Source organism: Nicotiana tabacum, chromosome 5 (assembly GCF_000715075.1).
Source record: "Nicotiana tabacum cultivar K326 chromosome 5, ASM71507v2, whole genome shotgun sequence".
Classification (NCBI taxonomy): domain Eukaryota; kingdom Viridiplantae; phylum Streptophyta; class Magnoliopsida; order Solanales; family Solanaceae; genus Nicotiana; species Nicotiana tabacum.
In genome coordinates this window covers 158,758,254-158,825,046 of record NC_134084.1, presented here as the reverse complement: position 1 = coordinate 158,825,046, position 66,793 = coordinate 158,758,254, and the positions used below count along the sequence as shown (strand labels likewise).

Sequence of the window (66,793 nt, the reverse complement as noted above, 5' to 3'; positions counted from 1 at the left end):
TTCGCGAACGCAAAGGTCCTCATGCGTTCGCGAAGAAGGATTTTTGGATTGGGCCCCTTTTTTCAATGTGTTCGCGATTGGGCATACACATTCGCAAAGGGCAGGCTGGTAAAGCTTTGCGGGCCCTGTCTCACGTTCGCATAGAGGAACTATAGAGCTGAAGCAGGTTGTGCTTTGCGAACGCGAGGGACTTGCCGTGTTCACGAAGAAGAAATTCTGGCCTGAGTTTGTTGAGCTTTGCGAACGCGATGGCAGTGACGCGTTCGCGATGAAGGTCGTCTAGGCAATGTATAAGTTTTGCAAAAATGGGTTTTTGCTCATTTTATCTCAAATCTTTCATGGGAGCCGAGCTTGGGGTGATTTTAGAGGAGCTTCTTCGTCACCCATCACTAGATAAGTGATTTCTTCACATTGTGAGTTAAATACATGAATTATACATGGATTTGAACATGAAAATTGGTGAAAATTGTGTGATTTTGAATAAAACCTAATATTTGGTATTTTTAGACTTTTACCACGAAATTGGACATGGAATTAGGAATACATTGTATATTTGAGTTCGTGGTGTTATAGGTAATGATTATCTTCAAGATTTTTTGGAATCAGGGCACGTGGACCCGATTGTTGATTTTATTGACTTTTCGAGCGGAGTTGGAAATTATTATAAATTAATTTATTATGAGTATTAGAGTATATTTTTATTGGTTTGCACATTGTTTGACTAGTTTTTGAGCGACATGCATCGGTTTGAGGTGTTCGAGTGGCGTTGGAGCCGGTTATGGAACTTTGGAGTAAGGTAAGTCTTTTGTCTAACCTTTTGAGGAGGAAATTACCCCTAGGTAATATAATTGTTATGTGCTACTAGTTGTGAGTTCTACATACACACGAGGTGACGAGAGTCCGTACGTAGATAAATCATGTTTATGTCCGTGTAGACTTAAGACTTTACCATGTAATAGTTGAACTCATTGGGCTGGCTTAACTAATTGAAATTATAATTGAACTTGCTTTAGAAATTACACTTATATTAGGCCGAGCCTTATCACCTTGAGTTTTTGGTAAGTTATTTGAGAACCGGTAAAGGTCATACTCACTTCGTGTTCATATATTGTATCTTAAGCACGAGCCTCGTAATTCAAAAATTCCTTTTCTTTCTTGTGCAGGGGGCGGAATGCCTCGGCAAGATCATGTACCACACTCATATGGGAGTGGGCCGTTCACCTCGACAGTATAATAAATGCATCTATAGTTCGTGTCGCTCGACCCCCAGTAGTGTATAATGAGATCGGGCCGATCGCCTAGGCAGTATCATATTTTTTCTGGGATCGGGCCATACGACCTCGGCATAATTGTGCGTTATATCGCTAGCAGTCCGAATATTCATGAGATTTTTCTTCCACTAATGCCTTACAGTTTATATGGTATTTCTTATTCATTTAATATTGTCACTTGATATTTTCTGAGCTGTTGAGATAGGCTACGAGGTTGAGAAGTTTACATCGTTAACATAAATTTTGAAATATTATGCTGGTTACCGTTTCATCCTACTATTATTGTTGTGCTTCATATCTGTTTAGGATGTAGCACACTGCTTTATTGGACCTCTAGTAAGTATCGGTGTCGACCCCTCGTCACTACTTCTCGGGGGTTAGGCTAGATATTTACTGGGTACGCGTTGATTTACGTACTCATGCTACAATCACTACACTTATTGTGCAGGTATATATATATATATATATATATATATATATATATATATATATATATATATATATATATATATATGTCTGGTGGTCTTTTGGGCGCTGAGGCGCGGCTATTCCAGAGACTTTACCGTGATCTGCATTTCATGTTACGATCTGTAGCCTGCAGAGTCTCTATCAATATTCTCCAATCTAAATTGTATTTCTAGACAGATGTTGTATTTTATTATATTTTCGAGTAGTGAATTCTCATGCACTTGTGACACCGAGTTTTGGGAGTTCCTACTAGATGTTCATTATTGTAGTTCACGTAGTTATTATCATTTCACCCTGTAATTTATATTTTATACAAAAATTGGAAAGTAGACTCACGGGTTTTCTACGAGTACTAAATTTTACTCTACTTATTTAATGGGATTCATGATTTCGAAAATAATAAAATGAGTAACTAAGTTGATTAATCACCGTTGGCTTTCCTAACGTCGGTGTTAGGCGCCATCATGACCTATAGTGGATTTTAGGTTGTGACAACTTGGTATTAGAGCTCTAGGTTCACTTGGGTCTCACGAGTCATGAGCAAGTCTAGTAGAGTCTTGCGGATCGGTACAGAGACGTCTGTACTTATATTCGAGAGGCTACATGGCTATTAGGAGCACTTCCCTTCTTGATTCCTCATCATACGATTCGATTCCTTTGAGTCTTGTGACTTTGTTTCCTTCCTACTCAATCTTACGCGACGCGGGGCACTTGTTATCAATTGGGCATCGAGGAGTTATAGTGGTACTACAAACGTGGTGCAAGATATTTTCCCTACGTATTCGGGTAGGCTAATATCGTCGCCTTGTGGAAGGATGTTATGTCGTTTCAGCTCAGTATCTGTATTCCCTATGGTTTTGAGGCTATGCGCAGATTGCTATAATGTTCATGCATTGTTATCGCGCAGTGTTGCTTGTTTACATGTCGAGGCGGTGAATGACTCTAAAGGAGGATTTTACAAATGGTTTCGAGGTTCGACATTTAATTCCAGTAGAGGAAAGGCAATCATACTATGGATGTTCATTCTTTGGTTGATGGAATAACGAGACTTGATATTTTCAAGCGTGGTGGAATTCTCAGTTGTGATGTGGTGTCGTCGTCCTTGTCTGAACGCATTAAGGCTCACTGATGCTATGGTCTTCTTGATTTACCTTCGGGGCAGGGTGTTGTGAAATAGTGCCTGAGCGGTTGTTAGAAATGGCGGTGTGTAGCAGTTTCAGAATCGAATCGATATTTCTAATGCTGATGGCTCGAGAGTGATGATCTTCGAGGATATTTAGAGCGGGTAACAATTTATCAGTTCAAGTGCTACAGAGATGAGTTTAGATTTGAGGCATCATTTGGGCAGCGAAGGATAATGAAGGACATGATAGGAGGTGTCCCGTGGTGGTCAAATTGTTAGCAGGTCAAGTATGAAAAATAGAGGTTGAGAAGGTTCTTAAGGAGATGATTTAACCGAAGCGAGAGTGGCAGAGTAGCATATGGATTCTGTGGTAGGATAGCCACATGCCTTGAGAAAAGTCTAGAGTGATTTAGGAATCTTGGTGGTAAGTGACTAGGTCTACGAATTTTATTTGGGATGGAGGCTAGTGCACTGAGAAAGATTGAATATGGAAAAGAGGAGTTTGCTTGAAATGAAGAGGGGTGTAAAAACTTGATTATTATTTTTGGGGATGCAACGTGACTTCAAGTTTGGAATGTATTGTCAGACTTTCAGTTGATGTCTATAGGGAATGAACAAACTCTTAAGCTGGCGGGCGAGCATAGGCTCAGGAGGACTTGTTGATTTTGTGGTGGTTGTACCCTATGCAACGGCGTTGGAAGATGTCGGTATGGAATTCCACAAGTGGGCTATCTCCTATGAACGGGTTAGTGTTTGCGTGATTTTTATGAAGTTTCTGCGAAGAAGTTCTACTTACTACCCAACAGGAGACGAGTATGTGATTGTGGCTGATAAATCTGGAATGTTCATGAAAAGTTTAACAAGAGATTTCGAGATTATTTGGCGGTTTAGCGGTACGAGATCACAATAATTGAGTAGGAAAAATCTTTGTGGGTTCTAGATTTATGTAATTGTAGCTTAAAGCTAAGTGGGGGAGCCTGCCGTCTATAAATGGATCGTGTGGTTGTCTGCTTGTGCGATTTCTAATTATCAGTGCATTAATGGATCAATTATGACTAAGAAAACGAAAACATCAGGGGTAATTCGGGCAAAGAACTTGTTAAATGTGTTCTATATTTCGCCTTATCGGTTCATGATCAGGTTTTGGGAAGACTCAGATTTATGCTTCTTGTGGATGTGATGTACAAGGAAAAGAATTAATCCAGTTTCTTCTTTGAGAGGGTGTTCATGTGCTAGCAGAGTGTCGGAGCTCAGTTATATTCTGGACCAGGTCAGAGTGGGTGACTCTCAACAACGGTCCTAGTGGGTTAAAAAATTTAAAGTGCAACGTCTAAGGATTTTGTGGTCCATTATGTGACTGAAGATCAAGATTTTGTAGCAGAGTGTGTGGAACACTTGTGGAAAACTCCTATGTTATCATCAGATTTGCGGGGCAATATTGGAGAAATGGGAGAAACTACTTTGGATTCGTAGGAGATCTTTCAGAACAGGTGTACCAGTTAGAGATGTTATTGTGCAATAAGGAAGGTATGAGATGGTTCATGGGTATTGAGACGATGTGGTCTCGTGATTCGGGTCACTCAGGATGAGTGTTGATCGATTTTGTTATTCTTTTGAATGGAGCTATTGTTATTTCTAAGGCAAGTCAAGAGTAAATTGGAAGAAGTTGGGTCGGTTAGTAATGGTCTGAATCAACGTTATTATGGAAATGATCAGTTCCTTCGGTATGTAAGCTATGCAGGTGATTTGTGGTTGTACGTGCGGGCTTGACAACTACCGTAATTTGATTGCTTTGGTGGTAATTGATTATAATGGTCTGTTATGTGTATATGGATCCTGGAAGAGTTATGGTGGTTTAGACCACAATTTGAGGTTTGTATTTTCTGCGGTCATGGGAATTCGGTTGCGTGTTGCCATCGATCATCTGAAATGTGTTGAGTGAAAGGGGTTCTAGATGATGAAATGTTTGTTCTATTGGTGGTTCGGCAGTTATGATAAAATTCTTGTACTCTCGCGTAACGACATTATAGGTGCAGTGAGCGGCATGAGAATTAGAAGTTGAGGATCAAGGTTGCAACTCGGTGTTGATAAGAATCTCACTAGCTCGGATGAGCAGGGAAGAATTCAGATGTTCAGAGTAAGCTGGTATTTTCTTTAGTGTCATCTAAGAACAATGTCCTGTGTAAGAGGCTTTGTGTACTAATTTGCGGATTCTTGATTTGCTTTACAGAATTAGTACAGTTGGTGGTACAGAGGTGCAAACTTTGCTACCTGGTGCAGAAGGTTGTGGGAGCGTATCCCACGGGGAAATTTGTATAAGTGTGACATGTTAGTCACTTGATTGTTAAGAACTGAAACCAAGCATGGAGATTATGGTACTATCGTTAATGTGAGAGTTTATGCCTGGAAGGTGCTGTATTACTTTGGTTATGAACTGTGGGAGTTCAATACGGATTGTGATAACTGCTCGTGTGTGTCATGAATAAGGCCATTGTGGATCCTTGAAAGGTTATTGGCCCAGTATGGGATAATTGGAATCGGCTTGGGGTTCGTTGATGGGTCCAATGTGAATATGTACTCTACACCAGGTCGGTTGTGTTCATTTAACATATCGTTGCTTATGGAGGAGTCTTCCAGCATTAGATGTTATTCCCGTTGTCAGCTATTCCATGCAATACTCTATTGTGCTATGTGGGTTGTGAAACGGCTTGATTATTCGCACATGTGTTGTGGTTCCGTGTAGCTTGTGGTATTATATGAGCAGGATGTCTCTCGAGATGCAGTCCATTTATTGCACCTTAGTCGTGCTTGGGTTTTGTAGCGTATGGTGCTATCCATCTCCCCAGAGTTGTATTCTTGCACTTGGCGTGCTTATGGTCGATATTCGGGTATTTCGTAGGTATAAGTATTATGACTTGATGGGTATTTCCTTATTTATTGTTATGTGTGGATCAGGTAGCACGCTGCCATAGGTGTGTTGTTTTGATAGGGTTGCACGCTGCAACGGTATCATGTGTGGATCGGATTGTACGCGCAATAGTAAGATGTTGAGTACAGCTCCCTATATCTACTCTTGTGAATTTTGTTTCTCATTCTCTAAGAAGGGTTCATAGAATCTTTTCAATTGTTTTATTCATTATGCGGCTGGGTAGTTCCTTCCTAGAGTTCGTTCTTCCTTATGTGTCATATTCTAGTTGTAGCTTGTTGGTGCATTGATGGCGTCATATGAGATCTTGGTTAGTATTTGAGGTGGCTTATTGCCTAAGCAGCTTATACTGGGTGAGACGAGGTTATTGGACCTGGAATCAGTGCAAATAGATACATGTAGGGTATATTAGAGAGAAAATATCATTAATCAGTTCAGAATGAGGTAATGGGTCTTTTCAGGTGAAGGGAATCCATGAATTATTGATTTGACGGGTGGTTATGAGTTCTAGCCCATCTCTTTCATCGTTGCAGTATTGTGAGGATTGAAATCAAGCTTATATGTGTTATAAGGTATACTACGGACGTCGGGTTAGTGAATTTGCAGTCGTTGTGCTTGGAGGAGGTTGCCTTGGGCAAATAAGTTATCCGATGTGTTGTGTGATGTCAGCATGAGTGCATGATCATGTGTGGGTTCAACGTGTGCAGATTGATACGGTGTTCGTGTGTTAGAATCAGGTCTAGTAGAGAAATTCGGAGGTTGGAATTTGATTCTAAGTCTTATTGACTAAATAAAAGGGAGGATCTTCAGTCTAGCTCGAGCTAATGTGCTCAACTGGGTTGTGGAGATAGGGGTAGGTGCAGAAGGTGTTGAACAGTGATTTCAGGGCAACTCTGGAGTAGTTCTTAGTACGTTCGAGGACGAACATATGTTTAGGGGGGAGGGAGAATATAATGACCTAACCGGTCATTTTGCGATCTAGCGCATCATTCGGCGGTTTGAGGCCGAGTATCTTCATTTCATGTTTTATGACTTGTACGCGTAGTCAGAATCGAATCGGTATTTTCAAAGTTGATTCAGATGGAAAATTCTAATTTCAGAAACATTAAGTTGGAAGAATTGACTACAGTTTCACTTTTGAGTAAATGACCTCAGAATTGGAATTTGAAGGTTCTAGTAGGTTCGTATAATGATTTCGGACTTGGGCGTATGTTCGGGTTGGGTATCGGGTCACCTGGGAGCATTACAGCGCTTATTGTGGAAAGTTGGCATTTTGACGGTTTTAGAATTTCATAATTTTGGTTTGAGGTGGACTTTGGTGTTATCGATGTCCGTTTGGGATTTCGAGCCTTGGAATAGGTTTGTGTCCTGATTTGTGACTTGTACATAATGTTTGGCATCATTCCAGAATGTTTTGATATGATTCACACGCGTTCGTCGAAGTTTGGAAATTGAAAGTTTAAAGAAAGATTTTGATCGTCAATTCTTAGTTTTGATGTTGTTTGGTGTGATTTGAGGCCTCGACCAGGTTTGTTTCATGTTTTGGGACTGGTTGGTGTGATTGGACAAGGTCCAAGGGGCCTCAGGTGTGTTTCGGGGTGGTTTCAGACCAATTTTGGCTGAGTTGTTGGTGTTGGTTTTGTTCTTCGCAAACACGAAGGGCCTCACACGTTCGCGAAGAAAGAATTTTGGATTGGGACCTTTTGTTCTATGCATTCGTGAAGGGAAAGCTGGTAAAACTTCGCGTTCGCGGGCCCTATCTTGTGTTCGCGTAGAGGAACTAGGGAGCTGAAGCAAGTTGTGCTTCGCGAACGCGATGGACTTGCCCCATTCGCGAAGAAGAAATTTTGGCCTGAGTTTGTTGAGCTTCGCGAATGCGAGGGCAGTGACGTGTTCGCGATGAAGGTCATCTGGGCAATGTATAAGTTTGCAAAAATGAGTTTTGGCTCATTTTATCTCAAATCTTTCATGGGAGCCGAGCTTGGGGCGATTTTAGAGGAGCTTCTTCGTCACCCACCACTAGGTAAGTGATTTCTTCACATTGCGAGTTAAATACATGAATTATACATGGATTTGAACATAAAAATTGGTGAAAATTATGTGATTTTGAATAAACCTAGAATTTGGTATTTTTGGACTTTTATCACGAAATTAGACATGGAATTAGAAATATATTAAATATTTGAGTTCGTGGTATTATGAGTAATGATTATCTTAAAGAATTTTCAGAATTCGGGTTTGTGGGCCCGAGGGTTGTCTTTATTGACTTTTCGAGCAGATTGAGAATTGTTATAAATTGATTTATAAGTATTAGAGTATATTTTTATTGGTTGGCACATTGTTTGACTAGTTTTGGAGCGACGAGCATAAGTTTGAGGTATTCGAGTGGCGTTGGAGCCGGTTATGTAACTTCGGAGCGAGGTAAGTCTCATGTCTAACCTTGTAAGGGGGAAACTACCCTCTAGGTGATGTAATTGTTATGTTCTACTAGTTGAATGCTACGTATGCACGAGGTGACGAGAGTCCGTACGTGGCTAAAATATGTTTATGTCCAGGTAGACTTAGGACTTTACCATGTAATATTTAAATTATTTGAACTCATTTTACTGGCTTAACTAATTGAAGTTATAATTGAACTTGATTTAGAAATTACATATATATTAAGCCGAGCCTTATCACCTTGAGTTGTAGGCAAGTTATTTGAGAATCAGTAAAGGTTATATTACTTCGTGTTCATATATTGTATCGTAAGCGTAAGCCTCGTAATTCCAAAATTCCTTTCCTTTCTTGTGGAGCGGGCCGAACGCCTCGATAAGATCATGTACCACACTCTTATGAGAGCGAGTTGTTCGTCTCGGCAGTATAATAGATGCATCTATGGTTCGTGTCACTCGACCCTCGACAATGTACACGTTATGATTGGATCGGGCCGATCGCCTCGGCAATATCATATTCCTTCTGTGATTGGGCCATACGACCTCGGCATAATTGTGCGTTATATTGCTAGAAATCCGAATATTCACGAGTTTTTCCTTCCACTAATGCCTTGCATTTTATATGATATTTCTTATTCATTTGATATTGACACTTGATATTTTCCGAGCTGTTGAGATAGGATATGAGGTTGAGAAGTTTACATCGTTAACAGAAATTTTGAAAGATTATGCTGGTTAACATTTCATCATACTATTACCGTTGTGCTTCATATCTGTTTAGGATTTAGCATACTACTTTATTGGACCTCTAGTCAGTGTTGGCGTCGACCCCTCGTTACTATTTCTCCGGGGTTAGGCTAGATACTTACTGGGTACACATTGATTTACGTACTCATACTGCAGTTGCTGCAGTTATTGTGCAGGTGTGTGTGTGTGTGTGTGTGTGTATGTCTAGTGGTCTTTTGGGCGCAATGGCACGACTGTTGCGGAGACTTTATGGTGCGCTGCATTCCATGTTACTATCCACAATCTTCGTTAGATTTATTTATATTTTTCTATCTAACTTGTATTGCAGACAGATCTTGTATTATTATTGTACTCTATAGTAGATGCTCATGCACTTATGACACCAGGTTTTGGGGGTTCCTGCTGGATGTTTATTATTGTAGTTCACGTAATTATTATCATTTCACCTTGTAATTTATATTTTATACGTAAATTGGAAAATAAACTCATGGGTTTTCTATGAGTACCAGATTTTACTCTACTTATTTAATGAGATTCATGATTTCGAAAATAATAATATGAGTAACTAAGTTGATTACTCATTGTTGGCTTACTTGACGGCGGCGTTAGGCGCCATCAGGGCCTATGGTGAATTTTGAGTCGTGACATAATAATAAGAATCTGACAATAATGGAATACAGTCTAACACTAATACTCTTTACTACCTACTAGCCTTATACCTTGATTCTCAACCTCCACATCTTTCTATCAAGTGTCATGTCCTCGGTAAGTTGAAGCAACACTATAACTGTTGCTAGACATTGTTCGAGGATTTATCAGGAAGAGAAAAAAAAACTTAAAATTCTTATCAAGAACCAACGTGTATGCCTCACTAGTGATACATGGACATCACTCAAAAACTTAACTTATATGGTTGTCACTGCACATTGGATATATGATCAATGGAATATACAAACGAAAATTCTAAACTTTCCAACACCAAATTACAAAGGTGAGACTATTGCGAAGGGAATTGAAGCATGCTTATTTGATTGGGGAATTGAGAATGCAAGTGCTAATGATGCTGCCATTAAGCATTTGAAGGTGCGTATTGATGATTGGAAAGGGGTAATACTTGGAAATGAGTTTTTGCATGTTAGATGTAATGCACATATTTTGAACTTAATCGTAAAAGATGGGTTAGATGAACAAATTGAGCCTATTTCTAGTGTAAGAAATATGGTGAAATATATTAGGTCTTCTCTTTCAAGGTTTTCTTCCTTCAAGTCACTTGTTGAAAAAGCTAAGATAGACACTCATGGTCTTGTGAGTCTTGATATTAACACAAGATGAAACTCGACATATACATTGTTAGATACAACTGTAAAATTTGAAAAAACCTTTACAAAAATGTATGTGGATGATCATAAGTACCAAAAGTATTATCGAGAAATAAGTACATTAAGAGGAAGTCCATCTGTAGATGATTGGAAGACTGTGAAGGCTTTCATCAAGTTTCTTAACATTTTCTATTAGACAGCTTTGAAATTTTCAGGTAGTTTATATGCTACTTCCAACTCTTTCTTCCATGAATTTTTCAATCTTCAAAATGACATTATTAAGTATACAAAAAGTGATGATCTTATTTTGATTTATATGGCGGGAAGGATGAAAAGTAAGCTTGAGAAATATTGGGGTAAGTTTGAGGATATGAATATGTTGTTGCTTGTTGCTGTTGTGTTGAATCCTAGATTCAAGATGAAGTAGTGTCACGACCCAATTTCCATTTAAGTCGTGATGGCGCCCAATGCCATTGTTAGGCAAGCCAACACTAATCAACTAGCGAGTTCTCATTTACTTTTACCAAACAATCCCAACATGTTTTGGACTTAAATTTAAAACAAGAGTTAAATTAATCAATCCATAATAATAGATATACAACCCAAAATGATAATCTATCAATATGCGTTCCAGGAACCGATGCCACAAGTACTAGGACAATTAGTAGAATGTACAAAAGAATATAACTACCCTATTGTCTGGAATAAGATAGACATATATAACAAAAGAAGAGAAGAGACTCCGACATGCTGCTGACCGACTCAGAAGGGGCAGCTCACTGTGAAATCTCGATCAAGTATCAGGGGTGCGCGCCGACTGAATAGCTAGATGCACCTGCCTCAGATCCTGTGCAGTACAGAAGCGTAGTATGAGTACATAAATAACATGTACCCAGCAAGTATCTAGTCTAAACTCGAAGAAGTAGTGACGAGGGGTCGACTCGACACTTACTAAGGTCAATATCAATGATATTTAAGGATTTCGCTAAGCATAGATAGCATAAATATAATAGCAACCTCAAAATCAAGGAGAGAACGATATATCAATTTCAATCATGTTATATAATAATTTGCATTTCAAAGAGTTTAAACGGAGTAAATCATGGTAAAATTCCACATAAATAACATGTGCACATTATGCCGCGCTCGTACAGCCTGATCCAATATAAATATAACTGTATACTGCCAGAGGGTCGAATGGCGCGAACCATAGATGCATCTATTTCTACCGAGGCGATCAACCCGATCCACAAATAGCAATTATTATCAAGATGGCACATAAAGGCGCATTTATAGTTGAATAAATTCATACAAGTTCTCAAGTAGGTGCACAAATTCGTTTATATTTATTTTCAATCCCTGACATGTCCTAAGTGATCTCAGCTGCAAGCAAGAACATGAGCATTTGCAAGTATGGCATAATATGGGTCCCAAACTACCCGAAAAATTAGCATAATAGTAGTTACGCACGGACTCTAGTCACCACGTACGTACATAGCCCTTACAGACAATCACATACATTTGTTTAATTTACCTAGGGGTTTAATTCCCTATTACGAGGTTAGAAAGGAGACTCACCTTACTCCGAAGCTTACTTCCAAATTCAAGAACGTGCTCAAAACCCTCAATTCGTAGCCGAACGATCCAAAACTAATCAAATGGGGTAAGAACTAGTTAATACAAGCTCAAGAGTTCATATTCTAGCTATTAGAGTAATTTTCCAACCATAATGCGAAGTTCCTAAAATTCATCCCCAGGCCCATGTGCCCGAATTTTAGAAATTTTTGAAGAAAGTTATTACACATAACCTAAGGATCAAGAATATATGATTTTGACTCCATTCCATAATAAATTTCGTGGTTAGATCTTGTTTTTATCAAAACCCTAGGTTTTACTCTAATCCCATGATTTTCACTAATTTCTGTGTGTTAATGTACCCAAAACTCAAGTATTAAACTCACATTAAGTGGAAATAACATACCTCATAATGCTAGGGTGAAATCCCCTCTTTGGAAGCTCCCAAATCGCCCAAGTGTAGAAGTGAAATGAAATAAATGGCCTAAGTCCCGTTTTTTAAAAGTTGTGTCCAGGTCTCTGATATCGCATTTGTGACATCAGGTTCGCAAATGTGAAGGTTGAAATTGCGACAAAACCATCGCAAATGCGAACCTGGGCATACCTCTGCAACGATTGCAAATGCGACAGAAGGATCGCAAATGCGGACCCTGCTGGGTTCGCAAATGAGAACAAAATGTCGCAAATGTGACCACTGCCCCAGCCCAGGCTTCATCGCAATTGCGAAGCCTTCCTCGCAAATGCAAGGATCGCAAATGCGAACAGTTCCTCGCATTTACGAGACCTACAAATCTTCCCAGAAACACCAGAAAAACTGGGTGTTTTCACTCCCAACCAACGTCCGAAACTCACCCGAGCCCTCGGGGCACCACTTTGAATATTCTCACAAGTCTAACAACATCATACAAACTTGCTCGTGCGATCAAATCGTCGAAATAACATCTAAAACTATGTATTTAACACCAAAACACATGAAATTCTCAAGAACATTTGAAATTCCTATTTTTACAACCGAACGTCTGAATCACGTCAAATCAGTCCCGTTTCTCGCCAAATTTCACAAACATGACTTAAATGTTATATTGGACCTATACCGGGCTCCGAAACCAACATATGGGCCTGATACCAACATGATCAAACATTATTCAATTTTTTTAAATCCTTAGATTTTCAGTTTAACAATTTTTAATATAAATTCATTGCTTGGGATAGGGACCTCGGAGCCCGAACTCTTCCAAATCAAGTGTTCCAATTTTAACCCAAACTCTTCCAAATCCGAACTAATTATCCTCGCAAGTCATAAATCAGTTAAAAGCAAGTATGTGAAGTATTATTTAGGGGAAAGCAAAACGACCAGTCTGGTCGTTACATTCTCCACCTCTTAAACAAACGTTCATCCTCGAACGGACATAGAAAAGTACCTGAGCTAGGGAAAAAATGGGGGTATCTGCTCTGCATGTCCTTCTCGGACTCCCAGATCGCCTCCTCGACTGTTTGGCCCCTCCATTGGACCTTTACCGTAGAAATCCTCTTGGATCTCAACTGGCGATCATATCTATCAATAATGGCAACTGGATCCTCCTCATAACCAAACCTTATCTAGCTGGATAGTACTGAAGTCTAACATATGGGTCAAGTCGGCGTGAAACCTTCGAAGCATAGACACGTGAAAATTTGGATGAACTCCTGATAGGCTGGGAGGTAAAGCAAGCTTATAAGCAACCTCCCCAACTCGCCTCAACACCTCAAATGAGCCAATAAACCTTGGGCTCAACTTACCCTTCTTCCCGAATCTCATGATGCCCTTCATCGACAAAACTTTCAAGAAGACCTTCTCGCCGACCATGAATGATACATCACGCACCTTCTGATCCGCATAACTCTTCTATCTGGACTGTTCTGTGCGAAGTCTTTCCTGAATTAACTTTACCTTTTCTAAGGCATCTGTCACCAAATATGTACCATACAACTTAACCTCACTAAGCTCAAACTACCCGATAGGAGAACGATGTCACCGACCGTATAAAGCCTCAAATGGGGCCATCTCGATACTGGACTGAAAACTATTATTGTAAGCAAACTCGACCAACGGTAAGAACTGGTCCCACTATCATCCAAAGTCAATTACACATGCTCTAAGCATGTACTCCAAAATCTGAATTGTCCGCTCCGACTGTCCGTCGATCTGAGGATGGAATGCTGTGTTGAGATCCACATGGGTCCCCATCTCACTCTGAATAGCTCTATAGAAATGGGAAGTGAACTGGGGGCCTCTATATGATATGATGGAAACAGGCACACCGTGTAATTGAACTATCTCCCGAATGTAGATCTGAGTCAACCTCTTTGAAGTATAAGTAATCACCACTAGAATGAAGTGTGCTGACTTGGTCAACCTATCGACAATGACCCAAACTACATCAAACTTTCGCAATGTCTGCGGTAACCCAACGACGAAGTCCATAGTAATGCACTCCCATTTCCACTCAGGTATGGGCATCTGCTGAAGTAGGACACCTGGCCTCTGGTGCTCATACTTAACCTGCTAGAAATTCAAACACCTAGCCACATACTCAACTATGTCTTTCTTCATCCGCCACCACCAATAATGCTGCCTTAAGTCACGATACATCTTCGTAGAACCTGGGTGAATGGAGTATCGTGAACTGTTTGCCTCCTCTAGAATCCTCTCCCTTAAGCCATCGACATTAGGAACACATAGGCAACCCTGGAGTCGCAAAACACCATCCTCACCAATATAAACCTCCTTGGCACTACCCTGTAGCACCATCTCTCTAAGAACTGCCAAATGCAGATCATCAAATTGCCGAGCCTTAATCTGCCCCAATAACGAAGACTGAGAAACAACACGCACAAGGACTCGGCTGGGCTCTAAAATGTCCAATCTCACAAGTCTGTTAGCCAAGGACTGAATGTCCAAAGCTAGTGGTCTCTCCTCCACTGAAATGAATGCCAAGCACCCATACTCTCTGATTTCATACTCAAGGCATCTGCGACCACGTTTGCCTTGCCCGAATGATAAAGAATGGTGACGTCATAATCCTTTAGTAACTCCACCTACCTACACTACCTCAAATTGAGATCCCTTTGTTTGAACAAGTGCTGCAAGCTACGATGATCAGTGTAAACCTCATATGACAACCCATACAGATAATGCCTCCATATCTTAAGAGCATGAACAATCGCTGCTAACTTTAGGTCGTGCAAAGGGTAATTCTTCTCATGAATCTTCAGCTGATATAAGGTCAGAGGTTATGCAATAGGTGAAAAACCCTGCATGAATCGACGGTAATAACCTGCTAACCCTAGGAAACTCCTGATCTCGATCACTGAAGTAGGACGTGGCCAACTCTGAACTGCCTCAATCTTCTTGGGATCCACCTTAATACCCTCTCCTGACACAATATGCCCCAAGAATGCCACTGACTCTAGCCAAAACTTGCACATGGAGAACTTAGCATATAGCTTCTGCTCTCGTAAGGTCTGAAGCACTACTCTCAAATGCTGCTCGTGCTCCCCCAGGCTATGTGAGTATATCAAGATGTCATCAATGAAGACGATAATAAAGGAATCAATATAAGGCCTGAACACCCTGTTCATTAAGTCCATAAATGTCGATGGGGCATTAGTCAAGCCAAAAGACATCACCAGAAACTCATAATGGCCATATCTAGTACGAATAGCAGTCTTCGGAATATCTGAGTCCCAAATCTTCAACCGATGATATCCTGATCTCAAGTCGATCTTAGAGAACACCCTAGAACCCTACAACTGGTCGAACAAATCATCAATGCGCCACAACGGGTACTTGTTTTTGAAGGTAGCCTTGTTTAACTGGCGGTAATCAATGCACATCTGCATGGTCCCATCCTTCTTCTTCACAAATAACACTGGTGCACCCCAAGGTGACACACTCGGTCTAACAAACCCCTTTGCTAACAACTCCTCAAGCTTCTCCTTAAACACTTTCAACTCTTTCGGAGCCATACGGTATGATGGGATAGATATAGGTTAGGTGCCTGGAGCCAAGTCAATATAGAAATCAATATCACGATCTGGTGGCATGCCAGGAAGGTTAGAAGGAAACGCATCGACGAACTCCTGAACTACTAGAACTGAATTAATCTTCGGAGACTCTGCGGCGGTGTCTCGAACATAAGCTAGATAAGCCAAACACCCCTTCTCGACCATGTGCCGAGCCTTCAGAAAAGGGATGACCCGGCTAGATGTACTAACTGAGAAACCCCTCCACTCTAATTTCGGCAACTCTAGCATTACCAAGGTGATAGTTTTGGCATGGCAATATAGGACGGCGTGATATGGGGATAACCAATCCATGCCAAGGATGACCTCAAAGTCGTTCATATCGAGCAATAAGAGGTCTGTTCTAGTCTCAAAACTACATAATGTGACTACACATGATCGGTAGATCTGATCCACAGCCATAGAGTCGCCCATAAGAGTTGACACATGAATATGAGTACCCAAGAACTCACGAGGGATGTCCAAAAAATGAGCAAATAGAGATGATATATATGAATAGGTAGACCCTGGATCAAATAGCACTGAAGCATCTCTACCGCAGACGGAAATAATACATGTGATAACGGCATCTGAGGCCAATGCATCTGGTCTGGCAGGAAAAGCATAAAATATGGCTAGAGCACCGATTGACTAGCCTCTACCTAACTGAGCAGTAGCTGGCTGACCTCTCTCTACTTGGCCTCCACCTCTAGGATGGCCCCTATCAATCTCCTCTGGGCGGCTGGGCAACCGGTGGTGTAATCATGGGTTGATGACCCTACTGCACTACCTTACCCTAAAACCTAGGGGCAATATCTCCTCATGGGACCAAGATCTCTGCACTCAAAACAATCCCTCGGTGCGGTGACCAACTGCCCTGATATCTGACCCTGATAGCTTGTAGACCCACTGGAAGAAGCCTGAATAGCTGGTGGACGGTATGAACTCTCTGGCATAGCACTGAAATAGGAACTAGAAGAACCTGGAGACTTGAATACCCACTGGAAGAACCCTGAATAGCTGGCAGGCGGTAAGAACTCTCTGGTATGGCGTTGAAATAGGGGTGTGCTGGAGCACCTCGAGGAGGTAGTGGGGCTGAATATGGGGGCCTGCTAGGCTGACCCCTCCCAAACTGACCTCTGCCCCTAGCTGGGGTGCCTCCGAACTCTCTAGAGAATCTAGCCCTCTTGTCCTGCTGCATCTGCTCCCTACCTCTTAGACGGTAGCCCTCAATCCTCCGAGCAATCTCCATCACTAGCTGATAAGGAGTTTACATCTCCACCTCTCGGGCCATGTTGGCCCTAATACCAGAATGCAACCCTACAACAAACCTCTACACCCTCTCTGCGTAAGTAGGAAGTATCATCAGTGCATGGCAGGACAACTTAGAAAACCTGTCATACCCCAACCTCGGGAGTCGCTACCGGCGCTCAATCGAGTGAACCCAACTGAGCAAGCCTTATTAAACACTTTCTACCCAACTTATTATGAAATAAGGAAACCACGCTTTCGTTTACTTGGACAATAGGAAAGATCGTACATTCAATATTGTTAGTTCATTTTATATCACAATCTTAAAGCATATTTAAGTTTCCAAGATTTCATACAGTTACAATTTAGAGAAAACAAGAGTTTAGAATTACAACATAGTTAGGGACCCATCCAATGTCCGTACATAACCCATACAAATGTCTACGGAGCCTCTAAGGATACAAAAGACAATTATGATAATATCGACAACAAGGCCCCGACCATACCTCAAAAGTGGTAATTTATAACAAAAGATGTACAGCATAACCCCTGGAAGAAAAGGGGCTTACCGAGATTTTCTAAGAGGAGGATACTCCGCTACCTGCGATCGACACTGTCTGCTATAAAACCACCTACATTCATTTAAAAAATGTAGCACCCCCGGCAAAAGGGACGTTAGTATCATGGAATATTACTAGTATGCATAACTAAACACCATCTGATTAGAAAGAACTATCATATAAGAACAAGGAAATCACAAGAGACAATCCAAAACTTTAACCAGACACCACATCATCAAATAAAATAATCATATAACTTTCACATAATTTCCATAGCTTTAGTTTGGGGCATTTCATACTGTTCATCATCATTCACAATACCACCGCTTTCTTGAGCTGATTCCGATCACGACCTGATCGACCAGGTTGCCTCATTTGAACATGTACCTCAATCACAATCTCATTCTCCCTTTCTGGAATTCAATATCAGCACAATACCACCATGTGTGCGGCATGGCATCCGATCACGGTCCGATCAGCTAGGCCGCCTTACCAAGGCATTGTTCCTTTCTCATTAATCATCTCGTTTCAATCTTTATTTCACATATATCAATTCATAGGCACTTAGGGCCACAATTATCACATCAATTCCACTTTCAAAGTTAACCTTGCAATTTAGGATCATAGGCACATACAAAAGCAATTCAAGTTGTAAGCATAGGTAAGATTTCACATAGTTGGCATGACAATCTCAGTTTTAATCTTGACGTGAAGTCTAGGCATTTCAAGCACATGGTTCATATTCTTCGCACATCTTTAAATATCTAGAATAGTACATTGCACACATTGAGGCATACCTTTCATGTTTATATATATAATTTCAAAACCAATTCATGTGAAATAACAATCAGTACATCAATCAAATTTTTGTCTTACCATATTTGCATAGACACCAACGGAGCTTAATTTCTAAGAAGAGGGGTTTTTAGCCATACATACCTTAATAGAGCTTTCCTTAAATTCTTACAACAAGAATAACTCTGGAACTCCTAGCAACTTCGATCTATTTTATGAGAATTACAAGTTGAATCAAGAATTAGAGGGACAGTCAAGATTCTAGCTCACTAATACATTCTATCAAACACTATGTGTGCATTATGTTTTAAGACTCTTTTTGTGTAGGATTTCATCATTCCACAACCTCTCTTTTTTCATTTTTAGCCCATCGTCTTCCTACATTCTTTCATTACCCATGCATGTAAAACAAACAACCCTCAAGTCCAAGAACCATCTTGATAATTACCCATTTTAGCTGCACTTTGGAATTAAGAGCTTGGGTGATAGAAGCTTACCTCTTGGGAAGGAGGCCTAGGTGCCTCTCTTGTTAATCTTCAAGGTGGTTAAGCAAGAGTTTAAGAACAATTGATGAAGACCACTTTCTCTCTCTAGGATCCTTTCTCCCACTCTAAACTATCAGAAAAATATGCTCAAAATGGCCTAATATGGGTGTTTTAATGGAATGGGGTCGGATTTTAAAAATTAAAAATTAGAAGCCCCGACACAATCTGCGATCGCATAATGGATATGCGGCCCGCAAAAGGACCGCAAAATGGCCCCCAAAACCTGAACTAACTGCCCGGGTATACGACAAGAATGTTGTCTGCATACCTGTTCTGCGGTCGCATAATGCACCGCAGAACTGCCCCTCGCAAAATTCCAAGGAGATTATGCGATGACTATGCGGTCCGCATATTGATTATGCGATCGCATAATTGGCCGCATAGTTGACCTCAAAATTAACCATCAAACTACCTCACTCTGCGTCAACTATGCGGTCTGCATAGCTATTATGCGATCGCATAATGGACCGCAGTAACGAGTTTTTCTGAAAAACATCATTCCTTAACTTTTTAATGCACAGATCAATCCAAAGGGTCCGAACCGCGGCACACCGCAAAAACTTTTACGAACTTCTTACACATATTCCTAACTTGGCACTACGAGGTTTCAGGTTTTTGAGTAGAAATTTCACGAGGCCTTACAAAACCTCGCCTCATAGTCGGTTACTGACATCTGACCCTGCTCAAGCTGATACCGCAGCTCTTCCCTCTCAGAAGGTGGAATATACATATCTAGGAAAACCTATCAAGTAATGGGAGGAGAACCCGCTGGCCTGCCAAGAACATAAGACCTTCTATGGGACTTGCACTCCAGCGGGAATGTAGTGAAGTCAATCCCATGAGATTCCAATATCCTCATATTGTGCAGTCTGCCCCTGCACCTATCAATGAAATGCTGAGCATCCTCATGACGCTCACCTCCGAAGATGGGATGGTGTTGCCTAGTCCATTTGTCCAGTAGCTTCTGTGGATTGCCGTCCGTAGCCGGTCTGGGCTCGGGTACCACTACAACAACTCGCTAAGCCTCATCCGCTGGTAGTGCACCTGGAGTCTGATACACTGCAGCTGCATGCCCTGGAGCATGAGCAGTAGGGATTTGTGCTCCCCCTCCCGCCTGAGATATGGCTAGGTCCACTGGAAATAGACCAACCCGAGTCATGGTATCCATGAACCGCAACATACCGCCTATGACCTCTTGGAAACCCGATGCTGTCATGAAGTCCGTCGGGGTAGGCTCAGCTGCGGGCACCTCGCCCTGCTCCTCTATGATAGTATCCCCCGTAGGATCTGCCGGTGGTGCAACTGGGGCAGATCTAGGATGCCCTCATCCCCTACCTCAGGCCGGTGCCCTCCCCCGGCCTCTGCCTCAACCTCCAGCAATGGGGGAAGAAGCTCCTCCCGGGTCTAGAATATCTGCCATGCACGTCCTCACCATCTGTGAGAGAATAAAAGAAGGAAATTTAGTACACCATCAAATGCACGATAGGAGGTGAATAAATAGTAGTTTTGCTAACACCCTATAGCCTTTTGAAGATAGATACAGACGTCTTTGTACCTATCCATAAGACTCTATTAGGTTTGCCCATGACTTGTGAGACCTATGTGAACCTAGTGCTCTGATAGCATGTTGTCATGACCCAATTCCATCATAAGTCGTGATGGCACCCAACACCGTTGTTAGGAAAGCCAACCCTAATCAACTAGAGAGTTCTCATTTACTTTTACCAAACAATCCCAACATGCTCTAAACTTAAATTCAAAACAAGAGTTAAATTAATCAATCCATAATAATAGATATACAACCCAAAATGATAGTCTACCAATGTGTGTGCCAGAAACCGGTGTCACAAGTACTAGGGCAACTAGAATGTACAAAAGAATATAACTACCCTACTGTCTGGAATATGATAGACAGATATAACAAAAGAAGAGAAGAGACCCCGACATGATGTTGAACGACTCAGAAGGGGTAGCTCACCGTGAAATCTCGATCAAGTATCAAGGGTGCGCGCCGGCTGAATAGCTAGATGCACTTGCCTCAGATCCTGTATAATTAAGTACAGAAGCATAGTATAAGTACATAAAAAATATGTACCCAGCAAGTATCCAGTCTAACCTCGAAGAAGTAGTGATGAGGGGTCGATTTGACACTTACTAAGGTCAATATAAATGATATTTAAGGATTTTGCTAAGCATGGATAGCATAAATATAATAGCAATCTCAGAATCAAGGAGAGAACGATATATCAATTTCAGTCATGTTATAAAATAATTTGCATTTTAAAGCATTTAAACAGAGTAAATCATGGGCAAATTCCACATAAATAACATGCTCACATTATGCCGAGGTCGTACGGCCCAGTCCAACAAAAATATAATTGTGCACTGCTAGAGGGTCGAATGGCGCGAACCATAGATGCATCTATTTCTACTGAGGCGATTGACCTGATTCACAAATAGCAATTATAATCAAGAAGGCACATAAAGGTGCATTTATAGTCAAATAAATTCATACAAGTTCTCAAGTAGGTGCGTACATTCGTTTATATTTATTTTCAATCCCTAACATGTCCTAAGTGATCTCAGCTGCAAGCAAGAACATGAGCATTTGCAAGTATGGCATAATATGGGTCCCAAACTACCCGAAAAATTAGCATAATAGTAGTTACGCACGGACTCTAGTCACCACGTACGTACATAGCCCCCACAAACAATCACACACATGCATTTATTTAATTCACCTGGGGTTTAAATCCCTCTTACGAGGTTAGAAAGGAGACTCACCTTGCTCCAAAGCTTACTTCCAAATTCAAGAACGTGCTCAAAACCCTCAATTCAGAGCCGAACGATCCAAAACTAATCAAATGGGGTAAGAACTAGTTAATACAAGCTCAAGAGTTCATATTCTAGCTATTAGAGTAATTTTCCAACCATAATGCGAAGTTCCTAAAATTCATCCCCAGGCCCACGTGCCCGAATTTTAGAAATTTTTGAAGAAAGTTATTACCCATAACCTAAGGATCAAGAATATATGATTTTGACTCCATTCCATAACAAATTTCGTGGTTAGATCTTGTTTTTATCAAAACCCTAGGTTTTACTCTAATTCCATGATTTTCACTAAATTCTATGTGTTAATCTACCCAAAACCCAAGTATTAAACTCACATTAAGTGGAAATAACTTAACTCACAATGCTAGGTTGAAATCCCCTCTTTGGAAGCTCCCAAATCACCTAAGTGTAGAAGTGAAATGAAATAAATGGCCTAAATATTTTTAAAAGTTGTGTCCAGATCTCTGATGTTGCATTTGCGACATCAGGTACGCAAATACGAAGGTCGCAATTGCAAAAAAACCATCGTAAATGCGAACCTGGGCGTCCCTCTACAATGATCGCAAATGTGGATCCTGCTGGGTTCGCAAATGCGACCATTGCCCCAACCCAGGCTTCATCGCAATTGAGAAGCCTTCCTCGCAAATGCGAACAATTCCTCGCATTTGCAAGACCTGCAACTCTGCCCAGAAACAACAGAAAATCTGGGATGTTTTCACTCCCAACTCACGTCCGAAACTCACCCGAGCCCTCGGGGCTCCACTCCGAGTACTCACACAAGTCCAACAACACCATGCAAACTTGCTCATATGATCAAATCACTGAAATAACATCTAAAAGTACGGATTTAATACCAAAACACATGAAATCCTCAAGAATATTTGAAATTCCTATTTTTACAACCGGATGTCGAATCACGTCAAATCAGTTCCGTTTCTCACCAAATTTTATATATATGACTTAAATGTTATATTGGACCTGTACCGGGCTCCGGAACCAATATACAAGCCTGATACCAACATGATCAAACATTATTCAATTTCTTTAAATCCTTAAATTTTCAGTTTAATAATTTTTAACAAAAATTCATTACTCGGGCTAGGGACCTCGAAATTTGATTCCGGGCATACGCCCAAGTTTCATATTTTACTACGGACCCTCCAGGACTGTCAAAACATGAGTCCATGTCTGTTTACTAAAAATATTGGCCGAAGTCAAACTTGGCCTTTTAAGCTAACCTTAAGGAACCGAGTGTTTCGATTTCAACCCGAACTCTTCCAAATCCCGAACCAACTATCCTCACAAGTGATAAATCAGTTAAAGCAAGTACAAAAAGTTTTATTTAGAGGAACAAAATTCTAGAAAGTAAAACGACCAATCGGGTCGTTACAAGTAGTGAGCTTCATTCTTACCAATGCATATGGTTCTTTGTTGGGAAGATTGAAGTCTGAAGATGTCCTAAGTGTTTTGACTCGCTTATACAATAACTATAATAACTCTTTCTCTGAGGCTTTTTATGACAATATTGGAGGTGATATTAGTATGAGTGAAGCTGGTGATCTGTTGCAATCTAAGTGGGAGAAGCTTTTGGAAGAGGAGGGAGATATTAAGAAAAAGTCTGATCTTGAGATATACTTGATGGATGATGTGGTGAAGACCAACAATTTTAATATATTGACATGGTGAAAAGCTTCATCTAGTAAATATCTAATAGTTTCAAAGATTGCAAGGGATGTTCTTTCTATTCCTATTTCTATTGTTGCATCTGAGTCAGATTTTAGTACAGGTGGTCGAGTTCTTGATTCTTATCAGAGTTCTTTATCACCTTTTTTTTTAAAAATTTATTTGTACTCAACAATCGATACGGTCACCTTCCAAGGAATACAAGTTTGAAGACATGTTGGAGGAAGTCGAGAAAATTGAGCAAGTTGAAGAAGGTAATAATTTATCTTTGATTCACAATGAATATAGTTATTTTTGTGTATTACTTAATATTAAATATGTTAATTATTTTTTTTATTTCAGAATATCTAGACTCACCTTTCAGGATTGAATAAAGGGATAATTAAGTACAATTTGCTCCAGGACTATTTTTGGAATTTTGACCACTTCAAGATAATTAAAAGATGTTCTATTAGTTTCTTTACTTTTGTGTATAACCTTTCTGTTTAGCCTAAAGTATTTTATTATTTACAAATGTTTCAGGTATTACAAAAGATTATCCCAAGGAAAAGGATGGAACTGCAATGGATCTCCCAAAGATTGGAATTTGGGCCATTATGCCTTTACTAGAATTCTGGAACATGCTCTTGTGGATTAAGATGCCCAACTTCTTAAAGTTTAATATATTCTTTTTTTGTTTATTTTCTATAACTCTGGGATGTAGTGTCTACTCTTAAAATGTTGGTGATAATTCGTATGTAGAGTGCAATATAATTTGCAGTTTATCTTTTTGGCATGACTCTTAGCTGTAATTCTATGAATCTTGGCTGTTAGTATTTGCAAATGTTTCACAGTTTCAGGTATTTCTATGACTTTTGGCTGTAATTCTATGACTCTTGAATCCTTTTTAGCATTGAGACTGTAACACAAAATGGATTATCACATTCGTATATTATCACCAATGGTTTAAGTTGTAAGGAATGACTAAATATCCGGTGCACTTATATCTTTTCTTAAAGATGATAGAAGTATTTATGCATAACTTTAAGGTGTAAGAATTTAACAAATGGTTCAAAGGAATGAGTAAATCTCTTGGCACTTCAATCTTTTCTTGAATTTTCTGGAAGTAATCGTTCACATATGGTTGTAAGCAGCATAATTTTACACATTCTCAGTTTGCATGTTTTGAAGGATTATCCTATTCTATTGTTGGGCTAGTTTTTTTTGAAAGATTTCATTAGAGATAGAAGAATACGATGATAATTGGTATCAAAGATTAAAGGAAGGTCATGTCAAGGAAATGATTTCAGGTAAAGTTTATCGTTGTCCATTCTATACTGGAAGAAAATAAGCAAGCCTACAACATTAACGATCTCGTGCAACATTCTTCAGATGTGAGCAAAGGCTCAAAAGAAAGATACTAAAGAAATATTTTGGAGTATAAGCTTATCGGAATCAGAAAAATCCGTAGAAAATCGAGATTGAAAAACCCGACTTTTACTGCTACCCGATATAGTTGGTTTGATTTGGTTTTGATAAAAATCGGACCAATCCGGTCCATGTACACCCCTACTTCTTTGGTCTACCTCTACATCTTCTCAGCCCCAATAGGGCCAACCTCTCACACCTCCTAACTGGGGCATCTGCATTTCTCCTCCTCACATGCCCAAACCATCTAAGCCTAGCTTCCCGCATCTTGTCCTTTACCGAGGAAACTCCCGCTTTAGCCCGAATATCTTCATTTATGATCCTATCCATCATCGTAAGCTCACACATCCATCTCAACATCCTCATTTTTGCTACTTTCATTTTCTGGACATCCGAGATCTTGATTGGCCAACACTCAACCCTGTGCAACATAGTCGGTATAACCACTACTCTGTAAATTTTGTCTTTAAGTTTAGGTGGCACATTTTTGTCGCATAAAATACCGGATGCGAGCCTCCACTTCACCCATCTCGCTCCAATACGATGTGTAACATCTTCGTCAATCTCCCCATTTTCTGGGATAATATACCCAAAGTAATAAAAGGAAAAAGTAGATAGAGGGATTAGTTATTTGAGATCTGTAACTCTTTTAATCAAGTGGTCTAGCTCAAAAATAGCTATTATATATATTGAAAAGAGATTCCGAACAATTACATATATCACACATTCAAATGAAAATTTTCAATGAAAAGGATAAAATGGATTACAAAAACTCATCACAAAAGTTCATGAATAGAAAAAAGAACATACAATTGACATGCACCATACAAAAAAAAAAAAAAAAACTTATAAGTCCACGTGACAAGTGGTGGTCTGAGAACTCTTTGTTGAAGAAACAGGCACCATAGGTTTACACAAAAGCTTCAACTTCCGATGACTAGATTTCCAAATTCCAACCTTAAACCTTATCTTAGCCCTAACTTTGATCACCATTTCCACAGCTCCGGCCGTCCTCTCCGTCTTCAAATCACGAGCAACATCGCCGTACAACGCCACGTCTTTCGCCGGAAGAAAAAGATCCAAATAAGTAACGTTACGACGAGGCTGAAAGAATGGTTCCACATTGTTGAAAGCAATTTGTTGAGAGTTGTAAAACAGTTTCACTTCAATACTGTCATAATATATGGAAACCCTACTATTGGTATTGAAAGCTTTTAACGTGAAGTTGAAATTTCCATACAAATGGTCATTTTTGGTCATGTTGTAGCCATGCAATGAAGCATTTTCAATTGAGTAAATTGGTTTTCGTGGCTTCACTGCTAACCAAATGACAAGTATTGTTATGCCTACGATGACGATTAGGGTTAAGAGTATAAGGGCTATGCATTTCAACGGGCTGAGCCGCCGTGGCTTGGCGCTGTTTTGCGGCGGTGGTGCGGTCACAACGGGCATTTTGACGGTGGAGATTGTGGAATGAAGAAGTTGCTACAATTGATCAAAATTTTGATCAATGTAACTAATTATATACGAAAGAAAAATTAGAGAATTTTCATGTGGAGAAGCTACTGTACTTTTTTCTAATTTCAAAGTTGTTCCATTATCTAGGGAAAAGAAGATAAAGGTTAAAGGTGACAACTATGTCTTCTTTTTCTTTTAGGCTTTTGGTTCCTTGACTGTAACTCAAGAGATCTAAGAGTTGCCAACCGGTGCGGAGCTAGAGCACGACCTAGATTCGACTGAAATCAGTAGCTTTTATCCAAACTATGTAGTATTTGTCTGAAGAAATTCATCGAATATATGCAATTTATTAATTTAGAACCCAGTCAGAAGCGGATTTAAAGTTAATGAGTTCCTATAACGATCTCAAGTTAATATACAATAGTTTATGAGTTCCCAATATAATAGTTATAGATACTTAATTAATTTCTTAATATATGTACGTACAAGGTATGAATAAAAGTTACTGGGTTCCGGTGAACCTGATTTTCATGCTTTGGATCTGCCCCTGAACACAATAACTTAAACAGATTAGATTCTCGAAATCATAAACCGCAAATCCTAACTCCACCTCTAGTTGCCAACTCCAATTATCCAATGAATATGTGTCGTTTTTTACTTTTTCTGTAATAACTTTTGTTATTCTATTGAAGCGTATATTTTCCTTTGTTAACTCATAAAGACACACAGTAATTATTGCATGAATATTCTTATCTTGCATGAAGAAAAAAGACAAGGAAAGGGTGCGTATTACTATATCTTGTTGATATATATAATACATGCTTAGTTAACAAGTTATTCGAAAACCATCTCTCTAAAGTTATTCTTTAAAGATGTTAATTTGATAGATATGCCTATGCATGTTCTCAAAATAGACAGAAAATAATTTATCTAACGAAAAAGTTTGCTATATATGATCTAAAAATGGGAAAAAACACTTTTTTTAATCATGTAGTCATTTTTTTCGGTTAGTTTCCCCACTTCTGGTTTTTGGTTTTTTCTTTTTCAGGAGCATGCGACATACTACTATAATATATGTAAAAATAGCATGGGCTAACCAGTTTTTGGACTGATTATTCAAAAATAGCCAACGTTTGCAAAGTCATTGAAAAATAGTCACTATTTTACTGCAACACGGAAAGTTCCTGCATAATATACTAGCCATCGGTGCACCTGTATGTGAACTTCCAGCATACTATGCTAGAACTTCAACACGCGAAAAATTCCAACATAATATACTGGAGATTGGAGCAGCTGTGTATAAACTTCCAGCATATTATGCTGGACCGGTATATTATATTGGAACTCCAGTATATTATGCTGGAAATCCAATATATATACTGGAATTCCAGTATGCTTATGCTGGAACTCCAGTATAATATACCGGTGTATTTTCCGTATTTTGAACAGTGTTTTCGTTCAGATTTATCTTTATATGAAAAATGGTCAAATTTCGATTACTTTTGAAACTGTGGCTATTTTTGAATAACCACTTTTTGAATTGCTTCATAATATATAGTACTATATAATATAACCTATAAAAAATACATTACAACAATGAAACAGGGTTTTACATTTGAATCAAGACCTTGTCAAAAATTAAAAAATTATTTGGTGACTCATACCTACAACTCTGGGGTTGTAGCTGGGGTGCTGACCATCTGAGCAACTCCTTGTTACACTTGGTTTAATCAAAGATTAAACGTCCTTGTATAACACATGGGTCAAAATAGGAATAAAGTAGTAATAATTACTCATATATATTGACCAAAACCGTTATTTCCCCTTATATATATATAAGAGGGCATGAAAGAGATGACTTGACACATCTCTTAGGCCAAGAATCACATTTATCTTTTTTCTCAAATTTTTGAATTTTTACTTACTTTTTCTGCATATTCCCATTTATTATAGTATGATATTTAAGAAAACTCAAAAGTCACGTCCCACATTCTCTTAATTATACGTCTACCGGAAAGTCACGTCCTACAATCCTCCTCTACAATCCTAATTAACCATTCCAAAATTGTCTGTTTGCTTTCCATTGTTTACTGTGGGTAATTTATTTAATTGAATTTATTATATCATTATTGCTGACTACCGTTTGTTTTCTCTGAGAAACTCAAATAGTATCAATTTATTTTAGTAATCACCACAATAATATCGCGATAATCACTGTATTAATATTGCAAAATTCCTCAACTACTCTATATCGAATATTTAAGGACAGAAACTGATCCAACAACCAATATGGATGTGAAACAGAACACATGATCTAAAATTTTATGAAAACAAGATCATACAGGTTCATATGCTTGAGGAGGAAATCAATTTGTAATCATCGAGAAGCAATTGCACTCCGCCTGCTTGCAAAACCGCACGTTAGAGTTGGTTATTCAGAGGAAGCAACATTTTACTGAAGTAATATCTTATATCTAAGAGCACAATTCTATTCTGGATGATGGTTAATGTGATAATTTTTTTGGTTTCCAAGAAGTGAATAAAAGGAAGAAAGTTAAATTTGGAAATTATCCCCAAAGTTCTAGCAAGTTCAATTCTTGGAATGTCTCTAAGAACAGATAGGATGAAGTGAAAACTATAATATTATCCGCATAATATTAGCATAATTCCATCCATTGAGTGAATATGTCCTTAGAACAAGTGCTATAAGACTTCTCGCATTGAATTTTGGGATATCAATGTGAGGAAAAACTATGCAAAACTTACAGGAAGGTATAAGAAATATTGATTTTAGTATCCATTTATTTACGCATTATATATTCATGTGTTATTTTTCATAAATTTCTATTTATTTTTTTTAAATTATAGGAAGAAGAATGCTTTGAAAAAGCTAAGTTCGGACGTAGACCGTGAGAATGGCATCGTTTTTCCTTTTTCATTTCTTTTTTTTGTCTTCTTTCCTTTTAAGGTTGTTTTCTTTCAAATTATACGGGCAAGTTGTCTTTACTCTTTTTTATTATTCTTGATTTTCTATGTTTACCTATTCAAGTTAAAATGCGCAATGAATTGTTTTATATTTAAATTAAAATATCCCTCAGTAAAAGACATCAAAAGTATAGGGTGGCTTTTTCACAAAGTACATAAGAATATTTGGACTTCTTTTATTTCCTTTTAAAACTTATAAAACTGGTTTTTGCTCATATTTTAATTTATTAATATGTTCGCGCGGACAAATACAGTAGTTAGTAATCTATATTATTATAAAAGCATGAATATAATGTCGGTTTATAAAAATAACCTTATAATATTAAGCATAATTACTCACAATAGAAGGACATAATCGGAACTCTAGATATTTGTAATCCTATTAGCTTTTGGATATAATACTACAAGTTAGGAATCCTACATTATTACCATTCTGAATCTTATTTGTATAATTAATTTAGAGTATAGAAATATAATACTAGGGTACGAATTTGCTTCAATAACTAAAGCTCAATTAATTTTCAATACATATCTAGATGGCAGCCATGTTTCCCTATGAAAATTTAATGGCCTTGATTTCATCTTCTTTTTCTCTAAACATCTAAACCAATTTTCTCATTCAAGACAATGAAAAAAATTATTGAACCCGACACAAAGTAATGAAAAGCTCACGATACATATTTTTTTTCCTTCAAATTTGAAAATCATATTCACTAACAAAATCTCCAATATGTTACTATTGTTTTTCAAAATGGTAAACAAAGAAACAAGCTTCATGGGAAATGAAACTGAACGACAATTTTAATTATGAGTGTTAGAGCGAAGAAGAAAAAGATTTTGTGTGAGTTTCTCTATCTTCTCTGTAGTCTACAATCTTTTTCTCTACAACATTTGCTCAAGTTTCTCGCCCTTGGGCTTCGACAACGTCCGTGCATGTTGTCATGGAACTCGAGATGAAAAGGAAGGGGTATATTTCAACTAAATTATTTATTGAAAAAAGTAAAACGGATTCCTATTCCAAGCTAGATACGGAAATGGGAGCCTACAAGCACTACAAAAAAAAAAAAAAAAAAAAAAATTAGCTACGAACGTCGTCGTTAATCTGTCGCTAAAATGCTTGTAGCTAGCAGAATCTTTTAATAATCCATCGCTAATCCGTCGCTAAATGAGATTAGAAAGTTTGTTGGCCGAGCATATGGTGGTGTTCCTTTATCTTCATTCTTTATTTGGAACATGTTAGTACATATTAGCATGTTAACTTAATACCTTTAGAAACACGTTAGCTTTCCTATTAGAATAATTACTTTCGAGATAAAGAATTTTTAGTCATGTAGTTCTATTACTTTTAGGATATACTTCTTAAAAAATTCTATTACTAATTAATTTGAAAACGTATTATACTGTGATATTACTAATTTAATTTGAGAATGTATTATATTATCCAAATTCATTTAGAAAAAAGGAGAGCTTATACTATTATAAAGGCATGAATACAATATTGATAGACCAAAATAGTCCTAAAATATTAAATAGAAGAAATTATAGAAAAAGAATTAAAATAACATATTTTTTTGGACTACAAGACATTCTATGTTGATTTTTTAATATTTAATATTTTAAAAATAATATATTTTGTCAATTAAATTTTTATAAAATATGCAGGAAGGCTGAATAAAATCAATTTCATAAGAATCCTCCGTACTGACAGTACATTACCACTCCATAATATCTAATACTAAGAGAAAATAAAAGTAATATTAAATGGACTACATAAAGTGTTGAAATTGAGAGAAAATATCCTCATATTATATTTGGACTATTTTCCTACTCAAATAATATATCTTTTAATCAATTTTCCGGATAATATTAAAAAATATACTCAATTATTAAACAACAACTAAGAAATATTTAAAAATATAAATGTGTGAGAAATAGAAAGAAAAATGGTTGGTAAGAGTCAATACCACTAATGATTCTATACACATAAAGTGAAATGTCATATCGATCTTTTTACTCTTTGAAAAGAAAAGTTTGGTGGATAAAATAATAATTAAGATTAAATCTTCTAAATAAGAGATGACTAATATTAAAAATCCGAATCAACATAAAATAAATTATTTTTGTCTAAAGACCAAATAATTAAATCTTCAAATAATTATTTAGCAAGAGAATCCAATTAATTTTTTTTTAAAATTTATCATATGAGTAAAATTAATTTTCAAGTTAAGAAAAATCTTAGGGTATATAAATTTATTCCATAAAAAGAGTGTTAGAGATTAAAAAAATTTAAACACAAAGTAAAAAAATGTTATTATAGTATTAAGAATCAAACGGCCATACAAGTGTATGTTTGAGCACAATCAAAGCTAAATTCTGAACAAGAATAAGTTTTTAAGACTATATTATAAAGAGCCGACTCTTATAGCGGGATTATCCTTTGTAGATGCCTCCGGCAGAATCAAAATAACATTTCTATGTCATGCATTACTTGAAAATGTCAAATCAAGAGGCATGATATTGCTAGCAATAATAACAAAAAGATTTGATATACCTCTTCAAACAATTGAAATAACCATCATAAATATATCAAAGAAGAAAATACTGCTAAATTTATAAGAAAAGCAAAATTGATAATATCATCGCTTATGGCGCTAGAGATATATTGAATACAGTGAACCATTTGGTGAAAAACTAATGGCTTGGAAGGTAATTTCTGTCAGTACTATATATCAATAGTTACAAAATCGATGAAAGCAATGACCATAAAAACTAGCTTGACAAAATTATACTTGTGGACTCAAATTAAAAAGATTCAACTAACAAGAAATATAAGCAACAACAGGTCTTTAGTAACTTCTTGCTTCGTGTCAGAAATGAAAAAGAGCATCTAATAAAAGATGATTTGGATCTTTCATAACACTTGGTTATCAATCCCAATTGTAATAGTAGTGCATTTAATAAGAAAAATATTTCTATCAATAGATTAAAATGTAATTTATCCAAATTGCATGATAGAAATTAAAAAGCTATCTTAGCTAGCAGAAATAAATGTATTGATCAACTAAACAAAAGGTTGATTGAAAAATTTTATGGTAAAAATAAGATATTTTTCAGTTTTTGACTTAGCATACAAATAATTACTACCATGAAGAATACTTAAATACTTTAATACCAAATGACCTTATACCACACAAATTTATTGTCAAGTTTATTATTTCTTATGTATGTCAGTGTCATCGTATATGTAATACATTAAGTTAAAATTGCTCTTCCTTTACATATAAATTGATTTGAAGAAAACTATGCTCGTCATGCTACTGAAAATCTTAGATCCACTGAATAGCTTATATAATAGCACATAGATTGTATATAGAAGTTTTGACAATAACGTCATACATGCAAAAATTATGATGCTGGTCAATGTATTTCTAAGTATATTATTATCCCTGAATTCAACTTTCATCTTCCGAAACTAGAGAATATCCTTTTAAATTTGTGTGAAAATAATTTTCGGTATGTTTATGTTTTGCAATTAAATAAATAAAGCACAAGGACAAACATCCTAAATATTGGACTGTATTTATCGCAATATATTTTTTTGCACGAACAAAAAAATGTCGTGGTAGAGCAACCAAAGCATTAGAAGGAAACATACACAAAAATATCATCTACAAAGAAGTGTTCGGTAAGATACCACCAAATTAAATACTTTTAAACTATAATACATAATTATCTAACACGACTAAATTGATCATTTGTGTAAGTTCCGATGATGTCCTTTTATTTTGAATTCACGTATTATGCTAATTTAATGATATTTTCCAGCTTTCAGATGATTTAAATGGTTAAAAACCATCGTGTATCATTATTAACGAGCAACGCACATTCATAGATATTGATAACGAAAAAAATAGTAATTAGTCCTTAATATTAGAGGAATATGAGGAAGGAAAAGACGACTCATAGTTGCTTTGTTAAAAAAAAGCTATTATCACGTAAACATGTTTTCTCCTTTCTTTCCTTTGAGAATCCTCCCTGCCCTTCTCCTAAAGGTATCACCTCTTCTTCTTAATTTCTCTCTAATTCTTTGTTATCATTCTTAATCTTTGTTTTATATATTATTATTACCATGCATCATATTCATTGTTAAGGAAGAAAATTTGATGATGTTTTATGATAATCCAACATAGTGGCATGTTTTTACATTTGATTAATTAGTGTCATGATTTCTTCAACAGGATTGATTATTTTGGGAGAGTGGCAAGGATCTATACGACGTTGTTCTTTTACCTATAGGATAACTAGGGCCTCTTCAAAAATGTCTTCATCTAACGACGATTCATCACCTAGTCCACCTTCTGCAGATAGTAATAGCTCTTCTTCTAACGATAACAATAACAACAATAACAATAACAATAATAACGACAATAACAATAATAACAACTCCCAACATTCGTCTGATTCATCTAAGGGAGGATCGCAATCCTCTCCACCCCCGCCACCGCCTCCTCCACTGCCACCACCACCACCTCCACCGCCGCCACCCCTACCAGACTCTCATTCAAGACATAAGTCACCACCACTACCAAAACATTCTTCAAATGATAGTAACAATAATCATGAGAAAGCAATACTTATAGGAATTGCTGCAGCAGCAGGATTATTACTTCTTGTTATGCTAGTTTTTGTCATATCTTGCTGTAAAAGGAAAAGAAGAAGACCACGTGATCAAATGGGCTTCTACAGGGATAATTCTTATAGAGCCAAGGGTATAAATGTTTCTCTTTTCATCTCTAATTACCTTATATTATATATTGTTATGTTATTGATATAATGTGTTTTGAGGATAAGTGCACAGATAGCCATTCTCAGGGATGCTATTTAGAGATTAATCGGTACTTATTTTGTATAGAAATTTTAAACTAAAAATCTTAACTTCAGGACAATTTAGGGCATATTTGTCTCGAAAAACTGAACTAAAGAACTGAAATGCAGGACGCACCGGCTAATTCCTAAATAGCAGCTCTTTAAAATGGCTACATGGTGTCATTTCTACATGTTTTTTTTTCCTAACATCATATCTTAGCTATATAAATAGATATTTTTCATCTTTTTTCCAGACGGAATGCAATGCCTAAATAATGAAAATCTTATTAATCAAGTCCATTATTGTTGTGCTTAACAATTTAACAATTGTACATTGACAATATAAAAGTTATTTATACTGTCAAGTCATTTAATTTAAAAGATTATTAAGTGTAGTGACTGATAATAAGTGAAATTAATAACATGAAAAATAAGGTACGTGACCTTCTACTGTGAATAAATCGAAGTAGATAATTCTTTAGAAGGGGAGCCTTGGAGCAACGGTAAAGTTATCTCCGTGTGACCTATAAGTCACGGGTTCGAACCGTAAAATCAGTCACCGATGCTTGCAACAGGATAGACTAACTACATCACACCCTTTGGGTACGGACCTTCCTCGAATCTTGCATGCACGCGGGTTTTCGTGCACCAATCTGCCCTTTTTTTCTTGTTAGCTTTTCTTATTATTGCCATTTAATTTGTTGGTTTGCCACTAAACCAAAGTTTTCATATATTAATTTGTACAGGTGGTGACTATTATAACAATGAACAACAAGGGAATTGGAACAACAACAATGTCCAATCTTCAGAACATGTTGTTAAAATACTCTCTCCAACTAACAGTGCTGGTGTAAACTCAGAATATAGCTGGCCAATAGCACCACCACCACCGCCACCAATGAGCAATACGAGCTCTGCTAATTTCTCTGGCACGCAACGTAGCAACACGAGCTCTGCTAATTTCTCCGGCACACAACAACAACAACAACAAAAACGAAAACCTCCGAATATGCCACCTCAAAGCCCAACAAATATATCATTTGGTCTTAACCAAAAAAATTTAACTTATGATGATTTAGTAACTGCAACTGGAGGATTTTCTAAGGCTAATCTTCTTGGACAAGGTGGTTTTGGATTTGTACATAAAGGGGTTTTACCTAATGGTAAAGAGATTGCTGTAAAAAGTTTAAAATCTAATAGTGGACAAGGAGAAAGAGAATTTCAAACTGAGGTTGAAATTATAAGTCGTGTACATCATCGACATCTTGTGTCTTTAGTTGGTTATTGTATTGCTGGATCTCAAAGGATGTTAGTCTATGAGTTTGTTCCTAACAACACTCTTGAATATCACCTTCATGGTACGATGTTAACATTACGTAACATTGTGTTTAGTATGACAGAAGTCATTTTCTGCGAAAAATATTTTTCATGAAAAAGTAATTTGTTTTCTCTAGCCTGAAAATATACTCTTTCAAAGTATCTTCATGGTATGATTTTAACATTACTTAACACTGTGTTTAGTATGGTAGAAGTCATTTTTCGCGAAAATGTTTTCCATGAAAAAGTAAGTTTTCTGGGGCTTTTTCTAACCTGAAAATATTTTCAAGGAAAACATACTTTTTCAAAAAAATATTCAATGGAAAATGAATTTCATCATACCAAACACACCTAAAACTGTAATATTCTAATTTAATTATTTTTTTAAAAATGTTACTTAACAGTGTATTTAGTATGACAGAAGTCATTTTTCGCGAAAATATTTTTCATGAAAAAGTAAGTTTCTGGGATTTTTTCTAACCTGATAATATTTTCAAGGAAAACATACTTTTTCAAAAAATATCTTCAATGAAAAATGACTTTCATCGTACCAAACACACTTTTAAACTGTAATATTCTTATTTAGTTAAATTATTATTTTCAAATATGTTAGTCCTTTCTTTAAAATTAATCTCTTTTTACATCCTTGTGTAGGACCTGGTAACCCAGTAATGGATTTCCCTACGAGGATTAAAATTGCAATAGGAGCAGCCAAAGGGTTTGCTTATCTTCATGAAGATTGTAAGTTTATTTATTTATAGTTTTCCCTCTAGATAATTGAGATTTTTCCCTTCGTGGCTAAGTACTCTTTATAAAGAGTTCAAGTTAAACCCTTAAAATGTTAAATCAAATACATAGATAATATAAAAAAATATTTACATCATCAATTGTAAAAGGCAGCTTGGTACACAAATCATCTCGCGTTCACGCAGGTTCGGAACGGAAATGAAAGAGGTGGGCGAAATTACGTGAGAGAAAGAACTTCTTGGTGGAGTCCAATCCTCCGGAGGACAGAACAACACTTCTTAGGGACTAGGAGCGAAGAGCCCGTTGCAGCTTGTTTTTCTTTGACCGGCCTATTTTCTTTCTATAAGCAAGCTTCCTCTGGCCGTCCAGTTCCTGGACGGCTCTTGGTTCTTGAGCATGTTGGGGGATTAGGAGGTAGTTGAAAGAGTTGCTCGGGAAGGCCGGACACAGCTCAAGGGGTGTGATATAAACAACTTACCTCAATGCAAGTATTAATGGTTGCTTGCACGACTTGAATCTATGATCTATAGGTCACATGCATTATTACATCATAAGTTGTATATAACATAAATCCTTTTATAAATTGCAGGCCACCCTCGCATTATACACAGAGACATTAAAGGTGCAAATATCCTACTGGACAACAACTTTGAAACCAAGGTATATACATAAGGTACTAATAGAGGTATTTCCCTTTAGCTTAATACAATGTTATGGTCCTAAGTCTTAACAAATATTTTTACAATCAGGTGGCTGATTTTGGGTTGGCTAAGCTTTCAGCAGATAACTTTACTCATGTGTCTACCCGTATAATGGGAACTTTTGGGTAAGCAGTCTAAATATATGATTTAATTTGCTTTATCTTTTTGTTTAGTTGTCATTTAATAATAACAGCGAATTAGTTGCTTTCTATTATTGAAGGCGTGGAGGTCGAGAATTAGGGTAAAAATGCTAGGTAGTCGAGTGTTTTCCTTGTTCATACTAGTATTAGCAGTGCTAGTCTTGTATTTTCTTATTCGTAGATTTCTGTTACTATTTATTATTTCTTTCGCTTCGGTTTTCATGTTGGATTGCTGGTGTTACTACTCGTTGTTACTTCTTTTTTTCATTTTTTATTGAGTCGGGGGTCTACTGGAAATATCATCTCTACCTAGGAATAAGGACCTAAGGTCTGCGTACACAATACCTTCCCCGACCCTACTTGTGGGATTTACATTGGGTTTGTTATTATTGTTGTATCATTGATGTTTCCATTATCTTTAAAAATTAGATATACTATTTAATTTTAGTGGGTTTTTACTGCGTCGTTGTTGTTGTTGTAGTATTGTCCACAATAGATTGAAGAAAACTTAAAATGTGTTTTTTGTTTTATTTCAACATATATAGGTACCTTGCGCCAGAATATGCTTCGACTGGAAAACTGACAGAAAAATCTGATGTATATTCTTATGGTATTATGCTATTGGAACTTATAACTGGACGTCGACCTATAGATGTCAACAGTGACGGTGACAATTTAGTTGATTGGGTATATATATCTTCATCTTTTCTGCTTGAAACAAAATTTAATTAGCCTTAAATTACTTTATATGAAATTATTAATTTGTAAATTTATATTTACGTACATATCCAGGCTAGGCCAATTCTTAGTCGTGCAACAGAGGGTGGAAATTATGATGAATTAATAGATCTACGCTTGGAAGGAAAATTTGATGCTCAGCAAATGCTATGTATGGTGACTTGTGCTGCTGCATCAATCAGACATTCTGCTAAAAGACGTCCAAAAATGAGTCAAGTAAGTTTTCTTTTCTAATATTTTCTATAGTACTCAAATCACCATAAAAATCACATTTTATTAGTAATTTGAATTTCCTAATTTAGTAAAAAGATATGTGAGTCATATGATATACAAAAAAAAAAAAATGTAGTCCGGTGCACAAAGCATTCCGCATTCACGCAAGATTTAGGTTATTGGGTTCTAAGTTAATAATTAAATAGATTTTTTAAGGCAAATACAAGATTTGAACTAAAGCTACTGCGTTCGGCTGAACCCGTTCCCGGCACTCTAGCTTTGCCCCCGAACGTAGACAGCCTAACCTAATGCAAGTATTAGTGGTTGTTTTTATGGCTTGAACCCTTTACCTATAGGTCACATAGAGACATAGAATATACGAGTATTAGAAATGGTTTGTTAATGATTGATCATAAATTTGCAGATTGTACGTACTTTGGAAGGTGATGTTTCCTTATTGGATGATCTAAATAAAGGATCAACACCAGGTCATAGTGGAATTCCTGGATCAGGAGAAAGTTCTGAATGTGATGGACGTTCATATGATATTAAAAAGGTCAAGAAATCTGAAATATCAAGTGAAGAATTCACAAGTAGTGAACATGGCTCGACTGGTGAATTTGTCCATTCCAGAGGTGAAGCTTAAGAACTTTGTCCTCTTGGAACATAGATGAGTAGAGTTCAAATTTAAAGAGATAACAGCGTTACTATTTAGGAAACAACCTCTTTACCTCCACAGAGTAGGGGTAAGGTTTGCGTACACACTACCTTCCCCAGACTCTACTTATGAGATTATACTGGGCATGCTATTATTGTTGTAATAGCGTTACTTTGTTTTATTTATTGTAGACACAACAAGTACCTTCAATCAAGACTTGAAGGATGCTTTAGGTACTGAAAACTAGTTTTTTGTATATATACTTCCACCATGAAACATAGATTAGACTGACGGGTAAATGTATAGATCTGCTCGTCAGAAGCAGCATGACATAGTGATTTTATAGGTTAAATTTGTTTATAAGTTGAGTCATTTTGTTCTGTTTTGGAATTTAAGACAACAATAGTGCACTTTTTTTTCTTAGTTGTACCGATAGTATTAGTGTCGGTATGATATCTTTTTATTCTCAAATTGCTATTACTACTTACTACTTACTGTTTGATTGGTATATTTTACTTCAATATTTTTTAATATCTTATTGTTGTTACGACTTATTGGCACTACTTCTTTTCATATTTTTCTAGCTAAGAATCTATTGAAAATAACCTTCCAAGATAAGGGTAAGTTCTATTCCCAGGGTTTGTTGTTGTAGTAGTAATAGTGCACATTATCAATAAGTCATGTTTCTTAATTGAAGTTACATAACGTACCGATTTGTCAATTGCTAGTATATGTACTATACATTTGTAGGCAAGTTTTAGCTAAAAGCTAAACCTATGCGGATATCTCGCTGTCACATTATCCTACTGTTGGTTCTTATCTACTTAAGCGGTTTCAAAAAATAGTTTTTGGTAGACAACAAAATGTAATTTGACAAAATATAAGAATGATGAAACCAAACTGAGTTATGTTTACATTTTTAGTTTCTTTTGGAAAGGTTTAATTAAGAATGATATTCTGAGGGAGTACATTAGTTCAGCTGAAGGAATGTAGAATCCAAGTGCAGATCTTATGTACTGAGAAATAAGAGATTATAACAATGAACAGTACGACAACATTATATTGACAAGTATTTCGCTCACAATCACAATACTGTCTAATTTAAAATCTCTACTTAACCGCCGAATAAACCATTAGTAAAAACAGTACCACATCTAAAAGGAATATATGCCGAGAAAATTGATAGCTTACAAAGATCAAGCTCTAGTACAAAAAAACGGACGTGTTACAACAACAAGAAGTCACAAAGACACTCAGTTTGAGAAAACTGCCAACAGGAGATGCGGACAAAAAGGCACAAGATACAATGACGAGAACATAACTTACACTCAAGAAAGAAAACAATCAACCACCCTTTAAAACTCTTCTAAAGAATCAAATTGGTAAATAATACGAAAAGCATAAGAAATTGAATATGGAAATTGTCACCAGTTAACCTCCAGAATGGGAGACAGGTGTAGTCACAAATTGGCCATCCTTGTATACATGAGAAAATTGCTGCGGCAAAGCATGCTCACCCTGCAATAATTGCCCATATTGAACTAGTTCGACCTCATCACAAAGACAAAAAGTAAAAGATGCCAAGTGCTGTTCATCTAAAGCTGATTGAATAAGACGAAGGAAATATCATCATCTTTTGCAAGGAGAAGAAGGCGTCTTCAGATTTACTTGCGTGTGTGAAACTCAAGATGTTGCCAAAAGAACCCAATGAGAAAAAGAAAAGAAAGAAAAACACGACAAGAAGATGAGAATATCAGACATAGTGGGATCTTCTTTAAAAATACATGGTTTGGCTTCAGCTCAGCGCTTAGCTCACAGCTTACCTTACAGTTTTTAGATGGTGTAAAGTATGTACAGAACTATGCTTGAAACCTATAACAGAAAGCTCAGATTATAAGCATCAACAGCTCCTTTTCTGTTTTGTCACGTATCAAAACACCAAGGTGGCATTTGTCAATGAGTTCACTTGCATATAAAGAGGTTGCACGCTGCAAGTTGGCGTTTGTGAAATTGAGAACAAAATCTAAACTTGAACTTCGAAAGAAACTTTCAAGTTGAATTGTGGTTTGAAGTTTCAAAATCTACACCCACAAATTGATCTTCTACTTCCACAAACTTTTCTTTTTCAAAACATAACTTCACTTACAGAACTTTTTACCAAATTCTGATTTAAATAATTTTTTCTGACTTCAACTTCAAATATATATGTCCAAAAATTGCATGAGTTATCTTCATGCACACACTTGTAAGCATATTTCAATTACGCACTTGTTACCAAGTGAGATGTCACCGACTATGCTTTTTGGAGGTCATTAGCTTCTAAGTTCATTCACATCTGATTTTGATGCTTAGCAGTTAGCACAAGCACAAAAAGAAATACATGAATAGATAATTAAGAAAAAGGAAAAAAGAACATACCCAATCACTATCAGGTCCAGCACCAGGAACCAAAACATTGATTTCACTTGACTTGGCTGTTGTAATGGAAGTCTCCAAAGAACCATTGCTCAAGTACAACTGGCATCCAGTTGTATTATCGACTGAAATTGTTGGTGCTGAACCCTAAAGAGCCCACACAACAGAAAAAAATACAATCACGAGGTCATGATACATAAAAATGAAGTTCAAATAAAAACATCAGTAAACCTCAAAGGAAAGCATTATTTGTATACCTGACATTGCACCTCCACACCATTGCAGTTGACAACCTCACAAGCTGCCACAACATCCTGTCCACCAAATTTATAAATCAAAATAAGCGCTTAGGTATAGAAAAGAACTATTAAAACTTGAACAATGTATTCCCTCCTTTTGAAGTCAATCACTGACCATGAATACAACTCCCATTTTAGTGCACTTATCAACTGTTATGTTGTTGACTTTCCCTGTGACATCAAACAAAGATCATCTCTGCATATTAGAACACTGAAAACCAACTTATCGTTCTCCAGATTGTACCAGTACTTTATATTAGAGGAAAAACGAAGTTACCTTGGATCTGCAGAACTGAATCTTTGCAACCAAAAATATAAACAGATTGCTTTGCATCGCAATCATCAATGACTAGATTCTTTTTTCCTATATGATTCTCGACCACCCATCTGGAGCAAACACAACATCAAAGTCAGAAGCATATTTTCCTAATCTCAAGCATGGATTAATTGAAAGCAGAAGTTTTACTCACTTACGACCCATCTGAAGCTCCAATTTCGGAGGTCCAGCTTTAGAGAAAGAGGGTGAGCTAACACGACCTTCCTTTCCTCCTGCACTAATGACACCAGTTCTGTCTGCCCGGTTCTTTGTCTTCATATCATCTGTCACCTTTCTCAATCCTAGACAAAAGAAGAAAAAAAAAATCAACTAAGGGCAAAATGATATCTACATTAAACAGGAGGGGCGGTAGGTGAATTTACCAGAAGTCACTGGCTTTCCCGAATTAATTTCATCAAAAACAGCTGCCATCCCTTTCGTTGGACGTGATGATGAAGCCTGGGGAGATTCAGAGCTCAACAGAGAAGCTGGCGGTGGAGGAGGAGGCATGGGAGCACTTGGTGTGGGAGCTTTTGGTGGTGCAGATACAGCAACTTTCCCTGTAGCACTCCATACAGGACCCAATGGATAGTGACTCTTAACATAATCTCGCAAGCCAGGGAGATAAAGCTCTTTCAAGGCTTTTGCCCATTCAACATGATTCGAGTCTTTGTTTCGGAACTCCACAAGGACCTATATATCATGAAATTTAATAGAAGTTAGAACAGTATTACAATTTATATTGTGCGCTATTAATGAGGGCAAAATAACAAATATAACAGAAACCAAACAGCAGAGAATAAATAGGAATATGATCTTCCAGCTCGGAAGAAAATTCAAAGAAGAAAATCCTTTTCAATCAAGGATTGAATGGACTTGGTTACTGTTTTATTCTAGCTGGCAACTCAATCAACTCTTGGTATTTATTTTTTTCATTTTTGTTTTGGAGTCCTAAAATTTTGGAAACAAAGATGAAATACATTTTGTAAATCCCCAAGGAGATGACGTCGTGGTTGAAGAATGGGTGTAATAACCTAGAGCTTCCAGGTTCAAATCTCAACTACAACACTAGGGTGAGCTTATGTGCTCTGACCTTGACAGGCAAGATTAATTTGGCAACCTTTAGTTGTGGGCCGGACAGGTTTAAAGGTGAACTAACCGAGGTGCGAAATGTGGGGCCCAAACACCACCGACTAAATACATTTGATAAGTAGCTTCTTTATTTTCAAATCAACACCAACAACTACACATCAACCAAAAATAGTTGGGACAAAGGAGAATGTCTTGATCAGTGATTGTTTTCAGACCAAAAAGAGTGGATGTTACACTTGTTCGGGAACACTTCCACATACAATTGGCTAAAATTTCACCTTCTCTTGTCAATCCTTTATCCTTGAATAATGATTGTTTTCAGACTAGGTTGCTCGGACTCGGGTGCGGGTGTCCGATACGGGTGTGGATCTAGAGCTCGGATCCTTCATGATCTAAACTTTAAGATTCGGGTAACATATCGAGGTACAAATACGGGTGTGGGGATTCGGCTAAAAATAATTCAAATATCTAAAAATACAACTATAAAAATATGTCTAAATTATGAGATATTACGTGAAAAACTTACAAGGTATTCCAAGAAGGAGAAAATATTGATCAAGAGGAGAATCCAAAGGAGATAAAAGGAAAAGGACTGACATAGAAATTTCTACATACAACGTATTCCAATTTTTTTTAATTCCACCCTAGCTTTTGTTTTGATTTTAGAAATAATTGTATCTCTCTCGATCTTTTTTTTCGAAGTTATACCTATCCCGAATTTCTTGGTCGATTTTGGTCAGAGCACCCAAAATCGGTTGATCCGGTACAGATAGCACACCCACATCCACACTAACACTCACGTCGTGTTGACACGGTGCGGCACCGAAAGTGAAGAGTCCGAGCAACTTAGTTTTCAGAATAATAATAAGTGGATTTACACTTGTTTGGGAACAGTTCTACAAACAATTAGCTACAAATTCACCCTCTCTTGTTAATCCTTTATCCTTGCCACCACTCTAACCCTCAGCCTTCATTTGGTGATTCTGGATTTGACTTCCTCATGGAGCCCCTCACACAAATCGAGAACTTGGTAATGGAAGGCCTTGATTTTCTGTTAGAATTCCGAGATCAGATACCACCAATTCCTAGGAGGCCTCTAGGAATTCTGAAGTATTCACTTTGTCCATAGGTGCTTTCGGCCCTTTCGACCTCTCCTCCCTCCTTATAGATTGAGTTCACACCCCTCCTCCACTCTTTTAGATGCCCGTCATCCTTCACTTCAAATCGCAACAACCTCTCATGATGTTTTTTAAGGGGATTCAGACTGCTAGACAATACAGACTTTGACATATGTCTGCTATGTTTTGTTCAGTCAAAGCAGACGGAGCTGAGCACTTAACAGATTGCTTCTTTCTTGCTTGCTTTTTTTCCTTCTTTTTTCGTCTATAACCAAGAAATCCATGTTTCCAACTTTGAAACTCGTCGGATATTGTACCCATACCTCTACCAATCTCCACTTAAATACCAAGCCGGATTCACTGATTCGAGTTCGAACTTGTAACTTGTGCTTACCATACATCTTATACTAACTTCTCTGTTGAACCAAGCCTTGGTCAGATTGCTTGTTTCCAATTATCGTCAATAAGAAAGAGAAAAGGTGGAAAAGAGATGCCCCCTATCACCAGCTCCATTTCAAATGTGACCCAATTATGTTTGTGTTTTGATATTCAATGAGAACGAACAAACATGATTCCGTGTTCTATAAGCACACACTTTTAAGTATCAAGTGCCAAATGAAGAATTACCAACTTACTCGCTGACAAGGTCGTGACAAAGCTCAAATTTTCTCCTATTTGTTCTTAGAAAAGGATTGCATAATATTTTAATGAAGATTCCATTAAACTTTATAGTTTGGTATGAAGAAAAATGTTTTCCGTATCCAGTTTACTCTGAACAAATTGCGTTCCATTAGAAGAAAAAATGACTTCTGTCACATATCAGTGAAGCCTTTTTCATTTAGAAATATCCAGATCTACTCCATATCACTTGTTTTAATCAAGAGTTTTCTAATAACCGAGAAATCCCTAAGGGCTAGTGGTGCACAGTTCGAAATTCGGGGTTTAATGGGCCTGCTCCTCTACCCTCCTCCACTTAGATATCAGACTTTTGTCAATGGCAGGGTTTGAACTTGTGATGTGCGTCCAACATTTAGAAATTGATTGTAGCCTTCAATAATAAAGATATATCACCAAGACACGATCTTTATGCCCTATCCTACACCTTGTACTATTACCATATATCACATATGTTTACACCCAACCAAAAAACTAGAAACCGACAAAGAAAAAAATTTCAAAGTTAAATATTTCCATGGAAGACATTTTGCTCCAATCCAAAGCACCAAAAATAGTATTCACTTCTTGATATTGCATAAAAGGGCATAGCGGGAAGGTTAGAAAGGTGAAAATGGTTCTTTGCCCCCAAAATAAAGGACGTAAATTCAAGAAACAACATCAATCAAGGAAATTTAGGGTATGAACAAAATGATCATGGTTCCTTTCCACCTAATTTTGGCCAGGACGCACAAAAATATTAGAAAGACTTTGTCAAGCAAGAGAATGATCAGAGGAAAGAGTGAGCAGCTAGAGGAAGTCCAATTACCTTGTTATTGTAAAATTCAGCCATCTGCCAACTTTCTTCCACGTGTGCAATAGGCATACTCAAACCTAGAGAGCACCAACATCGTCAACAAGTGGACTGGGACTTAACAAAGTGGAGAACTTAGAGAATATCCTACCACAATCCTTTCCAGTGTAAGCTATCCATGCCAGGGCCGTCAGACTATCAACAGCAGCCTTCAAGTGATTGAAGAAATCAGGTCGCCGTCCTTCTATCATTTTTGTAGCTTTCACAATCACATCATTCAAAGGCTTAAGAAATTCAGCCAAACCAGACATGTCAGGTTTCTGCAAGATCAAGACCAAAAGTGAGCATAATATGGGTGCATAAGAAAGAAAAGTATATTTCAAACACGTAACAGATTCGTTTGTTAATCAGAGCACATTATCACAACAAGACATCTCAAGCACCTTTTTCATTCACTATGTTTTCTATATAATGAACAGATAGTCCATTAACAGTCTATAGCCGCAGTATGTGTCTTGCATTAAATGAAAGGAGATAAACTTGAAAGATTCCACATAACTTGCATAAGATATTACATTTCAAAGGTGATAAAATCAACACCTCTATTTTGACAAAATTTGCGAGTGCAATCCAAAAACTCGGATAGCTCACGATTGTTTCAATTAGCAGAACTGCAGAAGTTACCGATAAGACCCCTTTTTTAACTAGAAGTTACCAATTAGACTCATTCTGCTTCTGAGCTCTATCTTCTCCATGCAGTTGAAACGAGACTTCTTATCCTCCAAATTAACCCCTCTTTCCAGAGAAATTACAAGTCCTATCCAAAAAGTCGGACATCTCCTGACTGTTTCAGTTGGCAGAATTCACCAACAAGACCTATTCCAGCTCTTGAGTACAATCACCTCAATACACTTGAAACGAGTCTCCCAAAGCTCCAAATTAGACTATTCATATATTGTAAGAATCACACGTGCTTTTCCACTCTCATGATGCACAAAGAAACCACATGAAATACAACAATGAGAAAACAAAAGGTACATGCTATATAAGTTCTAGCATTTGAACTACTAAAATTAAATAGACAAACCGAAGTAAATATAACTTCCTGTCATAATTATTCAACTGTTAATCGACGCAGTCAACTAGTATATCAGAATTTAGACAGTGAAAGTGTATCAATCAATTACGTTTCTATCTCAAACTAGTAGGAATCCGCTATACAAAAACCTCTCAATCTATTACGTTCGATATACTGAGTTAATTTAAGAGAGCTAATAACCTGAGTCTGCTTGATTTTGATAAGTAGTTCACGCTGAGCTTCAAAAGCCTCCTCAACAATCTTTGTCACATCCAAAACTCGTCCTCCAATCTTCTCTGCAGCACTTCGAACTCTCCCGGCAAACTGAGACCTCAGATCGTCAAAGGCAATAATCGACGGATCTAAAACCGCCGCCGCTTCGCCCTCCCCCGGCGAAACTCCTCCGCTGAAGCCGCCGGCTGACAGTGCCTCAAGCCGTGTGACGGCGGACTCCAATCGCTGTATCAACTCCTCATCCATCGGTAAAGGCGTGACGCCTCCTCTCTCTCTCTCTCTCTCTCTCTCTCTAGAAGTGAAGTTGTGATTCGAAGATAGAGTAGATCTGATGAGCGTGTGTGTTGCTGGGAAAAATGTGTGGAGAATGTTTGTGATAAAGTTATTTGAAGTGTTTACTTTTGAACGCCGAAAGGGGAAAAAAGAGAAATTTTGCGGATGTGGAATATTATTATGTTTGCTATTGCTGTCTGAAGTTTTGGCAATTGGATTTGAGGGCCTACCCGTGTCTGGTTAAGTAGAAAATGATTGTCTTTTCTGCGTTGTAACTCACCTGGAAAGTGTTAAGTCATTTGTTTTTCTTTATTCTCTTTAATATTTCTTCCTTAATAGTAATAATCTCCCTTTGGGACATAGATAGAATTAGAAAAGTACACACAAATATAAACACTCTCCAAACTGATTAACAGCGACGACAATTTTTTGGAAATATTTCAAATGAGATATAAGACCATTTTCTAGAAATAGCTTGTCTCTGTATGATTTATTTTAATATGTCAAAGAGAGTAATTGGTCGTCTACAGCACAATAGAGTGAGACTAGCCAGTTAGGAGTTAGACTAAGAATGTTATTGGTCGACTATTGATGCGGGGCTTTACCTGCTAGTTTTACTATACTAGCCATCTATTTCGTATTTCGTATTATGTATTTCATATCTCTTATATTGCTGTTATTTTATTATGCATTTTTATGGTACTAATATATCGGCTCCTGTTGCTTTTTTGAGCCGAGGGTCTCCTGGAAACAGCCTCTCTACCCTTCGGGGTAGGGGTAAGGTCTGCGTACATATTACCCTCCCCAAACCCCATCTGTGGGGTTATACTGGGTTGTTGTTGTTGTTGTTGTAAAGAGAGTAATTGCGTTTGGATTAGAACAACATTAACTAACCCTCCCCTTTTCTTGCTTCAACATTTTGTTTTCCAGAATTGTTCCGATTATTTTAAAACATTTTAAACAGAGTATAGTCGAAACTAATGACAGCGTGCTGTAAGATTCCTACCCTCCAAGTTTATCTTACTCCACTTAATTGTGTATAAAAAGGTTGTGGAAAATATCAAGATAGTACCGGTTCAGATTTTGCCTGTAATTTTGAGTCAAACACAACTTGCAGATCAAGATAAAAGGATTTCTATCTAAAATTTACCAATTTTGCTCATATGAGACATTGTTCAAGTGGTAAGATTGAAACCCGAAAATACCGAAACAATGAGCAAATAGAGTGGAGGCAAAATTTTCGCTAAGAGGTTCAAAGAAGAAAAAAGTTAAAAAATTAAAAGAAATTATGGCCAGTGGAAATTGAATCGGCAACCTAACATAGATTTTGAACGCCCCTATCACTGAGCTATACTTTTGGGCTGTGTCAAGGAAATTCAAATCATAATATATAGAGGTGCAAAGCGAAATTTATTTTATGTACATAGTGTAATTTTCTGGTGAAGGGGGTTCGGGTGAATCCCCTCCTACCCCAAATCCGCCCCTGAGAGCAGCCGGATGCAGCATTGGCTACACATCTTATACAATAAAAACCCAATCGTTGAAAGTAAAAGAGACACCATGTTTGATAAATAATTGCACTGATGAAGCAAGTTAAATCAACAAGAACGTTACTTCACAAAAATGTCATCTTGCCACCCTAGAGTTCTTAAAACAGTAGCATCAACCTTTTCCACATATAATACGATGCTGGTCCATATTTTCACCAATTTGTATGTATACTAAATAGAGCCATCACAACAATCGAAAGACGAGGGAAAGAACAAAAAAAGGAACAGACTTCAACAGTTTCCTTTACTTTATTAAATCCTCAGAAGCTAGAAAGTTTCATTGTATCGCAACTCAAAAATTAACCAAAAGTACTCAGCGATAGAGGCTTTCAGATCTAAGATTCTCAGCAATCTCAGTTTCCCATCGATCACCATTCTCAAGAAGCTTCTCCTTGTCGTAAAGAAGTTCCTAATGGATTAAGCAACGCATTAGTCAAGCAGTGTAGTTTTAATCCACATTTTCATGCTTTGGAACACAGATTTTTTGTATATCTCCACTTTTGCTTTGACACATAGCTAATTTAGTTATTACTACAAACCTCATGAGTCTCAGTTGCAAATTCAAAGTTGGGCCCTTCAACAATTGCATCAACAGGGCAGGCTTCTTGGCAGAATCCGCAGTAAATGCATTTCGTCATGTCAATATCATACCTGTAAAATTCAATTTACACATAAGCACGGGTGATGAATGTCTGAATAGCTACTATGACACTGAAAGAACCACCCGTAATCTACCTAGTCGTCCGACGACTCCCATCCTCTCGGGCCTCGGCCTCAATAGTGATAGCTTGAGCAGGGCAAATCTGTTAAAATTCCATTTTTATTTGTTTCAGTATTTAAGACACATCAATCATACCATATATAATTGAAGTAGGCTAGTAACATCACTGCCACGAGCCATAGATTAAATTAGGCAGCAGCACGGTTCATAATGGTGGACGCAGCAATCCTTTGAAGAAAGGATGAAAGATCACTGATCTAGCTCTATGGAAGCTCCTTTTTTTTCTAGTTTGGTTTGTCACAATGCTAACTAAGGAAGTTTAAGTATTCACATACTGGTGACCATTTTATAACACAAATTTACATGCTGTCTGCTTTTACACTTCTTGGAGCTGCTCTATAAAGTATAAACTGCATTTGCTTTTTCCAGACAAGCATGCTGTAATTGTCACAGCTTTCACAAACTTGAGAGTAAAGCATACATTATCAACTCTCACATTTAATCACCATGCTAACTGATCCGAAAAACATGAGATGTTTCGAGGTTGAATGCAATAAACTAACTACATTCTATAGAAGCATCTTAGGGCATTTTGAACCCTATTATGTTCCGGTTAATCAAGGAATCCCAAGGGCCAGTAGTCGTGCTGATGCACAGTTTGCAGCCTGGTGGATACTAGCCCTGCCCTTCTCCACTTAAATACCAGGATTTCGTCTGCTGCAAGATTCAAACCCGTCACTTGCGCCTGACCCGCATATTACACATTGCAGTCTTACCACTTGACCAAAGTCTTGGGGGCCATCTTGCACTTTCTTCAACCACTACACCCTTTTTTTAGTGGGGAGGGTAGTCAAGAAAAATAAGTGTCGGGACAACAAAACTTAAGCCTGAACATTTAAGTGCATACACTACCTTGAAGTCAAAGTAGAAGCTACCAAAAATACAAACAGTTTAGTATCAATTACAAAAATAAAAGACCAACTTTGATATTCTACCTTCTCAAAGTGTCGCATTATAACATGATAGTGCACACGCCGGCATCTAAATAATTCATGAGGGTAACCAACAGTGATCAATGTTGGACGTAAGCAAGATGCAAAGAATAAGATGCATCACTGTCCTATTTTTTTTTAAACTGAGAAATCTCTTGTGGCAGCATTTGGCGTGCAGGTCCAAAACTCGGGAGAGTATGCGCACACCCCTCCACCCCCTCCCACTTAAATACTAGGTCTTAGTCCTCGGCAGGGTTCAAACTGGTACCAGACATCCCGCATTGTACTTCCTTTACCACTAGACCAAAGCCCCTATGGAAACTATATCTCACTGTTTCAGCTATTATTAGTTATTCCAAACTAGCACTTACAGCTTCACAAAGTTTACACGCAATGCATCTTTCCTCTCCAGTTGGGTAACGTCGAAGAGCATGTTCTCCACGGAAACGAGGGCTTAAAGGGCCCTTCTCAAATGGATAGTTAATCTGCAAAGTGAAAAATTGTTATCAGATTTTTTGCTCAATTGAGGTAAAGACACCATAAAATGTAAAAAATCACCGAGAAGAAGGTATCAGCAAAACTGGTTTTGTTAAGGGGCAACTCATGATGTTCATATCAATCTATTATGTGCCTCCGCATCTAGCATTGGGTAGACCTCATACAATAACTGTCCGAGCTCTGGTGAGATGGAAGCCAGCCAATCATCGAGTGGCCGAAAGGAAAAGATAGTAGAAGCAGAAGGAGACTTACTGTTACTTTCTTCTCAAAGAAGTACTTGAGCGTCAGCATCAGACCTCGAACCATTTCGGTTAAAAATAGTGTATTGATGCTTCGCTCAAAAACTGCATTTATTTGACAACTTTCAGCACTCGACAATGCATGAAGCAGTACAGAGAAACCAAATTGCAAAGCTAAGTAGAGGAAAGGCTTTTACCTGAATTCCAATCTTTTGATAACTCCTTTGCTAGCTGCTCTCTTTCTTCGTCATCTGAAGCATGAAAAAAGGTAACTAGGATCATTTACATTCTACAAAGAACCCAGTAACTAGATATCAAGAAACAGCTTAACAAATGATCAAGCCCATCAACTCCGATCCAAGTAGTTTCAGTGCAACATTTTAAATCTGGAATAGGTCACCATATTGTACCACGAGACAATAAAATTTATTTCACTCTGTCCTTAATCTCAGTGGATAATGAATATGGAATCTTTTTTTATGTTTGGTTGCAGAGGTCATAGCAAAAATCATGCACCTCTGGGCACTCATCAGTAGCCAATACAGCATTAGACTAGGCTCGGTCATCCATATACATGCTTTTATATGTTAAAATATGCAAAGTAAAAGGGGCTTTTGACCTGGGGGATTGTGGGACGACAGGAGAACTTAGCAAATACCTTTGTCAGTAGAAAACGAATGCTTGGTAGCAAATGAGCGGGTACCAAGCAGAGTCCCACCGGGGGCATTAGTCCCTTGCAATGCTTGTCCTGCCAAAACCTGTATTTCCCAAACAAAGAAGAAGCAACTAAACCACTTAGTTTTGAGCCTTTGAGACACTTTATAAACACATGCGCACATGTTTGTGTTGTAATACGCACCAAAAGCCTAAAGTAGCCAAGTAACCGTCACCTCTCTCCTCTCCACCAAAGTTTCTCAAACAGACAGAGATTATATTAATGGTGTCAATCATGAATAAAAGTTAGCAACAAAAGATATCCATTATATTCTTGCCTTTTTCCTTTTTCACCTCCCCCCAAAACCTATTCCTCCCCTGACTCATTTAAGCGAATTCAAATATCAGATCAGCCAAAATATCCTATCATGGTATGCATTGTAAGTGAAGGAACAAATGGAAACGCAGCAAAAGTCCATTCTTTATCCTACTTTTTTCAGATATTGTTCCAGAATAATGAAAATGTGCCTTGAAGGAACTCCAATCTGAAAAATAACGGTATGCAAAGCAAAGGTGTCGAGTAGATTTGGCATTCCATAGTGTTCGATGGCAAAGAATCAAAAGCAAACACTAATTTTACAAGACAAGGAAATTCTCCTCTCAAGCATAAGCTAAGGGTACATGGATTATGGCAAAAGCTTACAGTGACATAATCGAGTGACATGCAGGTAAGTTTCAATTAAACAATTAGCTTATTCTCAACCCAAACTATGGGTTTAACTATGAATCATCTACATCCATTATCTCTATCCAAACTTAATTTCCAATAAAGTATAGGGAGAGGAAGAAGGACTTGCATATGGTGTTCATCGACTTAGAAAAGGCGTACGATAAAGTTTCGAGGGAGGTTTTGTGGAGATGTTTGTAGGCTAGAGGTGTACTTGTTGCCTACATTAGGGTGATTGAGGACATGTATGATGGGTGGAGACTCGGACAATTTTCCGGTTATGATGGGGTTGTATTAGGGGTTGGCACTCAGACCTTTTTTGTTTGCCCTGGCGATGGACATACTGACGTGCCACATCCAAGGGGAGGTGCCGTGGTGCATGCTATTTGCAGATGATATTGTATTGATTGACGAGACGCGAGGCAGTGTGAATGCACAGTTAGAGATATGGAGGCAGATCCTGGAGTCTAAAGGTTTCAAGTTGAGTAGGACCAAGACAGAATACTTGGAGTGTAAATTCAGTAGTGAGACTCAAGGAGGGGAAGGGGATGTGCGACTGGACTCGCAGGTCATCCCCAGGAGAGGAAGTTTTAAATAGCTTGGGTCTATTATTCAGGGGAATGGGGAGATTGATGAAGATGTCACACAATGTATTGGGGCGGGATGGATGAAATGGAGACTCGCTTTCGATGTTTTGTGTGACAAGAAGATGCCGCCGAAACTTATAGGTAAGTACTATAGAGTGGTGGTCAGACCGACGATGTTGTATGGGGCTGAGTGTTGGCCAGTAAAGATCGTTCATGTCCAAAAGATGAAGGTAGCAGAGATGAGGATGTTGAGATGGATGTGCGGGCACACCAGGTTAGATAAGATTAGAAATGAGGATATTCGCGATAAGGTGGGTGTGGCCCCTATTGAGGACAAGATGCGGGAAGCGCGGCTTAGGTAGTTTGGTCATGTGAGGAAGACGAGCACAGACGCCCCGTTGAGAATGTGCGAGAGGTTGACATTGGAGGGCTTACAGAGAGGTAGAGGTAGGCCAAAGAATAGGTGGGGAGAGGTGATTAGGCAAGACATGGCTCAGCTTCAGCTGACCGAGGGGCGAGGACATGACCCTTGATAGGAAGGTATGGAGGTCGAGGATTAGGGTAGTAGAGTAAGTAGTCTAGAATGTTCATAACAGTAGTATTGACACGCGGTCTCGCTTTCTGTTGGTAGTAAGTTTTTATGACTAAACGTTGTTTTCTTTCATTGTTGATTACCTTACTATCTTGTTGTCTTTATTCTACTTTTATATGACTTTAGGTATTGTCCCTTCTTGTCTATATTTTCATTAATGTAGCGCTTATGCTTTCCTGAGCCGAGGGACTATTGGAAACAACTTCTATATTTTCACAAGGTAGGGGTAAGGTCTGTGTACACCCTACCATCCCCAGACCCCATAGGTGGGATGATACTGGATATGTTGTTGTTGTTGTTGTACTGTGCAGGTAAGTTTAATGTGAATAATAACATCAGGGTTTCAAGAAGCTCCAGGAGCTAGCAAGGATTATGAAATGGTTAGATGCACATCATTCTACTGAAATTGGAATATGTAGAGAATATATAAATGTTTGAGTGTTTTTTCATGCGGTCATAGTTCAATCCAATAATAGGATTTGGTTTTTGAATACTCTGATGCATATTTTGATTATATACAAAGTTTACACCCTCCGAGTTTGCTTTCAAGCTGATTAGATTATTCTAGTGTGCATTAAAAAAATTATAAGTGTAGGAGTAGTGTACTCCTATATACAATTTCTCTTATGATCAAGACTAATTCTAGGTATAGATTGTAACTTCCTAGACGGAGACATGATTCTTTAAGCATATTAACAACACGTAAAGAATCTATCTTCTAGTACTAAGTTATTAGACCATGATAAACACACCACGGTACCCCCAAATGGATCTGCCAAAATTGAAACGGTTTAGCAAAAACTAGGACCAATTCTCCATTTATTGTTCCTAACAATTTCTCATATCCTGGAACTCACAGTTGCATCACTACTGCCATCAATGTTAACTTAAGCATATTATCTTATTTGCTCTCTCTTGTTAGTTGACCTGTTATTGAGCTTAGGTTCATATACTACTACTTCACTGCATATTTTATTCTAGCATCACCAAATTTTTATACTTGACCAACTCTTCTTTAAGAATATAGTCAAATTAAAAATAGTTTAATGAATAATCCTTGAAATATAGCATTTTAATCTTTCATATTAGCATAGCACCTTGCCTCCAAAACTTCAACCAAGTGAAAATTGGGTGTTTGTCTGCTTGACACAAACTTTTATGAAGATAATTTTGAGCATTAACCTTCAACCAATTATGTAAAAAGTGTGCTCCTATCTGGGTATGCCAAATAATCCTACAAAATAATTCCATACTATTCTTGAAATATCCCCGAAAATAAAGACATGTTCAGTAGTTTTTCTTTCTTGAGGCTGTATGCAACAACTACACTTTGAGACAAGAAGAAGGCAAAAGTTCAATACTATCTCATCCACTAGAATTTTCTGTTTAATTACTCTCCACACTGAAAAAGAATTGTGTGGATCCTAGGAGTGACATAGATTTTGCAACAAAATGGTTGTGTCGTCCTTATGCTATTAATACTGTGAAGAATTGGGACATCGGCAATACAAGGAAAGGTATGAATATGTTGTGGTTGGGTCAACGATTGGAAGATAACTCTTGATAGTCGCTAGACTTGTTCGAGCTTCTGAACTAGTTGGAATGGATTGTGTAGAATAGTATCACTCAAACAGAGTATCAATGCAATTTGGATTTGATCAAGATGTGCCCCAATTGGTTTGAATCATGCAAGTGATACCCCCACAAATTGCTTGGAACAATTATGAAGACCAATTAAAGATGAAAAGCTCTATATACCTTCAAGACTCTTCGAGTCAAATGTTAGTAGATGATACTTAGAGTGGTGGAAGAACCAAAAATCGCACCTAAAGATGCAGTTGAGCATGTAATGAAGGGACATGGTCTAAAACTCATGAAAGGATACCAAGAATGTCCCTGCGACACTAAGAAAGATGAATGTCTATGTATGTGGTTATAAAAAAAATGAATGCCTCTGAATGTTGTGAGTTTGTACAAAAAGATGATGAGGTTAGAATAGACGGCAAGTACAACAATGATAATGTGGCTTTAAACTCAACTTGCCTAATAGTTTAGAACTTGCAAATAACGGTCCAAATGCAAATAGAAGCAATCGTACATATGCGGAACCTTAGAGTAGTCTCGTCGAATTGAGTTTGCAGATGGGCAAAGATTCAGTGGAAGTACATAAAGTAACTACAAAGGGTATCAACAGAACTTAAGGAAATATGCATATGGGAAACACAGCTGGGCACATCTTGATTGAATTCAAATTGCATTGATGCTTCGTTTGGTGATATTGTTTTACACAATCTATTACAACTAGTTCAAAAACTCAAAGAAGTCTAGTGAATATAGAGATTTCTCTATCCATCATTGACGCAACCACAACATACTCACCTATTTCCTTGTAAAATATTATGTTGTTCCAATTCTTTACAATATAAGGGTGACACTTAATCATTCTGGTGAAGAATGTATGACACTCCTAGGATCCGCACAATATAATTTTTAGCATGGAGAGTAATTAAAACGAAAGTTTCAATGAATGAGATAGTATTGAACCATCTTTTTGTCCCAAAGTGTACTTGTTGCATACAACACCTCAAGAAAAAATGTTGAACATGTCTTTGTTTTCGAGGATGTTGCAAGAATGGTATAGAAGTATCTTGCAGGATCATTTGTCATAGCTCAACATGAGCACGCTCTTGGTACAACGTCACAGAATTGGTTGAAGGTTAATGCTCAAAATATAATCTGATGAGGTAAGTGAAATATCATTAAAAAAGCAAGGGATTACAAAAGATGGAAGATGTCAGCTCTAATACAAGGTCAATGCTCAAAATTATTTTCGAAGTCTGTGTCAAGTCACACAATTTTCACTTGTTGGGAGTTGTGGAAAGCAATGTGGTCTTTCCACTTGAAATATTCTTGAAGACGAGTTATCCAAGGATATTGATTTGGTGGTTTTGGAATAAAAGTAAAATATAAGTATGCGAACCTAAGCTCACTAACAAGCCAATTATATGGAAGAGAGCAATCAAATAATATGAATTAATTAAACATCAATGGTAGCAGTGACGCAAGTATGAGTTCCGGGATTGTAGAAATTGTTAGGAACAAAAAATGAAGAATTGGTCATAGCTTTTGCTAAAACTCTCCAATTTCAAGTAACCAAAAAATGGAGAATTGGTCTTGGCTTTTGCTAAACCTCTGCAATTTCAAGTAGCTTCACTTGGTGTGTTTATTGTGGTTTAATATCACCTAGTAACTAGATTAGTCTTGATCATAGGAGAAAGTAGAAACTATAAAAAGAGTACAGTACTAGTCCACTTAAAATCTTCTTGAAAGCACACTAGAACAATCTAACCAACTTGTAAAAAATGAGTAATAGGTCAACCTACCATCACCCTCTTCCTTTATCCAGATTCACCAAAGCACAAAAGATAAGGATGTTAAGGCAGTTCACATAAAGCCACCTTGAGGAACGCCATATGATGATTAGGATACAAGAAACGACGAGGGGGAGGGGGGGGATTATCCAACTCTAGTTATTTTAAGAGTGTGCTTGGTACGAAGGATAATGCTTTCCTCAGAAAATATTTTTTCCAGAAAATGTTTTCCGGTGTTTGGTTTGACTGAGCAAAAATACTCTGGGAACCATTTCTTAAACATTGATAAAAAGGTCAAAATATTGGATTGTGTTTTGCATTGAAAATTTTGATGAAATTTTTAACTGAAATACCAATAATAATGTCTAGGCGTTGGTTAGAACAAGTAGTATGGAGTATGAATTGAAATATCTGCAGAGAAAATTAGGTCCGCTCTTAAGTGATGAAACCCAATTTCTAGGTTTTAATTGGAAATGAATAATATTCTATGACTAACAATTTATCACGTGGATCGACTACGCGAAGCTCAGATAATGAATCCCAACTAATTGGGGATCGATTGGATGATTAATGGATTGGAATTTGTAAAAAAGAGAATGGAGACTTACAAGCTGACGAGAACGTAAAGCATAAAGAGATTTGCGAGCTAAAATGGCGGCCATTAGAGATGAAAATTGGGGTTCTTCCTTCAGAACCAGAGCGATCGAGCAAGAACTGAAAAGCTCGCTTTTGGTTAAAACGTTGCGTTTTACTTCTTTCTAATACTTGCTATACGGTTTTTAACCATAGTTAATAAATTACACCATATTTTGATTTATCATAGTTAATTGAAGTAAGAATTTATATTAATTAATTAACTATTAAAAGAAAGTGATTAAATGTTCTGCGTTTGTAACTATCGGTTGATGTACAAATCAAGTGTGAATAATTTTTTACAATTAAATATAAATATTTTTTAACCCTTATAGCAAATACATAAGATCGAGAAAAAGGAAAGAGATCAGTTTTAATCTGTATTAAAAAAATTATATGCTCTAATGTGTTCGCTAAATTATGTCAACGTATCATGATTAACTAATAAATGGAGGTAATTTTACATACTAATTGACTATTGTTAAGTGATAAAGTTTATATAAAGGAATATATCATGTGTTATTGGTTTGATGTGTAATCCAGATATAAATTGTGATAAAGATTGATTTTATTTTTTTTACCATAATCAATCAATACTTTTCGTAAAATACTTACCTCTAAGGTGTTTGCACCGATCATACAATTTAACTGTAAAATTATAAATTGAAGTAATACTTAATATATAGCACTTAATCATGATTATGCATACAAATTTATAAGCCACAAAACAAAATAATGGAAAGGGTGAAGTAGAAGTGTGGACTAATGATACTAGACTGACAAAATAAAATATAGTAAAATTTAGGCACACGCTGGTCCCATGGTCTAGTGGTCAGGACATTGGACTCTGAATCCAGTAACCCGAGTTCAAATCTCGGTGGGACCTTTATTACTGTAATTTTTGTTTTCTCTTTTATTCTTTCTTCAATGGAGTAGTTTGTTTACTTAAATCCGAACAGCCAATCAGGGTCCAATCAAAACAGAATTTCCACACGAGGTAGTGTGTTATGGTTGATTAATATTTTTGGATGTTTAGAATTTATGGTAAGTTTGGACGTTGTTGTATATTTGGACTTTATTATATTAGTGTTGATGTGTATTAGCTACTTAGACTTGATTTGAATGATTTTGAGTATTTAGACTTTGATTAATGCTTTAGTTTGATATTATTTAATGGGTTTTGAATGTTTGTTGAAATTGGATGGTTGGAAATGACTTGTTGGAATTTTTTGGTTATTAGATTGTTTATTGTATTGATTATTTGGTAGGTGGTGTAGCTAATAAAATGACAAAATTCTATCAAAAAAATACTCTGTTTTCTGACGAAAAATGTATATTTTACCCAAAAATAATGATTTTTCCGACTACAATAGTTGGAAAGCTTATTAAAAATTTCCAACAAATTTCAGTTTTCGACTACAGTAATTGTCACACCTCCTTTTTGCGCGCCCGTCCCGAAGGGTTAAATGCGCGAGGGGAGTTCCAATTTAAGTGACAATATTCGAAATGGGATTATTTATTTAATTCAGAGTCGCCACTTGGGAAAGGTTTGGCTTTTGGTGTCCCAAGTCACCGGTTTATCTTGAATCCCGAATCGAGGAAATTTTCGACTTTTCCAAATGAAGTCTGCGAAGCAGAAATTCTAAGTAAGGAATTCTGTTGACCCGAGGGAAGGTGTTAGGCACCCTCGAATCCCGTGGTTCTAGCACGGTCGCTTAAATTATTATAATGGCTAAATATCTGATTTAAATACATGTTATGACTTATGTGCTTTTATTAAGTTTAAACCGCTTTTATTATTATCATTTATTTTTATAGAATTGCAACGTCGTGAAAATGTATCTCGAACTACGTCGCAATCAATGCACCCGTAATTGTTAAACACACTTCGACTCCGTTGAGATTTGGATTCGGGTCACATCAATGCGCACCCAAGTTTAAGAATGTAATTTAATCGAGCCGCGCCTAAAGAGTTTAACGCATTATTATTTTTTGGAGAAGACCATGAAATTCGCTAAACAGTCTATCCTGAATGCTAGATATTTATTATGGTTAATCATTGAGGGCCCCGCAATGTTGCATTTTTATTTGGCGAGGCTCGTCTCTATTTTAGAAAGGATATACTAAGGCGGCTACATTTCTAACTGCGTTTTTTTAAAAGAGAAGAAGAAAGGTATATGTTAATTTAATTATATGCTTCGGCCTGATCCGGATCCTTGTCAATTCCTGATTAATTATTTACAAAGTGGAGAGAACATTATACTTCAACGGAAGATAACTTAATTTGACAAAGAGACTACATGCGAGCTGACGAAATGCTATACTTGCATCCAAACATTTCTTGAATTGAATTTAACTAGACCTATTTAGGCTAGATTAAGAGAATTAACTATTAAGCGTTATTACTAATAGGGATTCGAACGCGCTTCTATATACTGCCTAGCGGGTCCTGATAAAGGGAACTAAAATAAAACAGAACATCATTGTATAAAAATGGAAGTACTCTATCGTATGCATGTCATCATAGCTAACAGGAATCTGGTCAGTCGCTATGTCAATTATCCGTACATTCTGTGTACTGTACAATTACATACCTCATAACAACAAACAACTATAAACTAAGACGCAAGAGACTAGGACTCAGTTAAGCATCAACTGATCTTTTCCTGCTATTGAAATTCACAAACTAATCAATTATATAGAAAGAAATCAACATGCCATGAGTTATTACAACAGACATTTAAACTTCTCCAACTTTCATTTCATGCTTTCAGACTGTTACAGTTACACCAATATGGGACTTGAAATGTGTACCTGGTTACTGAAATGCAAAGAAGAAGTGGAAGCAGAAGAGTCAGCAGCAGCAGCACAAGAATGGTAGTAACAACAAAGCAATACAGCAGCAATGACAACCCCAGACCAACAGACCAAAGCAGTAATCGATGGTACAGTACTCGATGTTTGATATTTTCAAAACTCAGAAGAAAATCCTAAAATCTGATAGAAACAAAAACAAACTGGATGCTGGATTTCAGACACGAAAGGATGAGGAAGAGTAGTGTTTTTCAGTCGAACAAGAATTTCTTTTCTAAATCCCCCTCCTGATTTCCAAAATAAACTCTCTTTCTCACTTAGAAACTGATTCTGTTTGGTTTCAGCTTCCCTTGTGTGTGTGTCTCTCAAGGTGCATTTGTATTTCCCTTCTATTTCTCTCCTATGTTTGTCCCTCTAATATCAGATGTATTTTCCTCTGATCTATCTCCTCTCAAATGTTCAAGTCCCAATCCCCTCTCTCTCTGTGTTAACAATTTCCCTCTGTATCTCTATCTCCTGCTCTCCCTCCTATGTCTGTCCTGTGTGTATTCTTCCTCCCTTTATAGCTTAAATTCCACCCTTTTACCGCCTGTTAGACAATCAGATACCTCCCATGTGCTCTCCTTTTTCAGTTCCACTTAGCCATTTAAGTATTAATCCCCCCATCAACATTCCCTGGCAGACTTACTCTTTTTTTTAAAAAAAAAGGTTTAATACTTCTTAAACTAAAGCAGGGTAATGGGCAGCAGAATATATCTGACAGCATATGCTGTCAAACTATTTTAAATGTAACAAAGGCCTTTATGCACATGTTGTGCACAAGTGCACATGCCCTCCAATTCTGACTGCAACTAAACAAAACCAATCCTTTTATACTTCTGATTCAGATTAACAACTATAAGTAGCTAAATTCAATTCCTAACTGATTCATACAATGCTTAACAGAAGCAGATCAATTTGTATATTGTTCAAACATCTGAAACTAATTGACGACATATGTCGACTCGACTATACTAGTTATAACTCATACAATCGAGACCAAAATCAGACATTTAACAGTATCGAACACATGATTCGAATTGTACTGACTAAGCAAAATTACATGGGAGGAATCAGTTGGTCAGTTCACATTTGAAATTCAATTAATTGCACAACAAATACATACATACAAATTATCAGAACAATTAGAAGAAGGACTCAATCAAACAACAGAGGTTCAGGCGAGGTGGACAGGAACAGTTGATAAAACTCAAAACACAGATTAAAACAAAACCTGAACAGACCTTTTAAACGAACATGGACTAACAGAAATAAGCAAAGAAAAGCAAAACTCACCTCAAATCTCGAAAAATCAAAAACCTTAACTCGGATTCGGACAGACCTTTCTTAAGGCTGAACGGGCTTTAATCGAAGTGTTTCTCAGATAAGGTCCATTAGACCTTAATCTTTTGGTTTGAACAAGACACGGACCATCGACGATGACCTTTAAAGTTCCAAAAATTAGATCCGGGATTCGTGCTTCCCTGGTCAGATTCGGACCAAACCAAGCATGGTTTGGTCACGAGGGGGGTCCGGGGACTGCCTGGTATGAATTTAGGGCAGATCGGGGTAGATCGAGTTTTGACTCGAATCTTCAAATGAAGATTCGAGAAGGTGGGATGGGATTCGAGGTGTGTGGTTGGTGGATTTAGGTTCAAGACGGTGAGGAGCATCTATGGTGTTAAGGGTAGGGTCACCGGCGTCCATGCCGCCGGCTTTCATAGCGAAGGTATGCAGGGGCGGCTAGGGTTTGGAGGGTTGGGGTCTGGTGAAGACGAACTAAGGCAGGGGGGTTTGGATTAGGGCGCGGGGTGAAGGGGGAAGGGTTTATATACGGGGTGGATGGCTTGATCTCAACCGTTAGATCAATCTAGATCTACGGTCTGGATCTGAGGGCTTAAGTGGAACGGTGTCGTTTGGCTTAGTAGGGGTCAAGGTTGGTTCGGGTGGAACGGGTCGGGTTCATTAGTGGGTTATGGGGTGTGAGATCTTGGCCGTTGATCAATCTGAGATCAACGGCCCAGATCATACTGGATTAAACGGTGTCGTTTGGATGGCTAGGGGTAGGCAGGTCACGGACCGGGCAAGCCTAGTTTTTGGGCTGAGTTTGTTTGGGCCAATTTGTTTAAAATTGGCCCAAGTCCGAAAAAGATTTTTTTATTATTATTTTATTTTCTTCTTTATTTTAAAAACAAAACCTAAGTAAATCAAATTAAAATTAAATAAACACTTAATACAATTATTTGCACACACATTAAAATATTTTAAAACATGTAAAATCAAACAAAACAAAATCACGGACAAAGATGCCTATTTATGATTTTCTGTTTAACAACCGGATTACGGTTCAAATTATGCATGACACATACATTTTTTGTATCTTGTTTTAATAAAAATAAAATGGGCAAAAAATCATAAACAATTAACAAAGTGCCATGTAAAAATCCAAAAATTGTACAACAGGATCAATTGTTATTATTTTTTATTTCTTTTGGAGTAATTGTCGCGTGAAGCAAAAATCACGTGCTCACAGCTGCCCCTCTTTGTTCGGAAACACGAAGAGTTTTCGTGCAAAGATAAAGTGAGAGTGTATGAGCGATTTTTGCCTATGGACTACTCCGTGCGAAGCATGTTTTTGAAAGATCTGACCGAATCTTGCTTCAAAGATTTCCTACATATCCTGGGCTAAACAGGAATCAGGTCAATGTAGTTCGGGAAAATTTTGGCAGCTGGGACTACCATGGGATTGCAATGCTTGCTGTTACTGCTGTTGCTGTTGTCACTGCTGCGTCACTGACCGCCTTATTACAACCAAAGGAAAATTGAAACTGAACTAAACACTTATATGCATGTCAACTGCTAGTTACAAGATTCCTATCTATGATTCTTTTGCGACCTGATCTTGGGTCTTAGCTGATTCTGCTTGTAGACTCCGATCTGAATCTTGATGCTTGCAAGTTGGGAGGCGCCTATTTATTTCTGCGATACTGAATATGACGGGGTTGGTAGAACTCGGGACCTTGATCAAATCTTGGAGCGATCCGCCTTCCATTTTCTCCGGTGTCTCGGGACATCTTTTTTTCTTTTTCTTCTTAGATTCTGAGTTGAGACTCATCTTGTGGGTCGTTTCGATCCGTGTGGCTCGAGGTTAGACCTGCGGGAAAAACAAATGAACGAAATTTTTTGCCCTAGTTTCACTAGGAAATTTCGTGAATTATTCGCCAGGAAGTTCATAAAATTGATGAAAGAGGATATGCATGCTCAGTTCAGGGTTGGAGCCCTGACATCGTCTAGCTGGGGAAAGGTTCAGTTTAGAGTTAAAACTCTAATACTAACCAACTGGGGAAAAATTCAGTTTAGGGTTTAAAACCCTAATGCTGACTAAAGGAAAGAGTTCAGTTTAGGGTTTAAAACCCTAATGCTGACATGCATGGAAAAAGCTCAGTTTAAGGTTTAAAACCCTAATGCTGGCTGAATGGAAAGGGTTCAGTTTAGGGTTTAAAACCCTATTGCTGATTGCATGGAAAAAGTTCAGTTTAGGGTTTAAAACCCTAATGCTGGCTGAATGGAAAGAGTTCAGTTTAGGGTTTAAAACCCTAATACTGACTAAAGGAAAAAAGTTCAGTTTAGGGTTTAAAACCCTAATGCTGATTGCATGGAAAAAGCTCAGTTTCGGGTTTAAAACCCTAATGCTGGCTGAATGGAAAGAGTTCAGTTTAGGGTTTAAAACCCTAATGCTGACTAAAGGAAAAAAGTTCAGTTTAGGGTTTAAAACCCTAATGCTGACTAAAGGAAAAAATCATTTTAGGGTTTAAAACCCTAATGCTAATTGCATGGAAAAGCTCAGTTTAGGGTTTAAAACCCTAATGCTGGCTGAAGGGAAAAAGTTCAGTTTAGGGTTTAAAACCTTAATGCTGACTAAAGGAAAAGTTTAGTTTAGGGTTTAAAACCCTAATGTTGATTAAAGGAAAAATTCAGTTTAGGGTTTAAAACCCTAATGCTGACTAAAGGGAAAATTCAGTTTAGGGTTTAAAAACCCTAATGCTGACTTCATGAAAAAGCTCAGTTTAAGGTTTTAAAACCCTAATGCTGGTTGAAAGGAAAAATTCAGTTTAGGGTTTAAAACCCTAATGCTGACTAAAGGAAAAAATCCAGTTTAGAGTTTAAAACCCTAATGCTGATTGCATGGAAAAGCTCAGTTTAGGGTTTAAAACCCTAATGCTGGCTGAATGGAAAAAAGTTCAGTTTAGGGTTTAAAACCCTAATGCTGACTAAAGGAAAAGTTCAGTTTAGGGTTTAAAACCCTAATGCTGACTGAAGGGAAAATTCAGTTTAGGGTTTAAAACCCTAATGCTGATTGCATGGAAAAGCTCAGTTTAGGGTTTAAAACCCTAATGCTGGCTGAATGGAAAAATTCAGTTTAGGGTTTAAAACACTAATGCTGATTGCATGGAAAAAGTTCAGTTTAGGGTTTAAAACCCTAATGCTGGCTGAAAGGAAAAAAGTTCAGTTTAGGGTTTAAAACCCTAATGCTGATTGAAGAAAAAATTCAGTTTAGGGTTTAAAACCCTAATGCTGATTGCGTGGAAAAGCTCAGTTTAGGGTTTAAAACTCTAATGCTGGCTGAATGGAAAAAGTTCAGTTTAGGGTTTAAAACCCTAATGCTGACTAAAAGGAAAAATTCAGTGGGTTTAAAACCCCAATGCTGATTGCATGGAAAAGCTCAGTTTAGGGTTTAAAACTCTAATGCTGGCTGAATGGGAAAAGTTCAGTTTAGGGTATAAAACCCTAATGCTGACTGAATGGAAAAAAAATCAGTTTAGGGTTTAAAACCCTAATGCTGACTAAAGGAAAAATTCAGTTTAGGGTTTAAAACCCTAATGCTGGCTGAATGGAAAAAAGTTCAGTTTAGGGTTTAAAACCCTAATGCTGACTGAATGGAAAAAAATTCAGTTTAGGGTTTAAAACCCTAATGCTGACTAAAGGAAAAATTCAGTTTAGGGTTTAAAACCCAAATGCTGATTGCATGGAAAAGCTCAGTTTAGGGTTTAAAACCCTAATGCTGGCTGAATGGAAAAAAGTTCAGTTTAGGGTTTAAAACCCTAATGCTGACTAAAGGAAAAGTTCAGTTTAGGGTTTAAAACCCTAATGCTGACTGAAGGGAAAATTCAGTTTAGGGTTTAAAACCCTAATGCTGATTGCATGGAAAAGCTCAGTTTAGGGTTTAAAACCCTAATGTTGGCTGAACGGAAAAAAGTTCAGTTTAGGGTTTAAAACCCTAATGCTGACTAAAGGAAAAATTCAGTTTAGGGTTTAAAACCCTAATGCTGATTGCATGGAAAAAGCTCAGTTTAGGGTTTAAAACCCTAATGCTGGCTGAAAGGAAAAAAGTTCAGTTTAGGGTTTAAAACCCTAATGCTGACTAAAGAAAAATTCAGTTTAGGGTTTAAAACCCTAATGCTGATTGCATGGAAAAGCTCAGTTTAGGGTTTAAAACCCTAATGCTGGCTGAATGGAAAAAGTTCAGTTTAGGGTTTAAAACCCTAATGCTGACTAAAGGAAAAATTCAGTGGGTTTAAAACCCCAATGCTGATTGCATGGAAAAGCTCAGTTTAGGGTTTAAAACTCTAATGCTGGCTGAAAGGAAAAAAGTTCAGTTTAGGGTTTAAAACCCTAATGCTGACAAAAGGAAAAGTTCAGTTTAGGGTTTAAAACCCTAATACTGACTGAAGGAAAATTCAGTTTAGGGTTTAAAACCCTAATGCTGATTGCATGGAAAAGCTCAGTTTAGGGTTTAAAACCCTAATGTTGGCTGAACGGAAAAAAGTTCAGTTTAGGGTTTAAAACCCTAATGCTGACTAAAGGAAAAATTCAGTTTAGGGTTTAAAACCCTAATGCTGATTGCATGGAAAAAGCTCAGTTTAGGGTTTAAAACCCTAATGCTGGCTGAAAGGAAAAAAGTTCGGTTTAGGGTTTAAAACCCTAATGCTGACTAAAGGAAAAATTCAGTTCAGGGTTTAAAACCCTAATGCTGATTGCATGGAAAAGCTCAGTTTAGGGTTTAAAAACCCTAATGCTGGCTGAAGGGAAAAAGTTCAGTTTAGGGTTTAAAACCTAATGCTGATTGCATGGAAAAGCTCAGTTTAGGGTTTAAAACCCTAATGCTGGCTGAACGAAAAAAAGTTCAGTTTAGGGTTTAAAACCCTAATGCTGACTAAAGGATAAATTCAGTTTAGGGTTTAAAACCCTAATGCTGATTGCATGGAAAAAGCTCCGTTT

The 66,793-nt window shown here is 37.4% G+C and overlaps 5 protein-coding genes and 1 non-coding gene across 6 annotated transcripts; 3 read left to right on the top strand and 3 right to left on the bottom strand.

The window, feature by feature from the left end:
• Positions 1-9,879: 9,879 nt before the first annotated feature.
• LOC142181050 (zinc finger BED domain-containing protein RICESLEEPER 2-like) lies at positions 9,880-10,716 on the top strand. Its single transcript, XM_075253170.1, has 2 exons — positions 9,880-10,270; positions 10,505-10,716. The coding sequence occupies exons 1-2, from the start codon at positions 9,880-9,882 to the stop codon at positions 10,714-10,716; spliced, it is 603 nt and encodes a 200-aa protein (XP_075109271.1).
• Positions 10,717-25,707: 14,991 nt separating this feature from the next.
• LOC107801879 (uncharacterized protein At1g08160-like) lies at positions 25,708-26,525 on the bottom strand. Its single transcript, XM_016625283.2, has one exon. The coding sequence runs from the start codon at positions 26,431-26,433 to the stop codon at positions 25,828-25,830; it is 606 nt and encodes a 201-aa protein (XP_016480769.1). The 5' UTR covers positions 26,434-26,525; the 3' UTR covers positions 25,708-25,827.
• Positions 26,526-33,728: 7,203 nt separating this feature from the next.
• On the top strand, positions 33,729-39,291 carry LOC107801878 (proline-rich receptor-like protein kinase PERK15). Its single transcript, XM_016625282.2, has 8 exons — positions 33,729-34,193; positions 35,037-35,648; positions 36,262-36,348; positions 36,944-37,014; positions 37,104-37,180; positions 37,741-37,882; positions 37,988-38,149; positions 38,571-39,291. The coding sequence occupies exons 1-8, from the start codon at positions 33,743-33,745 to the stop codon at positions 38,790-38,792; spliced, it is 1,824 nt and encodes a 607-aa protein (XP_016480768.1). The 5' UTR covers positions 33,729-33,742; the 3' UTR covers positions 38,793-39,291.
• Positions 39,292-39,937: 646 nt separating this feature from the next.
• LOC107801880 (cyclase-associated protein 1-like) lies at positions 39,938-47,305 on the bottom strand. The gene is made up of 10 exons (XM_016625285.2): positions 46,792-47,305; positions 45,664-45,832; positions 45,528-45,592; positions 42,218-42,527; positions 41,989-42,136; positions 41,796-41,905; positions 41,634-41,689; positions 41,477-41,533; positions 41,223-41,366; positions 39,938-40,322 (listed from the first exon to the last, which is right to left on the bottom strand). Exons 1-10 carry the CDS (start codon positions 47,068-47,070, stop codon positions 40,236-40,238), a joined length of 1,425 nt encoding a protein of 474 aa, XP_016480771.1. The 5' UTR covers positions 47,071-47,305; the 3' UTR covers positions 39,938-40,235.
• A 1,355-nt stretch (positions 47,306-48,660) lies between these two features.
• On the bottom strand, positions 48,661-57,794 carry LOC107801885 (NADH dehydrogenase [ubiquinone] iron-sulfur protein 8, mitochondrial). The gene is made up of 8 exons (XM_016625291.2): positions 57,637-57,794; positions 51,756-51,855; positions 51,295-51,348; positions 51,111-51,202; positions 50,732-50,845; positions 49,383-49,450; positions 49,187-49,298; positions 48,661-49,056 (listed from the first exon to the last, which is right to left on the bottom strand). Exons 1-8 carry the CDS (start codon positions 57,688-57,690, stop codon positions 48,961-48,963), a joined length of 690 nt encoding a protein of 229 aa, XP_016480777.1. The 5' UTR covers positions 57,691-57,794; the 3' UTR covers positions 48,661-48,960.
• Positions 57,795-58,475: 681 nt separating this feature from the next.
• On the top strand, positions 58,476-58,547 carry TRNAQ-CUG (transfer RNA glutamine (anticodon CUG)). Its single transcript has one exon. It is a non-coding gene; the product is annotated as a tRNA-Gln (tRNA).
• The last annotated feature ends 8,246 nt before the right edge of the window (positions 58,548-66,793 follow it).

Bases quoted from the DNA above. Each gene is read 5' to 3' on its own strand.
- LOC107801879 (XM_016625283.2), bottom strand. From the start codon at position 26,433: ATGCCCGTTGTGACCGCACCACCGCCGCAAAACAGCGCCAAGCCACGG.
- LOC107801885 (XM_016625291.2), bottom strand. From the start codon at position 57,690: ATGGCCGCCATTTTAGCTCGCAAATCTCTTTATGCTTTACGTTCTCGT. The intron at 51,856-57,636 runs GTAAGTCTCCAT...TGGGAAATACAG, and splicing joins CTTTACGTTCTCGTCAGCTT to GTTTTGGCAGGACAAGCATT. The intron at 49,057-49,186 runs GTTTGTAGTAAT...TTAATCCATTAG, and splicing joins TTGCAACTGAGACTCATGAG to GAACTTCTTTACGACAAGGA.
- LOC142181050 (XM_075253170.1), top strand. From the start codon at position 9,880: ATGGTTGTCACTGCACATTGGATATATGATCAATGGAATATACAAACG. The intron at 10,271-10,504 runs GTCTTGTGAGTC...TGAAATTTTCAG, and splicing joins AGCTAAGATAGACACTCATG to GTAGTTTATATGCTACTTCC.
- LOC107801880 (XM_016625285.2), bottom strand. From the start codon at position 47,070: ATGGATGAGGAGTTGATACAGCGATTGGAGTCCGCCGTCACACGGCTT. The intron at 42,137-42,217 runs GTAAATTCACCT...TCTTTTGTCTAG, and splicing joins GGGAAAGCCAGTGACTTCTG to GATTGAGAAAGGTGACAGAT. The intron at 41,690-41,795 runs GTAACTTCGTTT...TTGATGTCACAG, and splicing joins TTCAGTTCTGCAGATCCAAG to GGAAAGTCAACAACATAACA.
- LOC107801878 (XM_016625282.2), top strand. From the start codon at position 33,743: ATGTCTTCATCTAACGACGATTCATCACCTAGTCCACCTTCTGCAGAT. The intron at 34,194-35,036 runs GTATAAATGTTT...TAATTTGTACAG, and splicing joins TAATTCTTATAGAGCCAAGG to GTGGTGACTATTATAACAAT. The intron at 36,349-36,943 runs GTAAGTTTATTT...TATAAATTGCAG, and splicing joins TGCTTATCTTCATGAAGATT to GCCACCCTCGCATTATACAC.